Consider the following 72089-nt stretch of genomic DNA (forward strand, 5'->3'; position numbering starts at 1 on the left):
AGAGAAGACAAAGGGGAGAGAGAGAGAGAGAATAAAAGTGATTAAAAAATTTATACAATAGTGCTACAGTGCCATTCTACATGTAGAATGGCACTGTAGCAATATTGTAAATTTTTTTACAATTGTAGCATTTGAGAAGTTCGGATGAAGCCACTTTTTTGGGTGAAAATGGTAAAATGGGCTTGGCATTGGCATTTACAATGCCCAGTGCAGATGCTCTTATGGGAGGCCTATCTCATCTAGATTCATAGCTCATATGCATTAGATTTATCTACAGTTAGCCTCAACTTTCAAGCTTTTTCACTCCAACTAAGTCAACCACACCAAACAACCCATTTCAGAATCTCACTCAAAATTTAATATGGACTTTGACGATTGAAAAGCCCCTGCAAGATGGCAATTATACTTATTGGATATTATTTATGCTAAATTTTTTACTTTCTATTTTACTATTTATTCAAATCATTTTTTTAAGGTAAAGAGTCAAGGAGATTTGGATCCTACTCTTGGTGTAAAGAAAGAAGTTTCTGGAGGTTGGAAAAGAGTTTTTGAGAGAGAAAAAAAATTCTTATTGATCAAAACAGAAAATGTACAAAAGTGCCTAATTAAATAAGCCTTGTTTCTATATATACAACAACAAAGGTGTTAAAGCTGAAACAAAAATTAACTAACTTCCTAATCTAACGGAAATACAAATCCACCGTTGGATGCATGACAGTTGGACATCTTATACAACTAACTGGGACTTAATTTACTCACATGCTGTGCACATGCTTTCATTAAACCATACGCTGCCGTTTTCTTCTTCAACTTGTTCTGCTCTTTTAATCTCACGCATGTCGTTTTTCCTTGCACTTGGCAATTTGCTTTGCCATTTTCATTTAACTTAGTTCCAGTTTCAACACTTCCCCTCAAGTCCTGAACTGTAAGTTCTAAGACTTGACCTTCTTGATCTGAAACTTGATCTGTGACTTGTGCCTTTACACCCCTGGGAACAAAAATGTCATTTAAACCTAATTTTCTAGAAAGCCTTGTAAAAGCTAAAAAGCCCAATGCTTTGGTAAATATATCTGCCACTTATGAATTAGTAGCAACATGGAATGTCTTAATCATACCCTCCATGATCTTATCCCTTACCCAATGACAATCTACCTCGATATGCTTTGTCCTTTCATTAAAAACAAGATTTGCAGCTATATGCAAGGCTACTTGATTTTCACAAAACAACATAGCTGACCTTGCATGATTCACTTTTAAATCCTTAAATATTTGCAACACCCAAGTGATCTAACAAGCCACACTTGCCATTGCTCTGTACTCAGCTTCAGCTGAGGACCTTGAAACAACACCTTGCTTCTTAAACCAACAAGAAATCAATGATTCCCCCAAGAAAACAGCATAACTAGTTAAGGACCTCCTAGTGTCAGGGCATCCAGCCCAATTTGCATCACAAAAAGATTTAATATGTAGATCAGATTGGCTTGGAAAGAAAATGCCTCTTCTTGGTGAGCTTTTTATATATTGAAGTACTCTATTGGTAGCTAGTAAATAAGGCTTTCTTGGCTTTGATACAAACTAGCTCAGCCTATGCACAGCATAGGTGATGTCTGGTCTTGTCAAAGTGAGGTATAAGAGCCTCCCAATAAGCCTTCTAAACTGAGCAGGATCTGTCAATGACTTTCCCTCATATTTGGACAACCTTAGATTCTACTCCATGAGGAATTTGACTGGTTTGGAACCTAGAAAGCCTATATCCTTCAAAATTTCCAAGGCATACTTTCGTTGGTTCAAGCTTATACTTGCATCAGTTCTAGCCACTTCAAGCCCTAAGAAGTACCTTAGAGACCTCAGGTCCTTCAATCCAAATCTGTCATCAAGAACCTTCTTCACATGTTGAACACAAGTTGGATTATTATCAGTCAACAATATATCATCTACATAGACCAAAAGCACTGTGAAAGAAGATCCTTGTGTGTGAGTAAACAAAGAATAATTTGATTTGGATTGAATGAAGCCCATTTGCAGAATGGTGGATGAAAACTTCTCAAACCATTTTCTAGAAGCTTGTTTCAGTCCATAAAGGCTTTTATTCAATTTGCATACCAAATGCTCCCCCTTGTTGTGAAAACCAGGTGGTAAACACATGTAAACATCCTTAACCAACTCACCACAGAGAAAGACATTGTTAACATCCAATTGGTGAAGAAATTACTCATTCACAGCAGCCACAGACAAGACAATCCTGACTGAAACTGACTTAGCAACAGGACAAAAGGTTTCTGAATAATCCAAACCAAACTTTTGGGTAAAACCCTTTGCAACCAAACGAGCTTTGTACCTCTATATAGAACCATCTGAGTGATACTTAACCCTATAAACCCATTTACAACCAATGGGAGATTAACCTGCAAGTAAAGGGGTTAGTATCCAAGTATTATTAAGCTCCAAAGGCTCAATTTTCTTATCCATGGCAGCTCTCCACTCAGGAAACTGAACTGCATGAGAAAAAGAAGCAGGTTATGATGGGACAGAACTAACAACCATTATAAAAGATGAAAACTGAGGTCTAAGATGTGAGTAACTAATAACATTGGAAATGTCATAAGGTAAGCTAGATGCAGGCTTGGTACTAACTACTTTACAAGAATAATCAGAAAGGTAAGCAGGTGGGTGATGAGGCCTGGTTGATCTCCTTAAGGCAGGTAAAGAAGAAGATGAGGAAATAGGCGAAGAGTGATCAATGGAAGGTGGTGAGGGAGGAACAACAGAATCCAAAATTGAAGGAAAAGGCACATCAGAGAAAACTGGCTCTAAAGGTACATCAGGCTAGGAATCAGATTGAGAAGGATTACAAGCAGATGGAGTAGAAGCAATGGTGGAATCAGGTTGGGAAGAAGCCAAGCTTGATTCAAACAAAGGAGGAGTGGAATGATCAAAAACAAGAGATGCATCAGAAACACAATGTGGAAACACAAATGAATCAAGATAAGAAGTGGAAGGGTGATCTGATGAGGCAAAAGGAAAAATATGTTCATAAAAACCTTGTAACCCTTAATGCCATGAGGATAGTCTAAGAAAACACATTTTCTAACCCTAGGTGCAAATTTGTGCCTATTATGTGATAAAGTGGATATGAAACACAAACAACCAAAACACTTTAAATGATTATAAGGTGGAGAAGACTTAAAAAGCAATTCATAGGGACTCTTGTTGTGTTAAGATTTGGAAGGCAGTCTATTAATAAGATAGACAACAGTAAGAACGCAATCTACCCATAAGCACAAAGCAAATTGGATTGAAATTTTAGTGCTCTTGCAACATTGAGAATGTGTTGATGCTTCCTCTCAACAATGGCATTTTGTTAAGGAGTATCAACACAGGACAGTTGATGCAAGATGCCCTTGGAATGAAAGAATTCCCTTAAGAAAAATTATGTACCATTGTCACTTCTAATAGTCTTAACAAAAGCATGAAATTGAGTATGAACCATGTTAACAAAATTAGGAATGAAAAACTGAGTATTAGATTTATTCTTGAAAAGATAAACCCAAGTACAACAAGAGAAGTCATCAACAATTGTTAAAAAATACCTAAAACTTTCAACAATACAAGTGGAAAAGGGACCCCACAAGTCACAGTGAACAAGTCTAAAAGGCTGAACAGATACATGACTGCTAGAAGGAAAAGGTAATCTTTTTTGTTTAGAAGAATGACAAACCTCACAACAATCTGACTTATTGAAAACTTTAGAACCTATAAGCTTATTCAACAAAGAAATATTTGAAAAAGAAGGGTGTCCCAATCTGCTGTGTCATAAAGTGGAAGAAGAATGGCCAACAGAAGCAACCAAGGTAGTTGGAGCAATCTGAGAAGCAGGAGCTTGCAGCAGATACAACCCTTGACATTCTTTACCCAGTCCAATCATGCTCCATTGAGCAAGGTCCTAGATAAAACACCAATGTCCAAGAAAAATAAGGCAACAAGAAGAATGTTGTGTAATTTTGCTTATGGAAATGAGGTTAAACTAAAAGTAGAAACACACAAAACATTGGTGAGTGTTAAAGTGGGTGAAATCTGCACAGTGCCTATATTTATTACTAAGGCCTGATCCCCATTTGGCAAGAAAACATAAGAATGAATAGCAGAAGTGATGGCAATAAGTTGTGATACTAAGTGGACCATATGCTCAGTAGCGCCAATGTCCAAAATCCAATCATTAGACTTAAAAACAGGCTTATCAACAATATGGGCAGAAAAAACAAAATGTGTGAAATTTGGGGGAATCCAAAATGGATTACTTGAAAAATTGGAAATATCAGTAGTAGAAGAAGAAGCTGAGGTAGGTGTTAAGGCAGGTTGAATAATAGGAGTAGATGCCATGACAGTGGCAATTTGATGAGCAGTAGAAGTACCAATGCCTGAACCAGGAGTGGTGACTGCTTTCAAATAATTAAGAAGCTACTCACATTAAACTTGGGAGATGGGACATTGAGGCAAAGAACCTAGGGCAAAAGCCAATGGAGAAGCAAATGTAGCACCAAAAGAAGGATGTGGAGGAAGAACAGCTTCAAATTGAAAGTTGTGATTATTTTGGATCAAATTGGGATTGGCCAAGGCAAAACCATCCACATTGCCAAAATTTCCTTGAGGCAAGAATGCTAAAACTTAATTAGCCATGGCTTGATTGCTTCCCTTGTGCTTGTAGCCTGGAGGATACCCATGTAACTTATAACACTTGTCTGTAATATGACCACTAAGGCCACAGTAAGTACAGATAGGTCTATCCTTCTTAGAATGACCTTTATTACCACGATTGCCTTGGTTCTAGCCTTGATTGCCATTAAAACCCTTAGCATGAGTAGCAAACATAGCAGTAGCCTCAGTAGGATAGACTACATTAACTCCACGTCCAAAGCTTCTTCTCTTTTCCTCTTGCAAAATCAAAGAACAAACCTTGCTAATAGATGGAAATGGTTCAAGCAACAAAATTTGGCCTATAATGTTCCCATAACTATCATTCAATTCCATTAGAAAACGAAAAACATGCTCCTTATGTTGTGCTTCCAATTGAGAAGCCTTAGAATCACAAGTGCAAGCACAATTGCATACAGTGAAAGGTTGAAAATTGACAAACTCATCCCACAGTGTCTTAAACCTAGTGAAGTATGAACTTACTGTGAGTGAACCTTGAGAAAGACGAGCTATTTCCTTTTGTAGCTCAAATTGCCTTGGAGTATTGCCCTGTGAAAAGCTATCTCTGAGATCAATCTATAAATCCCTTGCAGTGTTGATATACATCACACTAGCCTTGAGATCCATGCTGAGAGAGTTGGTTATCCATGAAGGCACAGTGGTATTACACCTACTCCAAGAATTGTACGATGGAGAGGTAGGATCTAGTTGAGGAATCGAACCATTCACAAAACCAAATTTGTTTTGTGAATTTAAAGCCAAGAACATTGATCTTGCCCAACTCAAATAGTTCTCTGGACTAGTTAAAGGTTGTGAAGTAAGAACTATTCCTGGACTCTCAGTGGCTGGAAGAAAGTAAGGATTGTTAGCATATTCATCTGCCATTGCTGCCCTCGAAGAAGGCACAGATTGTGTGGAAGACTATGCTTGATTGGCTGTTGAATCAAATACCATGAATGACTAGAGCTTCAAGCAAAACAAGAAGAAAAGAAAGAAAATTCAAAGACTAAAATCTGCTTGGCAAGAACAAAAATCAAAGAAAATCTTGCTCTGATACCATGTAAAGAAAGAAGTTTTTGGAAGTTGGAAGAGAGAGCTTTTGAGAGAAAAGAAAATTCTTATTAATCTAAATAGAAAATGTACAAAAGTGCCTAATTAAATAAGCCCTGTTTCTATATATACAACAACAGTGGTGTTAAAGCTAAAACAAAAATTAACTAACTTCCTAATCTGACGGAAATACAAATCCATCGCTGGATGCGTGACAGCTGGACATCTTATACAACTAACTAAGACTTAATTTACTCACACACTGTGCACGTGCTTTCATTAAACCATATGCTGCCATTTTCTTCTTCAACTTGTTCTGCTCTTTTAATCTCACACGTGTCATTTTGCCTTGCACTTGACAATTTGCTTTGCCGTTTTCATTTAACTCAGTTCCAGTTTCAATACTTGGCTATTACTCTTTGTTGAAAAGTATCTTGTAGTGTGTTATATTAGCTTATGTAAAATACCGTATAGCCCAAAAGATAGGCAATGAAGCATAACAATCACCCACGTCAGATTATGAACCTGATAGGGAGCTGATTTAGCCTATCTTTGTCTCGTCCATACAGGTCATCCATGACCCACCTACCACTGTAAACACCCTCAGAAACTTGCCTACAATTACCTCGTCCAAGGAAGAAGAGTTCTGGACGAGATAAGCACCACCAGTGATGCACTCGTCCAGAGTGCCGACAGCCTCATCCTGAAGGAGTGACTTTAGACGAGGCAGCCTCTGCGTGTGTACCAAAGCACACCCAACTAAGGAACTCCAGGACGAAGGTATCGTACTTAGGAAAATCTCCGAATAAGATGTGATAATCCCTTATCCCACGCATAACTGCCAGGTATCCGTTGTGAAACAAGAGCATAACTTCCAAACGGTTATGCAAGTTACGTTTGATTTCTACCTCTCCTTGAATCCAGGAGAAGTTCCAATTTTGATAACCGCCTATAAGAACACTATATAATGGCTGTTTCAGACAAGGCCAAGGTATGTTCAATTTTTACTCCAAAAAAGTTGGAACTTAGATAAGATAGAGAGAAAAACTAACTTTGCCATCGGAGGATTTTTGGCCGGCAGCCCCGGTCGCCTTTGATTCGCTTTTCTTTCTTTTTCAGGCCGCAGAGAGAACCAGTGGTCCTTTGAAGTCCGGAGCATCCAGCCTACTGATCTTCTTGGCATCATCAGTTGGCGCCGTCTGTGGGGAAAATAGTTATTCTATCCCAGACAAAAGGCTGAATGGTTCGAACGAGATCAAGGGCTACCAGCCCAGGCCACCAGGAGAGTAGGGATGCCTCCAGCAATCCCCTTCGCGATCGCAGATCAGCACCTGCAATACAACTGCCTTCTATTCAGCATATACAATCCATGGCTGCCGCTATGGCAGAACTGACACGTCAGAACCAGGAGTTGAATAGAGAGATCAACCTCAGGAGGCAGCGTCAAGGACACATGGAGGGAAGGGCCCCAAGTCAGGAAGGAGGAGGGGAAAATGTAGAGTCCGAAGATCAGACAAGGGGTACCGCTTCGAGAAGGGTACCGCACTTGGAAAAAGAAATGGACCAGATGAGAAAAGCCATGGATGAAATGAGGGAAAACATGAGGCGAGCAAACCCAGTAGATGATATGGTCCACCGAACGGACTCCCCTTTCACAGCTTCCATCAACAGTCACCCTCTACCCCCGAAATTCAAAATGCCTTCTTTAGACTCGTACGATGGAAATCGCGACCCTTGCGATCACATTGCAACTTTCAAGACGACCATGCACCTGCAGGGGGTCCTAGACGAGATCATGTGCAGAACTTTTCCCACCACACTCAAGGACAGCCGCGAGTGTGGCCAAGAAGATTCCCCCAAACTCAGTGGGATCATTTGAAGAACTGAGTAAGCTGTTTGTCAACAACTTCATTGGAGGACAGCGTCACAAACGTTCCTCCTCTAGCCTGCTGACTATAGAGCAAGGGGAAAATGAAAGTTTGTGATCTTTTATCACCCGGTTTAACAGAGAAGCCTTAACGGTGGACGAGATGGATGACAAGCTATTGCTGGCCGCTTTCCACAATGGGGTCAATTCTGACTTGTTCATTCATAAGCTCTATGAGCAGGAACCACAGACTATGGCCGAGCTTGTCCATTCAGCCCAGAATTTTATGAATGCTGAAGACGCTATCATAGCCAAGAAAAGAAAAAGGGCAGAACACTCGGAAGTGGGCCACCATCGTTATCCGGACCAGGGACCTCGTCCAAAGAAAGTTCGGGTAGACGAGAGAAAAGATAAGGATGGTAAGAAGGCCAGTTCCTCCGCCAGGAATCAGCAATACACGCCCCTGACTATGCCATTAGAGCAAGTTCTTATGCAGATAAAGGATGATCCGTCCTTGAAGTGGCCGGACAAAATGAAGGGAGACCCCAACAAGCGTAATAGGAGCAAGTACTGCCGTTTTCACAGGGACCATGGGCATGATACGGATGAGTGCTTTGACTTGAAGCAGCAGATAGAAAATCTGATTAGACAGGGAAAATTGAGGAACTTCCTTGGACGAGACCAGAGAGATGAGAAAATGAAGGCCGAGGTGGAAGAATCATCACGGCCCCCACTAGGAGAAATAAGGGTAATTATAGGAGGAAGCTCGACGACGCAGTCGTCCAAGTCAAGGAAGACATACCTGAAGGTGGTGCAGAACATCCAACAGTCTGGACGACCTCCTTGGATGAGGGAGGTATACAAACAGGCTGTTACTTTCACGGACGAGGAGGCAGGACGAATTCACCACCCACACAATGACGCGATAGTCATCACCCTACTCATCTCTGACTACACGACCAGGAGGGTATTGATAGACAATGGCAGCTCTGCAGACATTCTCTACTACCCCGCATTCCAACAAATGAGGCTAGGACGAGATCAGCTTCGACCAGTGAACTCGCCGTTGGTAGGATTCGGAGGAATGAAGGTACAACCTGTGGGCACCATCACGTTGCCAGTGGTCGTCGGAACATATCCGCAGCAGATAACCAAGGAGGTGAATTTCCTTGTTGTTGATTGTGCATCGTCATACAATGCAATTATTGGAAGGCCAACTTTGAACAGCTGGAAAGCGGTAACCTCTACCTACCACATGTCCATCAAATTCCCGACCGAGCATGGAGTAGGCCGGTACAAGGAAACCGGTGACTGCACGTCAGAGAATGCTACTTAGCTATCTTGGCCATGGACGAGCACATGCGGGCGATGAGTATAGACGGAAGAACGGTCGTGGGCCGAGCCCACCGAAGCATTGAGGACGTCCCTTTGGACGATAACCCGGCCCGAGAAGTCTACCGTAGTTGGGGCAAGCATGGAAGAGGGGCAAAGCACGCTTTGATTCGGTTTCGAAGAAAAACCTCGATGTCTTTGCGTGGAGTCAGCGAGGACATGCCCGACATTGATCCGAGCGTCATTACCCATAGCCTCGAACGTGTGTCCCTATTCGAAACCGGTGCGTCGGAAGAGAAGAGTTTTTGCTCCCGAGCGAGACAATGCCATTAAGGAAGAGGTGCGGAAGTTGGTCGCCGCGAAGTTTATCCGAGAAGTTCATTACCCGGACGGATTTGGCGAACGTAGTCATGGTCAAGAAGCCAATGGCAAGTGGCGGATATGCGTGGACTTCACCGATCTAAACAAAGCTTGCCCCAAGGATAGCTACCCCATTGCCGCGCGGCCGAGTTAGTGGACTCGACGGTGTCACGGGATAGTTAGCTTCATGGACGCTTTCTCGGGGTATAACCGCATTCGGATGAATGAAGCGGTATCGAGAGAAGACCTCATTCGTCACGAGCCAAGGGTTGTATTGCTACAAGGTTATGCCTTCGGTTTGAAGAACGCGGGGCGACCTGCCAAAGGTGGTTAACCATATGTTCCGAATCCTCAAATCGAGCGAAATGTGGAGGTTTATGTGGACGACATGCTGGTGAAGAGCCAGGACGAGGATAAACATCTTGACGACCTTCAAGAGACTTTTGATACGTTGCGATAGTACCACATGAAATTAAATCCGAGCAAGTGTGCTTTCGGGGTTTCATCGGGTAAATTCTTGGGGTTTATGGTGTCACACAGAGGAATTGAGGCGAATCCGGATAAAATCCAGGCGATACTGAACATGGAGCCACCGAAAAATATCAAGGAAGTCCGGATCTCTTCGGACGAGTCGCCGCCCTCAACAGGTTTGTATCGAAAGCTACTGACAAATGTTTACCATTCTTTAAAGTCCTTAGGAAGGCTTTTGAATGGATGGACGAGTGTCAAAAGGCCTTCCAAGACTTGAAGACGTATCTAATGACGGCACCACTGTTGAGTCCGTCTGTACTTGGGGAAGAGTTGTACTTGTACTTGGCAGTGTCCCCACACGCAGTAAGCTCAGCGTTAGTCAGAGAAGAGGGGAGAGTCTAGAAGCCGGTCTATTACACAAGCCACGCAATGAGAGGGGCAGAAAGACGATACCCGATGATGGAGAAACTAGCCTTCGCATTAATCACGGCTTCCAGGAAGCTGAGACATTATTTCCAGGCACACGTCATCAACGTCCTGACAGACCATCCCATAAAAAAGGCGATGAGCAAGTTGGAAGCTGCTGGACGGCTAGTACAGTGGGCCGTTGAGCTCAGCCAGTTTGATGTTAGGTACCTCCCGAGGAGCACAATAAAAGCGCAAGCATTGGTAGATTTCATTGCAGAATTCACCCCCAATCAGGACGACCTGAACAAGGACGAAGGAAATGAAATGTGGGTGATTAATGTAGACGGATCGTCCACAATGTATGCAGGAGGGATTGAAATTGTACTGAAGTCCCCTGAAGGTGACAAGCTGGAGTATGCGGCCCGTCTGCAGTATCCAACTACCAACAACGAGGCTGAGTACGAGGCTCTACTCAAGGGGTTGGAATTGGCCAAGTCCTTAGGGGCGGAGTCGTTAACAATCAGAGGAAACTCTCAACTGGTCATTAACCAAGTAAATGGGATGTGCGATGTCAAGGAGGATCGAATGAAGAAGTACCTTAACAGAGTAAAACGCCTTGCCCGAAAATTTTCAGCCATAAGTTTTATTCAACTTCCCAGGGAGGAGAATGCGGAAGCAGACGCCTTGGCGAAAGCCGCCTCGGCAGGGGTCATAGACGAGTTCGGCGACATCCAGTACATGCCGAGCATAGACATCCCTGACATACAGCAGATAGGAGGAGGAGAGAATTGGATGAGTCCGATAATAATTTACCTCAAGGATGGAAGGCTTCCAGAGGACAAGGATAAGGCGAGAAAGTTAAGGGTCAGGTCGGCCAAGTATGTCCTCATTAATGAAGTGTTGTACAAGCGAGGCTTTTCCCAACCCTACTTAAGGTGCTTGGCCCCTGACGAGTCAAACTATGTTCTAAGGGAAGTTCATGAAGGATCGTGTGGAAATCATTCAGGGGCAAGGTCCCTTGTCCATAAGGTCGTCCGTGCCGGCTACTATTGGCCAACAATGCAGGCAGACGCTAAAGCCTATGTCAAGGTATGTGACCAATGCCAGCATTATAGCAATGTGCCTAGACAGCCGTCGGAATACTGGACCCCAATGACGGCCCCATGGCCCTCGCACGGGGCGCCCGGATATCCGGGTCCTTTCCGTAGAATCCCAGATGAAGTTTTTGGTGGTAGGAATAGATTACTTTACCAAGTGGGTAGAAGCCGAGTCTCTTGCAGCAATCACTCAGCAAAACGTGAAGAATTTTGTATGGAAGAATATCCTGTGCAGATTCGGAGTACCCAGGGTATTAGTATCTGACAACGGACGTCAATTTGACAACGCACCCTTCAGGGACTTTTGCAATCATTTTGGGATCAAGAATCACTATTCTTCACCCTCCCATCCACAGCAAATGGGCAAGCGAGTAGCAAACCGATCCCCTCGCTGAAAATTATCAAGACTCGTCTTCGAGGGGGCAAAAGGGATATGGCCGGGGCGCCAGGTGTTCTTTGGGCCCTATAGGACGACCGTACGAACTCCGACGGGAGACCCCTTTCAAACTAGCCTATGGGAGTGAGGCTGTTATACCAGCGGAGGTCCATATGGCAAGTTACCGAGTGATGAAGTACCAGGAGAAAGACAACGGGGAACAACTTCGCCTTGACCTCGATCTTATTGATGAGGTAAGAATGGATGCGGAGCAAAGGACGGCAAGGTACAAAAATCTCATGGCCAGACAGCATGATGCCATGGTAAAACCCGAACGGTTCGTGTCAGGGGACCTTGTCCTCAAAGGGTCTCCTTGGCGACCAGAACCCGGCTCATGGAAAACTGACCCGGTGGGAAGGACCCTGCCAGGGGTAATCAACTGCAAAAGGCAGGGGTCCTACTACCTGGAAGCCCTGGACGGGCGGAAGTTAGAGCATCCTTGGAACGTGGAACATCTGCAAAGGTACTATCAGTGATGAGCAGGGACGAGGGAAGTTAGTGGCAAAATTACAGTTGTGGTTTGTGTGTTTGTTTATATTTACTTTTGCTTTTACTACTGTTATGGTGTGTTATGAATAAAAGTGCACTAGTTCTTAAACTTTTGCACTACTTACAGACTAGCTTATGAAAGACGATGCTATGTACTTGAGTATTTTAATAAGGCACTAGCTTGTAAGCATGTGCCAAGTTTGTGAACAATGTTCATGTAATAATATGGTTTGGATTTCTTATGTATTTGAATTCCAGTTTCCCTGATAATACCCATGGACGAGGAAAAAGCCTTAGACAAGTAAAATCTCTGGACGAAGACAAATTCATCTAAGATTTCCTTTAAACGAGGATAAAGCAAAGAAAAAATGTCAAGGCATGCTCGTCCAAGCTTTCCTTAGAAAAGAATGAGGATAAAGCAAAGAAAAAATACTAAGGCATGCTCGTCTAAGATTTCCTTAGCCAAAGCCCACTCGTCTAAGAAGGAAAGTAGGCATTAACGCATGACATCCCAACGACGAGCATATGGTCAAGACGATTACAAACTCGTGAAAATATGAGTAATAATAGCCTGAAGGGTAGGCAAAATGATCATTATCGTCCTAAGCGAGTCGTCCATGAGGAAATTGTGTAAACGATCACCCAACACTTGGGAATATTGCTTAAAAGGCAATGGAATAAAACATAAAAATGCATAAACTCGTCCATGGAACAACAATAACAATCGAAAATAAACATTCATTAAACGTTAAAGGGTGGACGACCATCGTCCAAAAACCCTTAAGAAATAAGCCTTGAAAGGCAATTGTTTATAAACTCGCCAAAAGTGCTCCAGACAAGATAAATGTATTATACATTTAAAAAAAGAAAAAAAAAAAACAAGAGCAAAACACTTGGACAAATAGTAATTAAATCTTTCAACAAAAGGCATCAGGCATCAGGGTCGTCTTGAGCAGGCTTGGTTGAGGCGTCGTCTTCAACGTTGACGTCTTCAGAGCTAGTCTGAAGAAATGAACTGGAAGCACCTCCTAGTTGAAGGACGATGGGGCTGAAATCAACTTCTGGAAACTTTTCTTTCGCCTCCATGCGAAAATCCTCAAATCCAGCTGCATAGTTGGCGTCCAGAAGGTCGGTGAATGGCTTCGAAGCCTTGAATTCGTCCACAGCTTCATCCTTCGCCCTCACAAGGGAGTTGCTTAGCTCGTCGATTTTCCTTTGAAAGTGGTCAAGATGAGAGTCTTTCTCCACTATGTCGGCCTTCAGCTCCTCGACGAGGTTGAGCAAGCCCTTGGCCTCGTCCTTAGCCTTGGCAGCCGTCTCAGCCCAACCCTTGCAATCGTCCTTGACCTCCTGGATCCTCCTCTCCAACAGTAGCCTCATCCTGTCCAGCTCGTGGCTTGGACGCAGCTATAAACTTGGACATGGCCTGCACAAGCAAATAAAAGTTTTCTTATTAAGCAAAGTCAACAAGCATAAAAGCAAAACTAATGACGAGAATAGATTCATATCACTTACCTTGAAAAGATTGTGGACACCTGAGTGTTCAAAATCTTTCAAGGACATGTTATAGCATGCAGCCACGTCCTCGTCAGACACTGCTTGTTGAAACCTCTCCCAAGCCAAACCCTCACTCTCAAGAAGGTTAGGCACGACGTCAACGGGAGGCTGGGACGAGGTAGGAACAATGGTTTTGGACGGAGGAGGATGAACAGGCTCATACGACTCCACATCAACGATCTGGACGGACGGCGATTGAGGAGGAAGAACAGGGACAGCGGGAGAGACGACCCCAGTCTTGGACGACTTCCTGTGCTTGGCTCTCCGGCTGGGGAGGTTTTCAAGGTTGATAGCCTTTGACAGGCTTCTCTTATCACCAGCAGCAGGACGAGCCCTTGTCTCGGAGTCTTGCTTAGCACGCTCGTCCGCGACTCCCTTGCCCTTGTTTTCCTTCATACTAGCCATCCCTAAAACAAATAACAATAACAGGTATGGGTGAATAAGTTAACAAATCTATCTAAGATGACAAAAATAAGAAAATAATAAAAAAGAGGAAATTCAAGACGAGAACTCACGTCGACGAACTGTGATTTCGTGGGCTAGTGCTTCCGGAGAGAGCTCTAGGCCAAGTCCCCAAGTCGCAAGACACTGCAGGGTGACCAAAGAGTGGAAGTCCCTCTCTGGGTAAAGACGAGCCTTCTGAACGCGTCCTAGATAGAGCTTGTTCAACGAAGGCCTTCTAACACCTGCAATAAAGACGAGGAGTTTAACATAGAAAGATGTATAATAAAGGTAATGTTACGGTAGTGGTAAGCATACCTTCAGGACGAAGGTTCCCTATGTCTCATGTATAGGGGGGAAACGAATCCCTGCTCAACTCAATAGGGCGTCCTGCCCAAAAACCGGAGACGAAGAAGAACTCCGTCTTCTAGCTCCTATCTGAAGTAACCAAAGATTTAATAATCCTACAATCTTTTCTCCCGTCGTGAACCGATAGAAGCCACAAGATTGACTAATTTCGTAGGTTTATAGCAAAAAGGAATTCGGTCCCACGATAAAAGGACAATCCCCTTCAAAAACCTCTCTCCACAAAACTTGCATAGAAACGACTAGTCTCCATGCATTAGGATTTAGCTGACACAAACCTAAACCTAACCTACTAAGTAACTCCTTGGCAAAAGCATTAAGAGGTAGCCTAAGACCCCCTAGAAGATAGGCTTCATAAACCCCAATGCCAAAGTGAGGTTGGCAACACCACTCACCACGGACGGCTAATCTAGGATTTAGCTCGTCTGGGATTTGGTACCAGCTTATAAGGGACGCTAACTTCCTCTCGTCCGTCTTGGCCGGAACCCCTACAGCACAGTTGTATACAGTCTCAACCTCGTCCATTCTAGTGGGCGAGGGTGCGCTAGAAGGACCAGCCCCAGACCCAGACCCTACCCTCGTCCTAAGTTCTTCCTGGAAAACTTCGAAGGGAACCCCAGGAACCCCAGAAACATACTCGTCTGTGGTATTACCACTGCTTCTACTGTCACTACTAGAACCACTATAGCTAGTTGTGTTACGATATTCATCTATCTCCCTATCAACACTATTGCTAGACGAAGAGAAACTTTCGGACATTTTGGAAATATAAGGGAAACCTAAAGACAAGCGTAGAGAAAATACCTGGCTCTAGACGAAAGAAACTAGGGACGCTGGAATACTCCTAGACGAGGCGATGGACGAGAGATGTCAAACGAGAGAATTTGGAAAATGGAGAGGGTAGGGGAGGAAATCCACTATTTATAGGTGTTGAAAAGTAAAACCCAAAACGAAATGACCAATCAGGAAGAACCATGTGGCAGCCTCCTCGAAAACCCAAATCGACGCAACGGTTAACCTAGGTAAATAATGACACGTGACATAATCTGGGGCCTTTGGAGCCTCGTCCTCTACTTTGAAACACATAGAATAATATGTTGGAACGATTCCAGAAACCAAAGAGCTTTGGACGACCTTAGAACAGGGGGCAACTAATAGGGAGCTGATTTAGCCTATCTTTGTCTCGTCCATACAGGTCGTCCATGACCTACCTACCACTGTAAACACCCTCAGAAACTTGCCTACAATTACCTCGTCCAAGGAAGAAGAGTTCTGGACGAGATAAGCACCACCAGTGATGCACTCGTCCAGAGTACCGACAGCCTCATCCTGAAGGAGTGACTGTTAGACGAGGCAGCCTCTGCGCGTGTACCAAAGCACACCCAACTAAGGAACTCCAGGACGAGGGTATCGTACTTAGGAAAATCTCCGAATAAGATGTGATGATCCCTTATCCCACGCATAACCGCCAGGTATCCGTTGTGAAACAAGAGCATAACTTCCAAACGGTTATGCAAGTTACGTTTGATTTCTACCTCTCCTTGAATCCAGGAGAAGTTCCAATTTTGATAACTGCCTATAAGAACACTATATAAAGGCTGTTTCAGACAAGGCCAAGGTATGTTCAATTTTTACTCCAAAAAAGTTGGAACTCAGATAAGATAGAGAGAAAAACTAACTTTGCCATTGGAGGATTTTTGGCCGGCAGCCCCGGTCGCCTTTGATTCGCTTTTCTTTCTTTTTCAGGCCGCAGGGAGAACCAGTTGTCCTTTGAAGTCCGGAGCATCCAGCCTACTGATCTTCTTGGCATCATCAGAACCAGTTATATAAAATGTAATTTTGCTGCAATACTTGTGCATATATACAATTTATTATAGCTTATGTAAAAAGATTTTTTTTTTTATTTTATTTCTTTGCATTTCTTGAAGATAAAAAAAGAGAGTAAATGGTGATTGTTGTGTGTGAAGAGAAAACACTATTAAAAAATAAATATTTTAATAAAATAAAGTACAAAATGGATAATCAAATGTGGGTATTTTGAAAAATAGTTAGTTAAAATCGTAGTTATTAAACCCGAATCAGTTATTGACTTGAATTATGAGCTAGGTCATTGGATTTAACAAATCCAGCCAGGTTAATAAAACCCAATCGGGTCACATGGGTTGCTTAAAACCTACCAGGTTGCACCAATTTTGACTGAGTCACATACTTTTTCAATCCAATTGATCACCCGATCTAGTCAATGCGCAGGGTCACCGGTCTAACCAGCCAGGCCAGGCCGGGTTTAATAATAATGCTTAAAATAGAAAAAGTAAATTATTTTTTTCTAAAATAGATAGTAATTTTTGCACAAGTTACATGCTTGAATGCTTTTATAAATAAAATGTATGCATCTTCCTCACAATGCAAGAGGAATGATACATTTATAGAATCCACATAGTGTGAGAAGGTGGATACATATATTTGAGTATGATAAAATTATTAATATTAATGGGAAGTAAATGGGTTACTTAATCCAAAAGTCTTTAATACTTATCTAATCATTAACAATTGATTTGTTTGTTTGAATGATTGAGACTCGTGATAATTAGATTAATGTGTTTTGGGATTTGGACTACTTTAAAAATCAAATAGGTTGCGAATTACAGATTTCCACTCAATACAACTAGTAGGCCAACATATTTGATTTGGCCAACATATCGTAGAATTATTTTATTGGATGAACTAAACATAAGTGGCAAACTTATATAGTACTTAACAGAAAATATGGACGAGTGAGCTATTGACGCAAACAAAATATAATTTTACTTCGTAAAATTTAAACCATGAAATTTCAAAATATAAAATTTTTATACTTTTAAATTTTAGGGGTGTAATTTGACGTTTAGCCTAAATAGAATAACAATATCTTTTAATTTTAATTGTAATAAAGGGAAGCAAGTTCCCCCACAAAACAACCTATTAAGGTCGCAAACAATCAAAGAGAATAAAAGGGTTTGAAATTGTAACATATTAAACCAATAACTTTCTTCTTTGTGAATCATAGGGCTAGTCTAGAGTCTTTTATTTATTTATTTATTTATTTAATTTTTAAGTCTAGTCTAGAGTCTACACCAAATTTTGGTCACCATTGATGTGAAGGCAGCAAGAGAAATGGTGTATATAATGTGGCTTCCTAGTTTCCACTGTGCAAATCAATTAGTGTATTTATATACATACATATATAAACCTAACTTAGCTATGACTTTTAAAAGTTTGGTGACGATGAGGTCAAAGTCCATCTTTAAGAATTGATTTCCACGACTCTTTCTCTCTCTCAGAGTCACAGTATAATTCCAGATTGCTGCCATAAATGGTGGGCTACTTCCACGTTTCCAAATGGCCCAAAATCAATACATTGACTTTCATTCCTATTCTATTAAATTGAGTTTCATTCATCTGCAATGTCGTGGGAAAAAAAAAAAAAAAAACTCATATAATCCATTGCCTAATTTCCCACCATAATGGTCAACATGGTTTTTTTTTTTATATATAAAACCAAGCATGCTTCCATAAAAATTAAAAAAAAACATGGTTGAAAGTTTCACTCACTTTCTTATATGTTTTATTTTTTTCCCTTACTACACAAATTTATTTATTTATTTTGACAAAAATAGTGTAAAATATAAGGGCAATAATTTGGTGGACCTCATAACATGTTGTTTGGTAAGATACAAGTCCAAGAGATTAAACAAGAATTTTTCTTGGTCTCAAGAAAAAAAAAATAAAGAAAAGAATTTGTCTTGGCTTCAAAAAAGAGAAATAGAATTTGTCTTGTTTCTAAAAAAAAAAAAAAATTGTCTTGGGAGAATTACTTGTCATTGTTGCCTAAAATGCCAACTTGCCAACTTGCCATTGAATTTTGAAATTTCGAACCCTTTGGTCATGGTCCACATTTCAGCCTTCAGCGTCTTTCCTTCTCGGAAAATAATAATAATAATAATAATAAAATCAATGGCTTTAGTACTAAGGACCCAAATTGGTTTGTCTATACTCTGTGGGGCTTTCCTCCCACGTAGCAAAAAGTGACACGTTACCCCGTGAGATGGTACATTCTGTTCTGATAATTTCTACTTTTCAAAATTTATTATTATTTTTGTAAATTACATTAAAAAAATTTCAAAATTTAATCTTATTTCAAACCAGTCGCTAACTCCAACAATGTACAGAATAGTTAAATAAAAATTAAAAATACTTATTTTGTTTAAAGATTTATGACTTGACTTTAAAAAAAATGTATAACTTGAAAATGAATGAAAATAAGTAATTTCTTGTTCAATATAATGGATTGGAAAAATTCTTTTTCTTTCATATTATTGGTTCCACATAACACATCCCGACGTGGGCTATTCTATAGTGATAACTTCAAATAATACTTATTTGCAATTAAATCTACTATCCACCACCAATCTAATTAATGTTATCTTGATAGTAGATCTATAAATTACATTCTTATATCCTCCATCATTTAGAAGGTTACTAAAGTAATGATTGTATGTAATGTATAAATTTTATTCTTACAATATAAAACAATTAGAAGAAAATCTAATGTTATCGAAATTTTTTGAAATAGAAATTTAAATTTCTTAAAACTTAGTTAATAGAGTTTTTATTTTACCTAAAATTGAACTCAGTGTTGTCGAGTCATTCCACATCGGTAAGGTATGATATTGAGAAGGGATTTATCACTTGCTCCACGACACTAATAACCGCATACAGTTTTGGTGTTGGCATGTAAGTTTCCCCTATATATATAGGAGTGTGTGTGTGTGTGTGTGTGTTTCTCAAAAAAAAAAAAAAAAAAGAAGGTTATAGTTAGATCTGTACCGTGTGTAATACATTAATCCATTATGATAGTTTCAAATAATAATCTAATACCTATCTATATGAATTTTCTTTCTAATGATGCCATAAAAGATGAAGTTTAATAAAAGTCATTTAAGATCCAACCATTATGATAGTTCCAAATAATATTCTAATACCTATCTATATGAATTTTCTTTCTAATTATGCCATAAAAGATGAAGTTTAATAAAATTCATTTAAGATCCAACGTATATGATAATTTAAAAAAAAAAATTTCAAAAGTCTTTTAATTGTAAAGTTTTTTAATCATTAAATAGACTCTATCCAAACTCTAAAAGAAAACATTCGGAATGACCCATCGTTGATATCATATTATGATGGTTGTAAATAGCAGTATTATTATTCATGATTAATAGATGAACAATGAAACTGTGAATTTAGAATTTAACAATTCAAATACTAAGTTTAAACTACAATGACACATATACAGAAGACTCCAAATATTGGAACATATTTCTTCTACCATTTTCATTATTTAATTAAAACCAAAGTTTCAAAGATAATTCCAATTCAATTAAACCCAATACATATATACATATGAACGTAAAGAATTCCAAAAATCAAAACAACAATCTCCAAAAGTCTCTGTCTAATACAATCATTATTTTCTTTTTTCTTTTTTTCAGATGGTGCGTTCTTTAGTTCTTTTTCCTTTTATGTTTCATTAAACTTTTTCTAATTGATCAAAATATCTCTCATATATGTTAACATTAAATCTGATAAGAAAACTCTACATATGTATTTTTTTGAAGGCGCTCCAAGAACAAAAATCAATGCAAGAGACTGTACAGCAAAATGGTGTTAGAAGAATAATCCAAAAAAAAAAAACTATTTAAAATATAATATAGGAATGAAAAACCAAGTTGAAATTGTAACAAATAATCCCTAAAAAAAACTATTTATAATATAATATAGGGTTATGAATTCCTAATCAAATTTGGTTATATAATTTTTTTTAAAGGATGAATATGTTGGTAGAGTCCATTTGATGTAAAATTTAAATCCTGTTGAAATTAAAAATGATACATATTTGTTGAGTCTCATTTGATATAATTATAGAGTTTAAACCCTATTGAAATTATAATTTCTAATCAATGTTAATATAAAAAAAAGAAAAAAAAGAAGAGAAATAATTTATTTCATTAACGTTAAAATGAAAAAAAGAAAGAAGAGAAAGTATATATTTCATCAACGTTAATATGATAGATTTTTTTTTTTAAATGTCATCAACATAGAAATTATCAAATTAATGGAGATATATTCTATTTTTTGGGATAGATTTATGTTAATTGAGTTATTATATATTTTGTTAGGATTATCTAAAAATTCCCTAATTAGGTGATAATTTAGATCTCCTTTAAGTATAGTGTTTGTATGGCACCCAAAAACTAAATTTAATTTTAAAAAAAGAAATTTAATAATTTTTCTATAATTTGGTGCTATAAAATCGAAAGAATTAAATTGAATTAAATCAAATTAATAAACATAAGTAAAAAATGCTGATGTAGAAAATTATGGAGTGGTCAATTAAAGTTCAAAGGCTTCAGTTATATATATATATATATATATATATATATATATATATATATATATATATATAACGAAATTTCTTTGACATTTATCTCAAAATATATATTATATAACGAAATATCTTCTGAATGGGCATAGAATATTTCCTATTGAAAATGAAAGCAGCCCAGTCGTGTTTTCATACAAAACAACAAAAAGGGGAGCCAAAAACAGATTAAAGCTCTTTTAAATTTCAATGATTCAAACTTCCCTTGCCGTCATTCTATGCCTTAATTAAGATGCATGGTCATTCAAAAAAGTGCAGACCAAAATATGCTCCACTGCATCAATCTTTAGATTGTGGTCCGTGGACCAAGCCAACAACGTAATCATCGTGTTAAAGTTCTTTTATATTCTGTTTTTATAAGCCATTAATTTTCTTACCCCCAAATTTTGATTGTAGAAAATTGATATACATTCTAATTCTAACACCAGTTTTACAGTCCTACACTACTTATTCTTCTTCTTTTTGGTGAGTTATTAAGCCTAGGCCATAGCTAAGTAAAAGGAGAACAAAAACCTACCCTAAAATCTAAAAAAGCAAAAAAATTTCCTGATATTTTTACTTATATAAAATTAATTTTGTTCTAACTATAAATCTTTATTTTGTCATCATAAAAAATTATTTTTAAAAAATGTGAGGCACACCTTACTAAAAAAAATATTAAAGAAAATTATCTATGAATCGAAACAATTTTTATTACAACTTATTAAAATGATATTATGAGTGCTCTTCAAAAAAAAAAAAAAAAAGAAGAAGATATTATGAGTGGTGTATAAAGATCTATTACTTTTTATTTTTATTTTTTATTTTATCTCCCTCCATTCACACTTCATCCCTTGAAAAAATTGTGAAAAAAATTGTATCCTGAATTAAAAATTAAAGTTTTCTTTTATGAAAATTCGTCAAGAAAGCATTTATTAAGAAAGCATTTATGCATACTCTTGTGCTGTCCTTCACCAGATATGTTCTTCTTTTTTTTTTTTTTTAATTTTGGGGATTTTTTTTAAAGAGAAATATTATGTATACGACGTTTTATCATACTTTCACAACAAATTATATATGACAGGTTGTTATAGGTTGTTATTGATGGAAAAAATGTGATTTTAGCGGTAAATTTAAATTTGAACTAATAACAATTTCCAACCTATGATTTGTTGTGAAAATATTATGTACGAATATTTTTATTTTTTATTTTTATGATTCGTGTCTGTTTAGGAACAACTTATCTAGTTTTTTTGTTGAAAGCTTTTTGAATAAAAGGTATTTTATTTTTTTGAGAAAAGGTAAAAGTTAAACTCATATAAAGCAAGTAGATGATTCACGTGGGACCTGTAAATAGTATAAAAATAAACATCTACAAATAGTAGAAAAATAAACAAAAATTAAATAAAATAAGTAAGTGATTCACGTGAGAATCACAAATAGTAAGAAAATAAACACAAATAATATAAAAAATAAGCAATAAATTAACATATACTCTAATCTCAATTCAATAAACAGAGAGTGAACAACATGTTTCTTTCTTTTTATATTTATTTACTATTTTGTAAACCCGTCATAATAATAAGATAACTACTAGAGTTGGAATTACCTTATCTGTATTTTTTTTAAAGATTTATTTAGATAACTTTCTATAAAAAAAAAAAAAAAAAAAGAAGAAGATTTATTTCGATAAGAATAATGTCCTTGTTTCTTTACCTCCTTGGTTTCCCAAAAAAAAAAAAAAACCTTCTTGGTATTTTCCTATTTGGTAAAAAAAAAAAAAATACATAGTAAAATATTAAATACCAAATCCCAGGACTCTGTACGTATGAATCTAAAATATAAATTCATAAAGCACAAACACTAAACCAAAGCTCAAAAACAACAATTACAACTTTACAAGCACACCATCCCACCACCAACCAACCAAACTTGAAAGTTGAGAAGAAACCAAACAGAAGAATTTTTCAGAAACCAAAATCCCATCTCTCTCTCTCACAGAGCTTTTTATTATACACAGATTCTATTCCCTTTCCTCTCTGCCCATTAAAATTCTCTAGCCTTTACTCACGTTTAATAATATATATATTTTTTTTGTTCACAAACGAAAAGGCTTTCCCAGATTTCGTTTTTCCAGCGGAAGTGGTTTTTCTCGTGATTCTCAAGCTTTTCCTAACGGTTTCCCATACCCGGATCTTGCTCCTGCTATTCGGGTCATTCCAGGTTGGTCTTTTTTTATATAAAAATCAGCTTGTGTTTGGTTGCTCAGTTAGGATTCTGTAGTTTAGAAGGAAATTGTTTTCCTTGCTTCAAACCCAGCAAAGAAAGTGAAAAACCTTTACTCAGTGGAGGTAAATTCTTGGTACTACTGTTTTGCTTTGATTTGGGTTCCAAGTTTACTCTTTTGTTTTGTTTTTTTTTTTTGTTAGTTTTCTTTACAATCTATAAGAAGCTGTCACTTATTGAGTTCTTCAAATTATGTATTATTGAAGTAAAAGTAAAGATTAGATTTTTAAAAAAATTAATTGGCCTGCTGGGTTCTAAGTGGTTTGAAATTTTATTTTATTTTTGGTTTTTGAATTAAAGTTGCTGTTGGGTTCTTGTGCCATGTGTTTGTTTCTCAAGTATGTACTTCAAAATTGAAGCTATAATAGTATAGGTAATTACTAAGACAAAAATAATGATTGGATATATTATTTTTTTTATAATTTTTGAGCTAACTTAATGGCTGAGTATTTTGTTGTTGGTCATTTTGTACTGTGTCTTTCAATGTAAGCAAGCCCCAGTTTTTTTTTCTTTGTCTTAATGAGGATACAATTACCTGGGGTAATGGGTTTCTGAGATTTAATTAAGAGATTTGGGTCTAAGTCAAAATGGGCACAAGGTTACATAATTTGTGGAGTAATGGCATGACTTAATTTGTGCTTGCTCCCGGGTTATAGGCTTTTTATCTAGGGGAGCACATGGTTGCTTGATTGGTAGAGTAGCTTGTAGAGGGTCATAAGGGAGAAACACATGGTTACTTGCTCATGATTTCACTCATATTATGTTTGAACAAGGGCGACTTGCTGGGTTTGGAAACGGCTACTTGCTGGGCTTGAGTGTATAATTTGCTTTTTTTGCGTCCAAAGTGAAGTGTTTTGCACCTGTGCGGCAGTGCTATACTGCTATTTAATGTTTCTTATTCAGGTTTTGGGATTACACAACACCAAGACCCCAGAGAGAGAGAGAGAGGGACAGCTTCTTATATAAGCTTCTGAAGTTTGTGATACTAGCAACTCTGGGTTGTGAGAAGATTACCTTAAATGAGCTTCAAAACTTTGTGATACAATTACATTAGATAACAACTTTAGGTTGTCACTTGTGAGTACCACCCAAAAGTTCATAAGATATTTTCAACCTAAAAGTATGTATTCTTATATACTTTTTTCTCCATTAAATGCTACGTAATTAATTCACACTTGTATGAAATTTTACTGCTGCTATTATTTTGTTTTATCTTCCACAGAGTGTTCGTATTCATATAGTGCAATACTTAAACTTATCTTCCTTTTTATAAAAAATTTATGGCAGGTATTGGTTCCTTTCATGAGGGTCTCTGTTACTTTCGTGGAGGACTGGCAACTCAAAACTTGTTAGATAATGCAGATCAGCTGCCCTTCTTTCTTTGTTGCAGCGGTTTTTTTGGTGAATATACAGTCAGAAGATTGTAAATAAAATGGGAATACTTTCACGCAGGTTCAGTATTACTGCTGGCATATATCACTAGAAAGATATTTTGAGAAATTTAAAAGGCGTTTTAAGTTATGATAAGAAGTTTCTTTATATAATATATGAATCTTCTTCACTGCAGTCCAGTTAGCAGAAAGCCAAACGAGACGATGAGGCTTATCATAACTACTTTTGTTGGAGTAGTTTTGGGTTTCTTCATAGGAGTATCATTTCCTACATTGTCATTAACTAAGGTACACAGGCTTAGAATTCTTTGTCTGGTATATATTCATGTGCTTCATATTTTTATTTTTTTATTATCAAGATGATGGGACATTTTTCACTGTGTAAATTTTGCAGTTGAATCTCCCGTCCAGCATTCTTCCTTCCATGGATCTCTTGCATGTGAGGGAATCAGGCGATGAAAAGACTTGGCTACCTGTGAATAGTATTAGTAGCCGCTCAACTGAAGCTCAAAATTTAACTGCTACATCAAAGGTAAACATCCTCTCATAGGTTACAGGTTTTACTTGGTTTTGAACTTTGCTGAAATTAACAGGTAATCCAATTGGAACCAGATCGATAAGTGCATTTGAGATTCTTGCACTTTCCTACTTTCTTGGGAATACTTTTTAGTTGGAGAGATCTGAGTTTTCTGGAAAGAACTCAAAGAACCCATTTGTTGTGAATGTTAAAGTGACACCTTTTTAACTTTACTGCTTGGAATAATGTCATATCGTAATTTATATGATGCAAACACCCAATTTTTTCTTCTCTGTTGACATCTTTCAACTATTGATCAACAAGTAGTGCAGTTAAAAAAACTTTTTGATTTTGAGGGCTGGCCAGGTGAAGATAGTGGATATAAAGGTGAAATAGTCTAGAAGAGAAAAATAGGGAATCGCTTTTAAGTGAAAAGATACCATATAAAAAGGGTCATGCATCCATGACTTTTATCATTCGGTGTGCTTTACATTATTCAATACATGCATGTTAAGTATGATCATGGTGAAATTAGAAATAATGCGCTCTGCGGATTCTTAAGAAATAGAAATAGGTCATTTCTATACTTTTGTACTTACTTTTCCTGCTTCACTTATTATTCTGCTGTAGATTTGGGTTCCATCTAATCCTAAAGGTGCAGAAAGACTAGCTCCTCAAATTGTTGCAGCTGAGTCAGATTTCTACCTGCGAAGATTGTGGGGTAACCCTAATGAGGTGTGTATTTTTCTGCAACTTAAATATTCCTTGTGGTTACAAAATATGTACAATGCCTACAACTTTTTTTATTCATATGTGAATATGATGCAATTAAGAATTTCAGAATGTCATTTAGTTTAGAGGTCATACCTAGTGCACAAAGCTCTCACTTTTGTAGGGTCTAGGAGAGGTCATGGTAGCCAGCCTTACCCCCCCTCCCCCCCTCCCCCCCAAATATATTGGAGAGGCTGATTCCTAGACTTGAATATGTGACTTGTCGCTTTTTGATGGAAGGCACTTGCTATTGCAACAAGGCTTGACCTCTAGAATGTCATTTAGTTTGGAATAACTAAATTAAATTATTGAAGACTGATTAAAATATGGTGTTTTTGTGAACAAATGTTTTTCTGGGATTTGTGACTTGGGATGAAGTGGAGAAGTTATTTTACATGTGAGAAGTTTTATTGGTGTTATGTATGACCATAATATAGAAGCTATAATTTTCCTCATCAATGCTTTATCATATATAACTCTCCCCATGTCAGTGTTTGGTGTCATAATGTTTTTAGATTTCACAAAGCTGGTCTCAAATCTGAAGAAAGGAGGACTATTTAGGTCAAGGGCCAGCATAAGATTTAGTCGCATTACATGAATTTTGATCATTTACAGAATTGAGTTGAGTACATGCAAAGAAATATGTAGGACTTCAAAAGTGAAGAGAATGATATTACTTATATAATAAAAAAACGAAGAGAATGATTATATGTTATAATTTGATACATGATGATAAAATGCATTCATTCATGTCCAGTATAATTCTAATACTTATTGTTCCAGTGAAAACTCTAATAGACAATAATAAAAAATACTCTCTCTCTCTCTCTCCGGTGCTGAGGAATCCTAAAATTTGCCACCGATGTTGTGACACTGATGCTTTAATGCCTCTGTTAATTCCCCCCCCCCCCCCCTGTAACTGAAAAGACATCTGATGTTGGTATATTAGAACATTTTAAAAACATTGAGTGATCAAGTTGGCATTTACAGGACTTAAAAAGCAAACCACGGTACCTTGTAACCTTCACCGTTGGTTATGATCAGAGAATGAATATCGATGCATCAGTGAAAAAGGTCTCTCTCTCTCTCTCGTTTCTTTTTCTGTGTTATTATGTGTGTGTGACTGAATATGTTATTCTGGCAGTTTTCGGGAAACTTTACAATCCTTCTATTTCATTATGACGGCCGAACAACTGAATGGGATGAGTTTGAGTGGTCAAAGCAGGCTATTCATGTGAGCGTTCGTAAGCAGACTAAATGGTAAGTAACTGCTGTTAGGTTTTTATGTATTATTTATATGACAAGTTCTCATTCTGCTTTTGCTCAGTAGGCTTAGGCGGTTTCTTTAATTTATGCCTCTAAATTTTACCATCTGAAATTTTGTACAAGGTGGTATGCCAAACGATTTCTACATCCTGCTATAGTGGCCCAGTATGACTACATATTTATCTGGGATGAAGACCTGGGAGTTGAGCATTTTAATGCAGAAGAGTAAGTTGGTTATGAAAACTCTTATATGATTACTTTCTTTCAGTGTACTCAGACAATTTTTTATGCCCCTTATAAAATTTAATTTCAGATACATAAAATTAGTAAGGAAGCATGGCTTGGAGATTTCACAGCCTGGTTTGGAACCTAATAAAGGATTAACATGGCAAATGACAAAGAGAAGAGGTGATCGAGAAGTTCACAAGTAAGAACAATGGGACCCATTTGTTGAAAGTCCGTTATTTCAGATTAATTATCAGACACAACATAACATTTATATTCTTTTTCCAAATTAATTTCTACCAGAGAGACAGACGAGAAACCAGGCTGGTGCTCTGACCCACATCTGCCTCCCTGTGCAGCGTATGTAAAATTTTTTGCTATACGCTATGGTTCTTAGTTCTTCTCTGTCTGATGCTAGAATTTAACAGATCTTCCATTGTTTTTCCTTCATTAATGCAGGTTTGTGGAAATTATGGCTCCAGTTTTCTCCCGAGATGCATGGCGCTGTGTGTGGCATTTGATTCAGGTATGGAGCATTCTACTATCTCCCAATTTAGAAATTAGTGGTTTTCAATTGTTTTCTAGCCTTCTGCACTATATTAAGTTTGCGTTACTTCTTTGAATTGCAGAATGACTTGGTCCATGGGTGGGGTCTTGACTTTGCCCTTAGAAAATGTGTAGAGGTGAGTGACCTACCTTTTGATTTTTCTGCTTTCTTCTTTATTTATTAATTCTTGGAGTGATTGCAATGCAATTATTTATTAAAATAAGCTATTTGCTTTCATGAAAACAGCCTGCACACGAGAAGATAGGAGTTGTAGATTCCCAGTGGATTGTTCATCAAACCGTTCCCTCACTTGGGAGCCAGGTAAAACAAAAATCGTTGGCAACCTTACATTCTCAAAATTTTATTACTCTATAGAAATAATACGTTATGGAATGAGAAATTAATATTTATTTATTTTATTCTTTTGGTAGGGAGAAGCACAAGATGGGAAGAAACCATGGCAAGGGGTATGTAGGGCTTTTTTCACATTATAATTAGTATTTTGCATCGCTCTCCTCTCTCTCTCTAATAAATCAGCTATTTGTTTATGAATTGTGTTGACAATGTTTATATTTCACTTGTGCCAGGTTAGGGAGAGGTGTAGAAAGGAGTGGACCATGTTCCAAGATCGGTTGTCGAAGGCGGAGAATCAGTATTTTAAGGCAATGGAAATTGGTTCTTCCAATTCCACAGTTCATTAGGGAACAGCAATGACAGAAGCTGATTGTTCTACAAGAACAACACCGCTTAGATTTTACATAAATTAGTAAAATTCATTATTATTACCTGTATCATTATTTGTTGAGAACTGCAATTTTCAAATCCTAGTTAAACACAAGGTGAAAGTCATAGAATTTTAGTGTCAACTGGAGGCTTTTTGGAGCAAAGTTTTAAATACCGTATTGGTCACCGTTTGGGTTATATGGGCAGGTTGGCAAATAGGCAATCAGATTGGAAGCAATAAAATTGAGGACCAATTGTGTTAGGTGAAAATGTTGATACCCCAAAATCAAATGCCTTGCCTAGAGAGATATTCTGTGTTCACCAATAAAGAATTATATGGAGGCATGACCAAATAAGAAAACACATTTAAGGCTTCCTCAAATCAATTAGCAAAGCATCACACATTCTCATCTCTCGATCTCTTATTGTATCTTTGCTTGTATGAATCATGAATTGCACTAAATGTTACTTTTTTTTTTTTTTTTGAAAGGGAATAACATTTCATTAAAACAATAACAGTCAATACAATGAGACCTGCTAAGCAGGGAAGAGAAACAAGTTCAGTACATTATATCAGTAAGTAGAAACGACAAGACAAAGGAGGGAGCAGCTCCTTTCCAAATTTGGTAGTTTCCAGTTCTTCTAGCATATTGAGCAAGTTCATGAGCTACTGCGTTATAGCTTCTACTTAAGTGCTTAAAATGATAAGACTCAAACGAATCACATACTCGAAGAATTCCCTGAATAAGGTGCCCAAAGGTGCTTTCAGTAGCCTTTTCATTGAGTGCTTGAATGGTTGCCAGAGAGTCAGACTCAACTATAACCTGAGGCAGCTGAAGTTCTTGAGCGAGGAGGACACCTTGTTCAATTGCAAAAATTTCTGTAAGCTCAACAGAATAATAAGCTTGAAGCGGTAAGCTAAGGGCAGCCACAACTTGGCCCTTGCAGTCCCTAATTGCAACTCCCACACTAGAGTGATTTTCCTGATCTGAAGATACACCGTCAACATTCACTTTGTGGGATCCAAGAGGGGGCAGAATCCATTTAGAGGGGGCTGGTCTTGTTAGGTCGAACTTCCAATTGGCATAGCACGAGAAGTCATCCACAGTGTTTTTTGCCATATGCCATACTTAATGTTACTTAATAATGCTACAATGTCTCTAACTAATAGTCCCACATATATAAGTTTTTTCTTTATTGGAAAAACTCATACTTCAACGGCCATTCTAGGCAAAATGTGCTACCTAAGAATTGAGGTTGGGGCATGCCGTGTGATTGGGGATAGGGCTATTGGAAATTCATGTTTTCACATGGTTTTGTGACTCAATAGGACCAGTTGCGTGGTCCACTCTTAAATGCTCCAATACTAAACTGAACCCAAGAGTATGCAAGTAGATTCTTGGTATAATGTATCTGTGGGGGGAAAAAAATGATACCCATATGTTTTAAATGAAAAGCAACATATGTTGATATCTTGATTCCCTAATTTGTCAGGGTTCGACAACTTGGAGCTAGCCATCTCATCCTCATACCAATTTTTTTTTTTTTTAGAAGAATACCAGAAATAAAATGACATTTCTATGGGAAAATTATTTGTTTTCCATTATTTGATTCAAACCTGTAAAATGTTTTTCCAAATTTTGGTTGAAGTGAAAACTAAGGCAGTGGTGACAATGATGGCGGTTAGAACTCATGATATTAATATTATAATTGTTACATTTGTAAAATAGAATTTAGATAAAATTCATGATGCTCTTCCTATAAAATTAATTTTTCTTTAATAAAACTCATGTATTTGTTACATTTAAAATAAAAAAAAAAAAACTCAAATGTATTTAACTCTATTTTAAATGGGTTTATCCAATCAGTTTCAATGACTTGAGAGTTGAGACACTTTTCTTCAAATTTTGACAATATAGTTCTAGCAAACATAAGGTACTCAAAGCCTAGTTTAAATGTTAATAATTTTGTAGTTCAATTAATATATTTTGATATTTTGATATTTAGATAGAGTAGAACTCTATCTTGTATAAAATATATATATATATATATATATATATATATATATATATATATTTTTTTTTTGATATTTCAGAGTAGAGACTTTCAAATTCCAAATCATCTATCTATCAACTCTCCAATTAGGGGGAAAAAAAAAGCAAACCACTAATTAAACTATGCATTACATATTTAATTATATATAAAAATATGCATAAGTCAATCTTAAGTAAACAACTCGGAAGCTTTAGTCAAGATGACACAAGCCAATTTAATCTGATGATTTTTTTTTAATATACCATAATTTTAGGAATCTCAATACGTTTCTTTGATGTGATTTTATGATTGTCCGACTCAAGCTTCCAAGTTTTTCTTCTTCAAAGATTCCTTAAATTATGGAATATATAAAGGAAAAAAAAAATCATAAAAAAAAATTATAAAATTGGCTTGTGTCATCTTGATGACTTTGATGATCATAGAGTAGACCATTTCAAATTCACTTCAACTTGGGGCCCCACTAAAGCTTTGATTTCAAAGGTGGGTAGTAGACCATTCTTTCGGTCTACCGGCATTGATCCACACGCCCAATCAGGTCATTTCACTCATAAATCCTATAACTGGGTATAGATAAATTATAAAGATTTTTTTTTTTATATATAAATAATAAAAAATGAGTGTCGACTATGAACTCATCAAATCCACGTTACATAACAATAAAAGCAATACCACATATATTATTAGGATCTTAATATAACTATCAATATAGCTGTATAAGTACAATATATTTGTTAGAGTGTCACTATTCAAACAGCCAAATCTTGCCGAATATTATGTGAAGCGAGAAGAACACACATATACGCGGTGTTAGATAAAAGCATTTACGTTTTATAAAAAAATTCGTGACTTTTGTATGTGTCACTAAGGAATCAAGAAAGTTCCATCCATCCCAACCCCAACTGAAAGGTGATCAAGCGCTCCAAAAGGCGCCACCTAATTGGCTAGCACAAAGCTCCGCGGACACGCGGCTCTCTCTTATTTAACCCCTTCGTTCCAATTGAAAACGCCAACACAACCGATTTTTCCAACGCATTTTCTCTCATTGTAAATGTAATCATCAATCATCAATCATTATCTTATACAGAACTTACACGTGTTGCTCTACTGCCACATGTAGCATTGACCCATCATGGTTGGCTCCATTAACCCTGGTTCACACATTCGTGGTTAGAATCAGCTCCTTCTATGTGTATATAAAGCTAAGCCCAAGTTGATAAATGTTAGCGAAGTCTGAAGTGTGTTGGGCAGTGTATTTGGAATTGGAAGCAAATTTTGCTACAAACTCTTCCACCACTTGTTTATAGCAAAATTTTTGTGCTATTTTTGTGGGATTTTGGGAACACAGAGAAAGATATGGGGCTCTCAAACTTTCCAAGTCCAGCTGAGGGAGTACTTCCTGTGCTAGTAATGAACACAATTCTATCAGTGGCTTTCTTGAAGAACATGGTGAGGTCTTTGCTCCAAGTGATGGGTGCTACTGCTAGTGATCAAAATCCATCAAATTTAGAGGAAGACCCAGATGGGTGTGTTCAAAATGCTAGGGAGAGGCGCATTTCAATAACCCAGTTCAAGTCTTTGTGCCAAAACAGGTCCATTAAGCTTGGCAGCACAAGTAAAATTAGAGGTGGAACTTGTACTAGTAGTAGTAGTAGTAGTAATGGGTGCACAATGGAATGTTGCGTGTGTCTATGTAGATTTGAAGCTGAAGAGGAAGTGAGTGAATTGTCTTGCAAGCATTTTTTCCACAAGGGTTGCTTAGAGACGTGGTTCGATAACAAGCATACTACATGCCCTATTTGTCGCTCTGTCGACTAGAAGAAGAATTACTGGCTTTGTTGGATGGATACCCTGAAATTTACATCTTTATTTTTTCTCTAGTGTACTTTCTCCTTTTGTCATCTTTTTTTTTTTGTTGAGCAAAATTAGAGAAAGTTATGTAACAATTTTACTTTCATTGAAATAATTTTGCTTTCCTTGAAATATTTACACCTCTCTCGAACTCCTTCCCCCCCCTACCCCCTATAATTCGTTCATAATTTTGAGCTTTAAATTAAGGTATAACAAATGTTGGGATTTGATGATTAAAAATGAGAAATGCGTAAAACAAATATACACATAAGAAGTGTAAATATAACACTGATTTCCTTCTTTTTTTTTCTTTTTTTTTTAATACACCTACAAGTACCAAGAAAATATCTATACTCTATATAAAAAAAGACAAATGAATTGTTTGTGTTTGACAAAATGACACTAAAAAACTTAAAACGGTAGAAGCTCAATAAACTGATAAAATTACATTATTACTCCTAATTCCTTTTGTTAGCTAAAGACGAAGTTGAGTGTTTTTTGTCTTTTTATTATCAACTTTATGGTGTTGCTAGAAGTTCAACTTTATAGTGTTGTAGAGGCCTATAGGCTCAATAAAGTTAAAAAAAGGGATCTTGTGCCAAGTTTCCTATGAATAATGAGAATAAATTAAAATGGGCACTATTAATATTTCTTGTTGAATAAAATTAATGTGTTCAGTATTTTTTTTTTTTTTTTTAAAACATGGCAGCACTTAAAATGGGTGGGTTGAATACATAAAAGGCCGGAAGACCAAAGCACTAGTCCAAGAGTGTTGGGCCTTTAAGTGAAATAATCCAATAAAACTAAAAGTCAGGTAAAAATGACCCGCATATCTAAAGCCGAGTTAAATAACCCGCAATTCAAGCTGGGCTTGATGACGCACACTTATCACTGGATTTTATGGTCTGTAATTAAGCCGGGCCTTATGGTTTCCAATTTCCAAAATTGAACTTCGAAATTCTAAAAAAAAAATTTATTGAGAAAAAAAACTACAGAACTTCAAAAAAATAAAAATTTCTCAAAAAATTCAAAAATAATTTCTCAAAAAACAAAAAAAAAGAACTTCAAAATTTTATAATTGTCTTCAGACTTAATGGACCACGAATCTAGTTGGGCTAAAAGACCCATACCTAAATGGGCTAAGGACCCACAAGTTTTTTTGGGCTTTATGACCCATTACACTTCACCCATGCGGATTGGGTCTTTCAATTAATACCCTTATTTACAGCAAGTTTCGGATTGCCATGATTCATGAAAGTCCATGCCGAAACATCAAAAGGCTTAGTTTATTGGGAAAAAAATCCATAACCCATAGCAAAGGTAATCGTCTCTTCTTGGCTTCAAATCATGGTCCAAACCCATGTATTTTCACGGGGGTTAAGAAATAAAATGGGAATTGTAGCTTGGAATGGAAGGTTTGAGTGTGTAAAATTTAACAGAGAGGAAGACTATACTTATACATGTGGGCTTGCCACTCTTTCAAGGATATTGATTTTCATACATACTTTATTTATTATACATTATTCGTATGCACCAACTATTTCATGTTTTAAACATGGACATTAATATAAATATATAAATATATATTAATAGGTAAAATCAAGAGAAAATTCAATAAGATTTCAAATTGTAATTCAATTAGAGTATAGTTTTGCACCATGTGTCTCATCTAATCTAAATTTTATAATTTTTGTGCCAAGTGAATTAATTTAGTGTAAAAATTGGATTTCAATTAGAGTTTTAATTTGCACTACGTGTCCCATCTAATTTTTTTTTTTTTTTTAATTTTAATATCAAGTGAGTTAATTCAATGTAGAAAACAAGGAGTCCAATATAAATAAACTTAATTAATATATATAAAACCAAATCTTAAATAAAATTTGATTAGAACCAAAATTAGATTTTGCCTTTTTTAGCTTTTCATAAAAATTAAATTATTTATATATATATATATATATATATATTTTTTGAACTAATGAGTATTTTTTTTATATTGTTTCTATTTAGATATTTTGTATGTGAAAGATCTTGAATGTTATAAATTATAATTGAGCTAAATGGTCCTATGCACTTATCCCTAATCAATTTAGGAGATACTATTGAACCAATTTATTCTTTTATTTTGTGTTGTATTTAGTAGAATTTCACGGACAATGATAGTAAATTGATATTGTATATGTAGTGTTCAATAGTGGTTTTCAAAATTATGGAGCAACCAATATCATTAAAGTAAGAAAAAAATCATTTTAGTACCTCCAAATATTCTGGTCAAACTAATGTCCTATATATATAATAACCTAAACTAACATCAATAGCACTACTAAAATTCATCATTCCTGTGTGTAAGTATTGTTGGATATATTTCAACAATTTACTTTTGTGATAAAGTAAAATGAACAATACACAGATCTAAGAAAAAAACAATAACACAAATAGATGTGATAGGCAAAAGTAATAAACAAATATTGAATATATTTAAGAAGAAATTTGCAGACCAAATACGTGAAGGAAGGATGATTCAGATCAAGTCTTGTATTTGACACAATTTCCTTAAAGTAGATTTCACCCCTTATACAATCACTGTGGTGCTTTGCGACTTATGGATGTCTGCCTCCTTAGATAAATAATCTACAACACGAAAATGAAGCACACAAGGTCGTGCTTTGCGAACTACTCAATGTCTCTTTCTCTCTTTGACACAAAATGAAATGCACAAAAATATTCTCACTAGGAGAGTTTTCTGAAAAGTTATTTTCCATGAATGAGGGACTATGAAATTATACGTAACTTAAAATTGAAATACTATTTCAGAGATAACTGCTGTATATAGACTCATTGACTCAAAAATAAAATAATAAAATATTATTATTAATTGAATAAGTGGGCCTAGTACACACATGCCTAAAGCCCAACCTAATATCCAGCTCAAAACTCATATTCTCTATCATTTCCAATGTGGGACTCAAGGATTTTCACCACTTTAACATCATATTCAAGTGGTCATGTTAGGAGTCAATTTTTTATTCATTCCATACTAACAATCCCCCACATGAACGGAAATTGATAAAGCACAATGCAAATGATAATGCAGATACAGAGAGAGTAGAAGAAAAGTTACTATATCGAGAGAGGTGGCTTTTGGCTTTGAACCTTCCTTTGTGAAAGACTATTAAATATACTAGCTAATCAGTGAACATGATATTTTTTAACTATCAGCCGTTTGTGTATACCAAGACAATAGAATTCACACAGCTCCATTTCAAACATATTCCGTTCTTATAGTTGTGTTCATTTCGGCTCTGAACATATCCTGGTAAATTCATGAAGTGCTTTAGAGAATTCATTCTTAAAACTCTCATGGGAGTGACCCACTTCACACTCATATAGGTGACTCTTTTTAAGAGTATCCTCCTATACCCCACTTGGTTTTCCAAGATATAAGAATCATTAAAAGCAAAGCTTACCCTAAACATCGCTTACATGCATCACTATTTCATTATAAGAACAGGTGGGAGATGTTATCTCCATAGTGATAAAACTAGTTTCCACGATTCGGTTGTCCCTTTGAACCTAGATCTTGGGATCTCTAGTCAGCTAGGTTGGGTTGCCATCCCGGAGACTTTTATATCATAAGCTTTAACCCCATTTCCCTCGATGAGCAGTTTACTTGCTCTCTATTCAAACCTTTGGTTTACGGATCTACTATATTCTCTTTCGCCTCTATGAGGTCAATGGAAATAGTTTCATTAGAGAGCAACTGCCTCACGGTATTATGTCTTCGACGTATATGTCGAGATTTAGCGTTGTACATACGAATCTGTGCCCTACCAATAGCTGATTTGCTATCACAATGTATACAAATAGGAGGCACAAGTTTTATCCACATTGGCATATCCTCTAGGAAGTGACGAAGCCACTCTGCTTCTTCTCCTACTTTGTCCAATGCGATAAATTCTGATTCCATTGTGGACTTAGCAATGCATGTTTGTTTAGAAGGCTTCCAAGATACCGCTGCACCACCAAGTGTAAAGACATATCCACTCATGGATTTGGTGTCTTTTGTGTCGGATATCCAATTAGCATCACTATACCCTTCTAGTACAGCTGGATACCGAGTGTAGTGCAACCCATAGTTTAGGGTGTATCTCAAATACCTCAAAACCCTAACTAATGCCTCCAGTGGTCTTCTCCTAGATTTCTAGTGTATCTACTCAACTTGCTGACAGAATATGCTATGTCCGGTCTAGTGCAGTTCATTATACACATAAGACTACCTATTACTCTCGAATACTCCATTGAGATATTCCTTGCCCTTTGTTCTTAGTTAGATGTAAATTTACATTTATAGGTGTTCTCATTGGACTGTCATCATATTTCTTAAATTTCTTAATAACTTTCTTGACATAATGTGATTGAGATAAGACAAGTCCATTAGATTTTCTAGAAATCTTCATTCCTAGTATCACATCTGCAACACCTAAATCTTTCATGTCAAACTCACTAGTCAACATTCTCTTGGTAGCTTTAATGATATCATTATTGTTACCTATAATGAGCATATCATCAACATAGAGACACACAATGACATAGCCATTTGCGGTATCTTTAATATACACACATTTGTCACACTCATTGATTCTAAACCCATTAGACATCATTACATTGTCAAATTTCTCATGTCATTGCTTTGGAGCTTGCTTTAATCCATAAAGAGATTTAATAAGCTTGCAAACTTTCTTTTCTTGACCAGGAACAATAAACCTCTTTGGTTGTTCCATATAAATCTCATCATTTAATTCACCATTTAAGAATGCTGTTTTTACATCCATTTTATGTATCTCTAGGTTATGCAACACTACAATAGCCACCAACATTCGAATGGACGTTATTCTTGTATCAGGAGAATATGCGTCAAAATAATCCACACCTTCCTTTTATTTGTAACCTTTTACAACAAGTCTTGCCTTTTACTTGTCAATAGATTCATCAACCTTTAATTTCCCCTTGAATATCCATTTATATCCTAGAGGTTTATAACCTGGTGGAAGATTCACTAGTTCTCATGTATGATTTTGAAAGATGGATTCAATCTCACTATTGACAACTTCTTTCCAGAAAGGCGCCTCAGGTGTAGAGATAGCTTCCTTGAAGCTTTGAGGTTCATCTTCTAACATATAAGTTAGAAAATTCGAACCAAACGATTTTGACATTTTAGCCCTCTTATTACGTCTTGGATCAACCTCATTTCTCTCTTCCATTAACTCTTGATCATGAGAGGTATTAGAAGTAGACTTAAAGTTTCTCTTAAGAGAACTTGATACTTGTGTGGATTTATAAGGAAATATTTCTTCAAAAAATACTGCATTCCTTGATTCAATAATAGTATTCGCATTCACGTCAGGAATGTCAGATTTATGAATTAGAAACCGATATGCACTGCTATTATGAGCATAACCAATGAAAACACAATCCACTGATTTTGATCGTAACTTTATCCTTTTAGGAATAGGGACAACCACCTTTGTCAAACACCTCACACCTTTAAGAATTGATAGGAAGGCATTTTACCTTTCCATAATTCATATGGTGTCTCCTTGGTTTTCTTTCTAGGCAATTTATTAAGAATATAATTGGTGGAAAGAATAGCTGCCTCCCACAAGTTCTGCGGTAAACCGGAACTTATCAACATCGCATTCATCATATCCTTCAAGGTTCTATTTTTCCTTTTAGCAACTCCATTTTATTGAGATGAATAAGGTGTAGTGGTTTGATAAAGAATACAAAGCTGTAAACAGAACTCACCAAAAGGTGATTCACATTCCCCACGTCTATCACTTCTTGGAACCTTAATCTTTTTGTTGAGTTGATTCTCAACCTCATTCTTATATTGCATGAATGCCTTAATTGCCTCATCCTTACTCCTTAGCAAGTACACATAACAGTATCTAGTGCAATCATCTATGAAAGTGATGAAATATTTCTTACCACCTCTAGTTTGTACAAATTTCATGTCACATACATAATTATGTATTAAATCTAGAGGTTTAGTGATTCTTTCAACTAATTTAAAATATGCTCTAGCCATCTTATAGCTTCCACAAAAATTTCACACTTACGATTAAAATCAATTTCAAATTTAGGCAATAAATTTAAATTTATCAATCTATCTACAATATAATAATTAACATGACCCAATCTACCATGCCAAACATTAAATAACTCAAGCATGTAAACAGAATATGTACTCTTATTATTATTAATAGCAGTCATAACATTTATCTTAAATAAACCATTACTCAAATATCATTTGCCCACATACATTCCACTCTTAAAGAGTGAAAATTTATCAGATTCAAAGACCAACTTGAAACCATTCTTGCTTAACAATGAGTCAGATACAATGTTCGTTTGAATTTCTGGCACATGCAGTACATTTTTCAAAGTAAGAAATTTGTCCGTAGTCATCTTTAGCATAGTCTTTCCATTTCCTTCAATCTTAGAGGTTGAAGAATTCCCCATGAAAAATTTTTCTTCATTACCCACAGGATTATATATAGAAAACATTTTCTTTTCTGAGTATACATGGCGAGTAGCCCCAGTGTTCATCCACCATTCTTTGGTATTTCTTCCTACCAAGTTCAATTCAGAATTCACCGCAACAAAGTTCATGTTGGTTTGAGCCACAACAGGTTTCACAACAATTTTGTTTGACATATGTGTTTAACAAAATTCAAACAAATTGAATCTTCAAAACCAGCCAAATTTAAGAAATAAATATAAAGATTAACTTCCAAATGTTACTGTGCAAAAACTAAAGTCAAGCCAATATTATTTTTTTTTCAACACCGAATTACAGAAAAAGAAGAGCACAGTACACACTAAACTACAAAATGGCCCAACCAAGCAAATAAGACAAAAGGCTTAATATTATATAATATAAACCAAACCACTAACACTGTCAATCATGAAATCAACTTTATCCAATGCTTATAATAATATCAAAAACACTAAACCAATGAAGCTATACAAATATCTACCGTCAACCCACAGAAACAAAAATCTACAAACAATAACAACGGTCAAACCGACACCAAAACGTAATGGAAGACAAAGACCAATAACTTTATAGAAAAACAAAGAAGATAGATATCCGCGATAAGATAAACACAAACCCGATTTTGCGCAGAAATACAAACAATGGCCGATTTAGCGTTTTTTCAACAAACACAAAAAAACCCTTTCACTGTAAAACACAAAAATAAATTAAAGAAAATTTGCTTTAAGATTGTCGAGTATATTTCAACCATTTATTTTTGTGATAAAAAAAAAACAAACAATACACAGATCTAAGAAAAAAACAATAACACAAATAGATGTGATAGACAAAAGTAATAAACAAATACTGAATATATTTAAGAAGAAATCTGCAAATAATTAAAAACTCACATACCAAATACGTGGAGGATAGATAATTCAGATCAAGTTTTGTGTTTGACGCAATCTCCTTAAAGTAGATTTCGCCACTCACACAATCACAGTGGTGCTTTGAGACTCACGGACGTCTGCCTATAAAATGATCTATAGCACGAAAACGAAGCACACAAGGTCGTGCTCTGCAAACTACTCAATGTTTCTTTTTTTCTCTTTGACACAAAATGAAATGCACAAAAATATTCTCATTAGGAGAGTTTTCTTAAAAGTTCTTTTCCATGAATGAGGGACTATGAAATTATATATAACTTAAAATTGAAACACTGTTTTAAAGAAAACTGCGGTATACAGACTAACTGACTCAAAAATAAAATATTATTATTAATTGGATAAGTGGGCCTAGTACATACATGCCTAAAGCTCAACCCAATATCTAGTCCAAAACTTATATTCTCTATCATTTCTAATGTGGGACTCAAGGATTTTCGCCACTTTAATATTATATTCAAGTGGTCACATTAGGAGTCAATTTCTTATTCACTCCATACTAACAATTTTTTATTGATATAAAACAAAAGATTAAAAGATTAGACACATCATCATCAGTTTGATTTATTTGAGGAAAGAGTAAATTGGCATTAGCAAGTTGGTATTTGAAAGGAAGAGTTATACATGTGGGCTTGCCCATTAAAATCAAATGCCTCTAGCCATGTTAGATCACACCCTTTCCCTAACTCACACTCATTTGATCCTTTTTTGCAAAATTTTTTAATCATTGAACTAATTCAAGACTTAACAGTTGCTTTTAATCCTTTCTTTTAGCGCTTTCAGATTTTGTTTTGTAGGCGTGCAGTGATAAACACCAGTCATCCATTAACCAGTGACTTTCGAAATTGACTCCCTTCAAGAACCCGGATCTTTCAAAGTTATCATTCAAATTAAAATCTTGCACATGACATTCATGAAATACCATAATAATTTGAGTAATATTATTATCAAAATTTATCCAATGCTTTTTAAGTGTTTTTATTTACATAATTTTTTTTAATATAACAGAATTTCAATTCAATACGTACTTCTTGATGATTACTTTTATCAATGCTTTAAAGAGTAAAAAATATGATTTAACATTAGATACTACCTGTGTCTAATTTTTTTTATTAATTCCTAAAGTTAACAATTCAATAAATTCCAAAATATAGAATTAGATTTAGAATAATCAAATGTGTAAGGACCAAAGATTCGTAAAACCAGCTTAAAAAAACGTTGCTGGTGCTTTATTCACTTAAAAGTCCTCATACAATACATTTGGTAGAGAGGGTTCAACAACCAAAAAGCCCTTATCTATAATGCCCCGACCCTTATTTATACTATTTGCTCTTCTCATCGTGGCTCTACACCTCACAATCTACTATATTTTCCCTTTGACACCTGTCCGTCGGTAATAGTACAGAGTTCTAGCTTTGCATTCGACACTGTTCAGGTCATATCCACATTAATGCAGCGGATTGATCTGATACCTTCCAATTAATGCGGCCAGAATGGTTGTTGCCGGGCATTTAATGCATCTCTCTAACTTAGCCTACCACCTTCGGATATTTGCCACCTTTATGTCAGCAATGCCCATGCCACATCATCTTCGGGCACTCCCAGGTAATTTCCTTTACTCCTTTGCTCCATCTTTCCTACTGTATGTCGGCCTTCCTCTCTTCGGGTCTTCGGGTTCCCGGGTCCTCGGAACCTCACAAAATGTATAGAACCATAATCTTAAAGAAATAAAATCAATTAAAACTTGAATGAAAACTGTTACAGATATTTGTTTATATACAGAGTTAGTTACAAGGAAAAGCGGAAAAATAATTTAACTAACTATTGAACTTAACTAATTAATGGCTCACAGCTATACACACTAATAGCCATCAAAACTACTGTTGTTTGCTATAGAGGCGGCTTGTTTTTCTTTCCTCACAGCCTTCTATTCTTTCTTCTTCTTTTATCTTAATCTTTGACACTCTCCCTTAAGGTAAATATTGTAATCATGAAGGTTACAGATGCCCATCTTAATAATAAGGGTTGAAGATTATTGATTAGAGCTTAATGCATTTGTTAACAAATCTACTAAATAAGAGTGTGTATTGATTTGAAGCAATTTAATCACTTCAGCTTGTGTTTTATCTCTTACCACATGACAATCAATTTTTATATGTTTCATACATTTATGAAAGACAGGATTTTTTCTTATATTAAAACAACTTGACTGTCATTGAAGAGTAATGCAAGTCTGTCATGAATGGCATTTTTTAAAATTTTTTTTATTTATGAATGTCATGAATAACATTTAATTCCTTAAGCACCTACAAAATCCATGTAATCTCATAAACAACAACTACCATTCACCTATACTCAGCTTATTCTATGGACCTAGAAATAGTGTTTTGCTTCTTTGATTTCCGTGAAATCAAAGAATACACAATATCCAGTGATAGTTTTTCTTGAATCTGAACATACATCCTAGCGTGCATCTTCAAAACCTTTCAGAAATATGCTTTGGACATGAGATCTATTTACATATTGAACAATCCACTACGCTAACAAGATCAAATACACACATAGTTAGATTTGTCTTTTTGTTTAAACTAGATGAACTCTCGCACGATGTGCGGTTCATTTTATTATTAATTTCCTCTAATATTTCAATAATTTTTTTTGTACAAAATTTTAATATTGACTGTTCTATGTTTATAGACAAAATAAAAAGACAAAGTAGTATAGTGATTTGATCATACTATATGCATTTAAAAATTGAATAATATAGTGACTAATATAGATAGGTATTTTTTATGCCCACTCAGGAATGCAAATATCGTTTTGGTAAATAGAAATGCAATTTTTTTTTTTTTTTTACATTCTTAATTGTGTGTAATTAAAATTTTCTTCTTTTTTTGTTGGACTTTGTTTCAACTGTTGCAAAAGTAACTGAACTTAATCAAGAATATCATATTTCAAATCAATTGTTTTTCATATATATAAATCTTAGAAAAATGACATCAAAACTTTATTATAATTAAATAATTAATATAAAAATAATTGTATTTATCACATTAGTAATCCTTTTAATTACATATAACAATATTTTAATATATAACATGAAAAAGAATGTCATATTCCAAATCATCTATTATTATTATTATTATTATTCCAAATAAAAATAGTTTCTTGTAGAAAGTCACTCAAGATATTCTTGTATGGCAACCTTCTTGTTATGAAAATGTGCTTCAAAGGGCATATATCGATAGGTTAAACTTTGGTTTGAATATAACTTCTACAAGAATGGAGACGACTAATTCTATCATCATCTCACTCAAGCGAATGTCAAGCATCTCGTGAACTTTTTATTTGACTTTCATGATCGCTCAAGAGAATCTTGATTTTGCTCTACCACACATTCAATTCTTTGATATCTTCAAGCAACTCTTTGATATACTTTTACCTAACATAAAAACTCTTACAAAAACCCTTATTGACACATTTTTTGTCACATGGAATAGGTCAATCCAAACCCTAACTAAATTTTATTAAATTCTTCCTTTTAAAGTTTGATTCTCAAAAAAAAAAAAAAAAACTTCCTTTTAAAGGAAATTTCACAAATCAAACAAGTCAAGCTTTTTGGTAATTCACAAATCAAACAAGACAAACTTTAGTCATAGAGTTAAATTACAGAAATGTAATCCACCTTTTTTTTTTATTAAAAAAAAATAAGGAAAGAAAGAAAGAAAGCTTTAATAAGAATTTGTTTTATTGATATATACTTTGCTTTTAATTATTTGATAATTGGGGACGAAAATTTGAACCTTTAAATATTTTTGTTGAAAATACTAAAAGGTACTATTTGTGCTATAACACTCTTTATGATTATAAATTTATTATTCATGTAACATATGATGTTTTTGTTCATAATCTTCAACCAGTAATTTGATGAAAATATCTGCCATGAAAAAAAGAGAGGACAAAAAAAAAAAGTAAAAAATGCACAAAACACAAAACACAAAGCACTTTATTAGGAAGTATTTCACCAGTACATATGAGACATAATAATGTCAAAAAAAATAAAAAATAAAAGGCAATTTGATGCATTATTTAAGCTATAGATAATTTGCAACAAATTGCATGAACACAAATTTCCCATGACCTATATATATGTATTACTGATCAGGGTAATGCTGTATATATATAATATAAACCTTATAAATGTTATCACTCAGCGAGACCTCATGGTCATCATCTTGCTCGTTTCAAACTTTTTGTGCTCAAGTTTGATAAAGTCTTCAGCTTCTTCGTCGACAGCTTCATGAACATGATTACCGCTAAGTTTGGCATATTGGGGAGCATACTCGTACCCTGCAAGTCGCACCCTTCTTGGGGCCTCTGTAACACGTTCCTCCTCATAATCATTGTTGTATGTCACATGTTGTTGGACTTTTGGGTATTGAGGACGATCAATGTGGAGGCTTTCAGTCATAACGTCAGAAATTGTGTTTTGATAAACTTGGTACTCATCTGAGGTACTCCTATTCTCACCATGATGATGATGGTGATGGTGATGGTGCTTGGAATGATGATGATGATGAGTACTTCCGAACATTTTGTGTCGCTATTCAACTGTTTTTTTTTTGATGTGGTAGTTATATTTTCGAGACAGTAATTTATAGAGCAATGGTTTTATTCCCGAAGGATGTGATTGAATATAATACTCTATTTTTTGGCCTAATTTTTTGGACCCGCGAACCTAGAAAGAAAAAGGAAACAGCACTACGTTTTCTTCCATCCATGTTTGGGTCATATCATCAAGGCATAAGGAATCTATAAAGTACTTGTAAGTTGTAACTTTGTTGCCAATTGAAATTTCTTAAACTAGTTGGGGATAATTTTTGTTCTTTTCATATATGGAAACCAAGGTACAGTCTAACAAATTTAGAAGCTTAAGGCAATATATTTAAATAAGGTATTTTTGTTATAATTTGAATAATATTTAACTAGTATTTAATATCATAATTTTTTAATAATAAAAATCTATTCCTTTTATTCTGTAATTTTTTTTTTGTGTGAAAAAATGCTTAATCTATAACAAATTTTACTAAAAAAAAAAATTTCAAATGATGTAGAAATGAATACAATTAGTGACATTTAAAGAAGATAATAAACAAATATTTGAATGAATGACGTAGGGATATTATAAATTTTACAACATGAGGCTTACAAAGATGTATCATTAATCACAAAAAATAATTTAAAAATACATTTAATAGGTTATTGACGTCCACATATCATATTAATTTTCACATCAATATGTAAAATTTTCAAGTAAAATTAATAATATTTCTAACATTTTCCTATCTGAATTATTTCTTGCGATTAGTGACACATATATTTGTGAAATTAAGAAAATGCTAGAAACATAAATTCTTTTTCTAAAACTTTTACAAACTGATGATGTGGTGAATTATTATAGATAAATAAAAAAGTGATGTTATCAGTGGACCCAGATGAGAACCAGTAAGAATTTTCTACAACAACAGTTTGTAGAAATGTTATAAAATAGTTTGTAAAACTATAGCATTATTCTATTTGTAAGATCCATATATTTAAAGTTGTATTATCTCTAACATTACTCAATACTTTGGAACTTCTTAAAAATAGAGGAAAATTATAAAACTAATTTTTTTTTCCTATATCTCCATTTTTTTAAAATATATCAATTTTTACTCCAAAATTTGGGGTCTTCCTCTGGTAGGGCCCTAGGCGGTGGCCTAAGTGGTCTAGGCCTAGGGCTGGCCCCAAACAACTCCGAATCTTTCCCTTCTTCTTTTATTTTTTATTTATTTTTTTATTTTTTTAAGGAGAACAAGCCGAACGAATATCTTGCCCACCTTCTGGTTTAAAATAGTCCAAATTGTCACTTCACTGGTCTTTTGAAGATAGACGCATGAGAAGTTTGACATTGTTTTTTCTTTTGTTCTCAGAAGACAAATTTGATTTCCTGACTTGGACTATTTAGTTATGCTTGGGAGTTTAAGTTAGGCGTGTTAAACGTTTTAACAATTTGCATAATTTTAGGGATAAACTTGTGGAATCTTAAGTCATGTCAGCATAACTGCGTATTGCCAAATTCTAGTTGATATTAAGATGTGATTCGTTTTGATGAAACAATTCAGATGGATTTTCTTGGAAGTAACATATGATACATAATGAATAATATATTTTACTTTCATGTTAGACTCAAGAAAACAGGATTGATGATGTTATGTATATGGGATTAAAGTGGTGCAAGCTTCCCCGTCAATAATGTGGGTGTCTAAAACTCTTCAATCATGGATATATCGTGTATAATCTCTCATCTAACACACATAACATAATTATAGGAAATATGATGCCTAAGTGTGTATAATCTCTCATCTAACACACACCAGCATAATTGCTGTGGGGAGTAAAAAGACTCAGGTGGGCATATGGGCCTTTGGGCTGTAGCAAGGAGGGCCAACCTGCTCTTAAGCTAAGAATCTGTTAGTACTGCGAATCTGTCCATACGCCGAGGGTCTGAGGACACATCCGATAGTAAGTTTCTCCTCGGATAGACCCAGGAGAACTCGAAGCTTCACCATGAAGGTCAAGGCAATATTCCGGAAAGACTGTTGGTCAAAGGGGGGAAACCCTGAACCTTCGAGGTACACCGGTGTTAGAAAGATACAAAAAGCAAAGGCTGCCACCTCCACATTAAAGACTCTGCACCTACCTCTCTGGCCGCATTAATGGGGAAGTGACCCTTGAAATCGCAGAACTGAAACTTCTGGTCACTATTCAAAGGCACTAAGAAAGGAAATATCTAGGAGGGAGTGGGTTGGAGCAACACGTGGAAAAAGCATCAGGAAAAGAAGTATTTAAGGGGTATGAACGCCAAAGAAAAGGGGGCCTGGAACTAAGAAAGAAAATTAAGAATTGTAACCTTTAAGAAAGAAAGAGAAATAATACAGAAGTAGTCCTTGGCTCACGTCCGAGGAGGTCTATTTGCAATTATCATTTATTATTTACAAGTGTTTGTAACTTTTAGCCTGTTATCAAATTCTCAGTACTTCTAATCTAGATTTCAAGCCCACACTCTACAAAATTTCATTGTTTAAGGCTCATTGGGCCTGAGCTCGTGATCGTCTTTGGGTCCAGGTGCAATTGTGCACTTACAATTGGCGCCGTCTGTGGGAATCTAGTAAAAAAGGAGCTGGGATACAATGGCAGGCCTAGGTTCTCACCATGCGGAATCACAGGGATCACAACCGGAGGATCATTTCGAGCGTCTTGAGCGTCAAAGGGATCATGAGGGAAGTGTCCATACAGAATACCCCAGGGCTAGCCACACTCAGGGCGGGGGTAACACCACTCACGAGGATGGTGCTAAAGCCATGCAGAAGGAGATTGGTCGTTTGAAAAGAAAGCTGCGCCGCGCTAGACATAAGTCTTCACCGTCCTCATCTAATCCTTCTTTAGAGGAAGTCCGGGGAGGTAGTTACAGCTCAAGGTCATGCTCACCCCCTAGCGCAATGTCCTCTTGTGAGGAGGACGACCAGCCAGCTCGCAGACGTAAGAAGCTTTCTTCTAGGGGCTTAGGGAACGATGCTATGAGTCGGGCGTTGCACCAACTCTCCAAATCTCCATTTTCAGGGAGGATTGAGAAAGGGAAGCTTCCTAGGAGATTCACCCAGCCTACCTTCACCATCTACAATGGCCAAACTGATCTGGTGGAGCACGTGAGTCACTTTAACCAGAGGATGGCGGTGCACTCTCATAACGAGGCTCGATGTGTAAAGTTTTCCCTCTAGCTTCGGGACCCGTTGCTAGCGAGGTGGTTCAACGGCCTTAAATCGGTCTATAGGTTCGTTTGGGGAGCTCACTAGAGTATTTCGCTTCGCTCATTATGTGTAGCAGAGTACCCCGCCATTGGACTCGCCGCTATCCATGACCATGAGGGAAGGGGAGACGTTGAAAGCATATTCCGACCGTACTAGGAAATGTTTAATGAAATAGATGGTGACTTGATGAGGTGGCACTCAATACCTTTAAGGTAGGTCTTCCTACGATCACGACTTGAGAAAGTCTTTGACCAAAAGCTCGTCTCGCAGCGTACGTCGCCTCATGGACCGTATTGACGAGTACAAAAGAGTGGAGGAAGACCACAGCTAGCAAGGAAAGTGTAAGGAGAATGTTATCCGCCAGAGAGAAGGGATTTCGTGTCGAACGGGTACCACAACAACAAGCCGAGGAGAGATTACGTTGGGTAGTCCGCCGCAAAGACTCGGCCGTGAACATTGTGTTCCGAGAACCAAGACATCGGCTGTCGGAGAAAGTTCGTAAGGAGCCCTTCTTCGTATGGCCTCGGTAAGATGGCGGAGACCCCGCGAAGAGGAATCGAACCTCTTTTGTCATTACCATCGGGATGTGGGCCATACTACCGAGAACCTCGGGACCCTTTGGAACCACTTGGAGCAACCGGTCGTTGAAGGAAAACTAAAGCAAAGACTTGTGTCAACTTGGTGGGTGGCAATTAATCGGCTCAAACAATCGAGGAACGGCTCATCTCGCCGGCGTTAGGAATGATCAATGTTATTTTTTGCTGCACAGACTGACCGGCTCTCGGTCCAACCAGTGGTGATGGCAGCTTTCACATCCTCGTGCCGAGGAGTCGCTCGCAGCCGAAGAGGGTGAAGCTGAATTTTCCCGTCTTGGGATTTTCCGAGGAGGATAAAGTGGGGACTATCCAACCCCATGACGATGCTCTTGTAGTTACTCTTAGGATAGGGAATTATGATGTGAGGAGGGTGATGATAAATCAGGGCAGCAGTGCAGATATCATGTACCCTGATTTATTTAAGGGGCTAAGGTTGAAGCTGGAGGATCTCACTCCTTATGATTCACCACTCATAAGTTTTGAAGGAAGAGCCGTTATGCCGAAGGGACAGATTCGCCTACCCATTCAATCTGGTTCAGAAACGGTTGAGGTGGATTTCATTGTGGTTGATGCGTACTCCCCGTATACAGCTATCCTCGCCAGGCCGTGGCTGCATGCTTTGGGAGCCGTCTCCTCTACCTTGCATGTTAAGGTTAAATTCCCCTTGGGGGAATATGTTGAGGAAATCCTCGGCAGCCAATCGGTGGCCAGGTAATGCATATCGGCCGCAGTGCTTCATCAGACAGAAGCCGAGTCATCAGCTTTGCCCATCCAAGAATCATAGCAATTAACAGCTCCTAATGCACCTGTAGTGGTGACAGGAGAGGAGGCCCATTGTGAGGAGTTAGAGAAGTTTTTGATAGCCGATGATCCAGAGAGGTTCTTCCGAGTCGGCATACGCTTGCCGCACCAGGAGAAGATGGAGTTGTTGGAATTTCTGAAAGACAATATCGATGTTTTTGCGTGGGATCCTTATGAGGCTCCAGGCGTAGATCTGAGCTTCATTTGTCATCGTTTAAACGTCAACCCTACCATTGTTCCGAGAAGGCAGCCACCTCGGCGTTCTTCCAAAGAACATTCTAAGGCTGTGAAGGAAGAGGTGCTCAAACTCAAGAGGGCCGGGGCTATTAAAGAAGTTTTTTATTCCGAGTGGTTGGCGCATACGGTTGTGGTTAAAAAGAAGAATGGAACGTGGAGAGTATGTGTGGACTTTACGGATTTGAACAAGGCCTGCCCCAAAGATTCGTTCCCAATGTCGCGTATTGATCAACTAGTGGATGCCACTGTCGGACATCCTCGTATGAGTTTTTTGGATGCCTTCCAGGGTTACCATCAGATTCCATTAGCATTGGAGGATCAGGAGAAGACCGATTTCATTACTCCAACATGGAACTACCACTATAAGGTCATGCCATTCGGGTTGAAGAATGCTGGGGCTACCTACCAAAGAATGATGACCAGAATGTTTGAATAGCAACTAGGGAAGACCATTGAGGTATATGTGGATGATATGGTAGTGAAGAGTAAAACAATACCTTCACACGTGAAAGATCTGGCCAACACCTTTCAGGTGCTAAGAAATTACAAGCTGCGCCTTAACGCCTCAAAGTGCTCTTTTGGCGTGGGGTCTGGAAAGTTCTTGGGATACATGATTACTCATAGAGGTATAGAGGTAAACCCAGCGCAGGTTAAGGCTATTCAGGATTTGCAACCGTCTTGGAACCCAAAAGAAATCCAGAAATTGACCGGAATGATTGCCGCATTGAACAGATTTATATCTCGGTCAGCTAACCGGTGTCGTCCTTTCTTCCAGTTGTTGAACAAGTGGAAAGGGTTTCAATGGACCGAGGACTGCGTGTTAGCTTTCCAACAGCTTAATCAATATCTTTCTCGGCCACCCATTCTGTCTCGCCCCGAGGCGACGAGGTCTTGTTTGCTTATCCGGCAAAGGGCCGTCCACGCGGCCGCCTTGGTCCTTATAAGGAATGAAAGCGGGGTGCAAAGACCGGTCTACTACGTTAGTAAGTCTTTGAACGAGGCCGAGGTGCGCTATCTCGCTCTTAGAGAAAGCGCTTCCGGCCATAGTTCACGCCACGCGCAAGCTTCCTCATTATTTTCGCCTCACACCGTGGTGGTCCCGACCCAATTGCCTCTTAAGGCGTGTTACGCGCGGCCGATTACTCGGGTAGGTGGCAAAATGGGGAACCATTTTGGGAACCTTTCGATGTTAAATACAAGCCTCGCACCTCGTGAAGGGCCAGTCCTCGCCGACTTGGTGGCAGTTTACCGAACCATTGCTAGAAGAAACTCGAAAGAGGCACACATGGATGAAAAATCATTGGTTTCGAGCACGAGAAGACTCCTCCGACTTGGAAAGTGTACGTGGATGGGGCACGAATCGCAGGTCCGGTGTTGGACTTGTCCTGATGTCCCCTAAGGGAATTGTCTTCGAAAAATCTTTGAGATTGGCGTTCTCGGCTACTAATAATGAGGCCGAGTATGAAGCAGTCTTGGTGGGCATGAAGATGGTACACAGAATGGGTGGGAAGAAAATCCATGTGTTCTCCGACTCTCAGTTAATGGTTGGACAAGTCACGGGGACCATGGAGGCTAGGGACCCAAGAATGCAAGAATATTTGGCCCAGGTCAAGCGCCAGCAAGCTAAATTTGACTCCTTCGTTTTAGCTCAAGTTTCTAGGAGTGGAAATACCCATGCAGATTCTTTGGCTACGTTAACAACGTTTTCGGCTCAGGGCTTGCCCAGGATTATCCTCGTGGAGGATTTACTAGAGTTAACTCTTATTGCTGGCAACGCAGTTCGCATTCATCTGATAAGGCCTGGACCTAGTTGGATTGACCCGGTTATATCTTTCCTTAAGAATGAAATCCTTCCTGAGAACAGGTCCGAAGCAGATAAGATACGTCGAAAGGCGCCACGTTTCTGGTTGTCCGAGGACCAGAAACTGTATAAACGATCCTTCTCAGGACCGTACTTGTTATGTGTGCACCCTAAATCAACGAAAGTACTTCTAGAAGAACTACATGAAGGTATTTGTGGGAGCCATACCGAGGGAAGATCCTTAGCCCATAGAGCTCTGACTCAGGGTTATTGGTGGCCCAATATGCAGAGGGAGGCTCAGGATTATGCTCGAAGATGTGATCAATGCCAGAGGTTCGCCCATAATATTCATCAACCTGGAGGGGCTCTAAACCCTCTCTCCAGTCCTTGGCCTTTTGCACAGTGGGGATTGGACATAGTGGGGCCATTTCCGAGGGCTGCAGGAAATAAAAGATGGCTTCTCGTGGGGACAGACTATTTCACTAAATGGGTTGAGGCCGAGCCCTTAGTAAATATCATGGACGTTGATTCCAAGAAATTTTTCTGCAAAAACATCATCACTAGATTCGGTATACCACACACACTTATCTCAGACAATGGCGTTCAATTCGACAGCAAGGCTTTTAGGAAATACTGTGGTGACATGGGCATCATAAATAGATACTCCACCCCAGCTTATCCTCAGGGAAATGGGCAAGCCGAGGCTGTTAACAAGGTCATAGTTAGTAGGCTCAAGAAAAGATTGGACGATACGAAAGGCAGATGGGTAGAAGAACTCCCACATGTTCTGTGGACGTACGGACTACACCGCGCAGGTCCACAGGAGAAACACCATTCTCTATGACTTACGGAGCCGAGGCGCTTATACCTCTGGAATCAGGTTTTCCCACCCTGAAGATGAGTTCTTTTAGCCCGGAGAATAACAATGGACTCTTGGAGAAAGGTCTTGATTTACTTGAGGAACGACGCGAGGCAGCTATGGTCCAAATGGCTTATTATCAACAGAAGCTAAAACGGGGATATGATGCCCACGTGAAGCTAAGGCCGCTCGCACCTGGTGATCTTGTACTAAGAAAAGTTGTGGGCACTTTTAAGAACCCAGCTTGGGGTAAACTAGGACCAAACTGGGAAGGCCCCTATCGCATTGTTTCAGTAATAGGCATAAGGTCGTATCGGCTAGCTGACCTAGATGAAAGAATTGTACCACGCCCATGGAATGTAAATAACCTTAGAAGGTATTATTATTAATAAAATGTGCTTTTGTTAGTTAACATTTCAAAGTTATAAGTACCTCTGGTGCTTGCAGTTACTATTCTTAAGAGTCAAACAGAAACTTGGTTAAGTGTAGTCTTCGGACCACAAACCTTGTGGATATTGATATCTTATCATTTGTTAAACAAAACCTTAGTTATGCCGGGTCCTCGGACCTCCTACTTTGGAAAAATTAACATTTGAAGTTACTATTCGTAAGATTCAAACAGAAACTTGGTTAAGTGTAGTCCTCGGACCACAAACCTTGTGAAAATTGATATCTTATCATTTGTTAAACAGAACCTTAGTTATGCCGGGTCCTCAGACCTCCTACTTTGGGAAAATTAACATTTGAAGTTACTATTCGTAAGAGTCAAACAAACTTGGTTAAGTGTAGTCCTCCTCGACCACAAACCTTGTGGAAATTGATATCTTATCATTTGTTAAATGTAACCTTAGTTATGCCGGGTCCTCGGACCTCCTATTTTGGGAAAATTAACATTTGAAGTTACTATTCTTAAGAGTCAAACAAACTTGGTTAAGTGTAGTCCTCGGACCACAAACCTTGTGTAAATTGATATCTTATCATTTGTTAAACACAACCTTAGTTATGTCGGGTCCTCGGACCTCCTACTTTGGGAAAATTAACATTTGAAGTTACTATTCTTGAGAGTCAAAACGAAACAACTTAAATGTAGTCCTCGGACCACAAACCTGGTGGAAATTGATATCTTATCATTTGTTAAACAGAACCTTAGTTATGCCAGTCCTCGGACCTCCTACTTTGGGAAAATTAACATTTGAAGTTACTATTCTTAAATGTCGAACGAAAATTTGTTTAAGTGTAGTCCTCGACCACAAACCTTGTGAAAATTGATATCTTATCATTTGTTAAATGTAACCTTAGTCGTGTCTGTCCTCGACCTCCTACTTTGGGAAAATTAACAGTTAAAGTTACTATTCTTAATATCTTGTCACTGTTCTTATTCCTATTACACGTTTTGTGGAAATCAGTATCTTACCATTCATTAATTCGGATTTTAAGTTCCATGTCTTTAGGTGTTAAGCAAATTTTTGTAAGGAATGGTTCTCGGACCTTACATCCTACTAAAAGTAATACCACAGATTACAAGGCATTGTTTAACTAAGGCATTGTTTAACTAAGGCATTGTTTGATATCCAAACTAAGTTACTCTCTGTCAGGTTCTTAAGTATTTTACTTTGCCAAGCAAATATGCGCATGGCTGTGTGGAGGTTATAATTGTGCAATCCCTGGAGTTAGATTTGTTTGTTCTGACCTACCTTTAACTATGTATTCATGAGAACTTTTACGACAAGTCCAAAAATAATAAAGTAAAACAAATACAACATGATAGAAAGTTGTACAAAAATTGTCTTTCATTAATAATTCTGGCATACATTACATGCTAAATTCTGATTACAAAGAAAGAGAAGTCCTAGGCTGGTCCCTAAACTCTTGGAGGGGGGTTTTACTGAGAAGTGCTGGTTGCCTTGGTGTTTCTTAGCTCCAACTCAAAGGAAGACAGAACTTGCTTCCCTTTGTCTGCTGCATTTGTTGGAGGGACATTGGGCTCCACGGTCTGGCTCAAGCCTTTCTCGGCATCCCCACCCCCTTCCATCTCTTTGTTGGAACCTGAAGGTTCTGTAGGATCTGGAACGAGCTTTGGGGCCATAGTAGGAAGAGCAGGAAGAGTTGCTTCAGGGGCAGGAGCAACACAGGAGTCTCTTCTATCTCCCCGTATGTCCAGGAAGCCAAACGTTCTCGACTTCCCCGCTCCGAGGCCGAAGGAACCTCTCGCTACATTCGCAGCTTCCCGCACTTGCCGACGCACTCCCGCACAAGGCCGTGAAAGCCTCTGTCAGCTGCTCCTCTATTGCAGCTACCCCTTCCTCATAACTCGCCTGCTTGGCGGCCTCCAGAGAGCGTTTGAATGCGCCGGCTTCCTCCTTCATTCGTGCAAGCTCCTTCTCCAAATTCGAGCGCTCCCTTTGGGCTTGGGCCAGCTCGTCATCTTTTTCACGGAGAAGCTTGCGTTGCCCTTCTATTTGAGTCTTCATAGTCTTCAGGCTGGCCTCGGCACCGTCTCTTTCTCTTTTGAGATCAGCCACCTGAGAGACGAGTTTCTCATTTTCTGCGAGGGCTTGGCCTAGGGACTTCTCAGTCTCCATTCGAATGTCAAGCTCCAATCTGGCCTTCTTCTGAGAGTCCTCTACAAACTTCTTGGCTACAAAGACTTCTTAAACGGCCTACATAAAGTGTTAGAGAATTAAATATAGCAGGACACTCATTAATAATCCAGTATTATGAAGAAGGGAATATTCATAAAAAATTAAACTTACCAGGGCTAATTCCCTTTTTAAAGACAGGAATAGTTGAGGTTGTCTCATTCTCTCCAAGATTTCCATGTCCTTGGGCAGCAGAAGAGGGCGCTCCAACGCATCGGCTAGGTGGTGGGCGTGGCCTTATTGGATTGCCCTGATACTAGACTGGCAGGAAATAGGTGCACCGTCCAGTCTTAGGTCAGGAGACCAGGTGGCCGGTGCTCGGTGCACTTCGGCCACATCTTTGATCTCCCCACTCTCGACTGAACGAGCCCTACCTTTGCCCTTGTCTAGCTTTTGCTGTTGAGTTGGCTGCAGCTGTTGTCTTGGCCTTGTTGTTTTTTGCCAGCAGTCTCCTCGGCCTCCCCCTTTCTTTTCTTTTTAGGCTTCTCAGCTGGAAACTTGGGTTCGGCTGGAGGAGGGGGAGGTGGCAAGGATGGAAGAGCTTGGGACCCTCCTGCCTTCTTCTGGACGACTTTTTCGCCTCTCTTGGTCAGAAGGCCGTGAAGTCTGTCCATGTCCTCCTCGGAGTTGTCTAGAGGGTGGGCAACAACGAACCTTGCAATTCCGGAGGCTTCGGTGGGCTCTTCTTCCTCATTAGAAAGTACGACGAATTGGTTTCCTCGGGGTCTTTCGACTTCCTCGAGCTGAAAGCTATATATTTCGTCGTCTAGTGTGTGTGAAGAGGACACTTGCTCCTCCGGGACAGCAGTTGCTTGGGAGTGTGTTGAGAGGGGGATTGCCGCGATAGGACAGCTGTACAGAATGGTGTTGGGGTTGTCGGGAAGGTCGTGGTCAGCTAAGAAGTGCGGCCTGGCTACGTGAATCCTTCTTCGCCTCCGGTCACCCACAATTGTTGCGTTCTCGATCTCCTGAAAGTCTGAGGAGATAGGTTTGTACCCTAGAATCAAATGAGTCGCCCTAAGTTGTAAGTCTTCGCTGACGAACACTTCGGAGCGTAGCACTCGATTCAAATCTGCAACGTTGCAGTGGCTTAAATGGGGGTGCACGTTTTGCTTATCTGCAAAGAAAGACATCCAAATAAACAAACATGGTCAGATTCGTAGAACATGTAATAAATCAAAGTTAGACGCTCAAGTAAATGCAAATGCACATTCCTAAATGATAGAGGGAGTTATAGGGTGGGAAGTTAAATCCTAAGGTGTCGCACCTGGATCTCCCCACTCAACTGAGTAGTGGGGGCCATCGTGCCAGTTGCCAGAGACGATGAGGTAGTCATCCTTCATGCCTTTATTAGACTTGGGCAAATAGGAGATTAACCTAACTACGCTGGAACGGGATTTGATGTAATAACCTACATTGGTAAGTTTATGGCACTCGTACATGAAAACGACATCGTGCCAGGTAAGGTTGAGACCCATCTGCTCGTTTAGAGCGTCGACGCTACCCAAAACTCTAAAAACGTTGGAAGCGCATTGATCGGGACACAACCGGTGGTTGCGGAGGTACTCCCTGGTTACAGGTTTCATTGGGAGGGTTATCCCACCTTCTACAAAGGCGACCATTGGGATGATGACCTCTCTGGTTTTCCTAGAACCGGCCACGGCTTCCGCTGGGCAATATTTTAAACCTACGTCGCTGGGAATGCGATACTTGGCCCTAAAACCTTCCATCCCAGCGGCGGTATCAACTAGACACTTGAACTTTCCCATCAGAAAGGAACGAAAGACTAAGTTCTAAGAGGGAAAATGGTTAGAAGGGGAGCCGAAGACAGGATCCCAGGAGAATGGGTTAAAGAAAGAGGAGTAATCACTTACAAATTTGAAGTTGTGCGAATTTCCACGGATTTGTGCAAACAAAAGGTGATTACTGATATTTTGATGGGATTAGCCTCTGAAGAAATAAATGAAGGCGCAGGTTCCCGAAGCGTCACGACGTGCGGGAAGTGGCCTCGAAATTGCACTTGTCCCACCCAAATTTTCATGGAGTAACAAGGGCCGTTGGATGCTCATCTCACCGTTGAACGTGGGGGACAAGGTGTAACTTACGGTAATAAATGCGCGCGTTTTTGAAAATAAAACCGCCAAGTGGCATCCTCTAGAACGCGAAACGGTCTTCACACGCGCGGTTATTTACAAAACGTGTGGGGAAGGTTCTTATTGGATCAAAACCCTATTTTTCTCCTCGGATGGTGAAAAATAGAGTTTTGAGGGGCTATTGTGGGGAGTAAAAAGACCCAGGTGGGCATATGGGCCTTTGGGCTGTAGCAAGGAGGGCCGACCTGCTCTTAAGCTAAGAATTTGTTAGTACTGCGAATCTGTCCATACGCCGAGGGTCCGAGGACACATCCGAGGGTAAGTTTCTCCTCAGATAGACCTAGGAGAACTCGAACCTTCACCATGAAGGTCAAGGCAATATTCCGGAAAGACTGTTGGTCAAAGGGGGGAAACCCTGAACCTTCGAGGTACACCGGTGTTAGAAAGATACAAAAAGCAAAGGCTGCCACCTCCACATTAAAGACTCTGCACTTACCTCTCTGGCCGCATTAATGGGGAAGTGACCCCTAAACAGTAAAACTGAAACTTCTGGTCACTATTCAAAGGCACTAAGAAAGGAAATATCTAGGAGGGAGTGGGTTAGAGTAACACGTGAAAAAAGTATCAGGAAAAGAAGTATTTAAGGGGTATGAACGCCAAAGAAAAGGGGGCTTGGAACTAAGAAAGAAAATTAAGAATTGTAACCTTTAAGAAAGAAAGAGAAATAATACAGAAGTAGTCCTCGGCTCACATCCGAGGAGGTCTATTTGCAATTATCATTTATTATTTACAAGTGTTTGTAACTTTTAGCCTGTTATCAAGTTCTCAGTACTTCTAATCTAGATTTCAAGCCCACACTCTACAAAATTTCATTGTTTAAGGCTCATTGGGCCTGAGCCCGTGATCGTCTTTGGGTCCAGATGCAATTGTACACTTCCAATTGCGTATTACCAAATCCTAGTTGATATTAAGATATGATTCGTTTTGATCATGAAACAATTCAAATAGAAAAGAAATTTTCTTGAAAGTAAGATATGAAATATAGTATGATTAGTATGTTTTACTTTCATTTAGACTCAAGAAAACATGATTGATGATGTAACATATATATGGGATCAAAAAGTGGCAGAAGCTTCCTCCATTATTGTGGGTGTCTAAAGCTCTTCAAGCAATATGCTCGAAGTGTACGTATTTACTCTCATCTAACACACGTCATGTCTTGTATCAGAAAAACACACGTCATGTCTTGTATCAGAAAAACACACGTCATGTAAATATAAAGAATATGACTCCAATGATTTCGTGGGATACATAACGAATATATCTAGAAGACTAGCAAATAAAATATATGAGGTGAAAATTAATTAATTAATTAATTTTAAAAAAGGAGATAAGATCTGCAGTAATTACACTCAATTGGATGGTAGATAGGAGTATAGGACTATGAGAAGAGGAAGAATAAAGGAAGTTGCTTTTCCAAATGGAGTTGCACTGACTGAAACAATAGCTTCAAAATAATAGGATTGTGACACTTTAGTTTGAAATTATTAGATGGAAAAAAAGATAACCATTTTAGCCATGCTTGTCATAGTCCTTTTAACATTTTGAAGCTAGGACTCATGTATAGGATCAGATTAGGATTCTCTGAAATTCTCAGTATAATTTTTCCATGAAATTTCTAAAATTTTATTCATCTATAATGAGTGAGTTGAATTTTGTTGCCACTATATCGATAATTTAAAAAAAAAAAAATTAAAATGGTAATAGTTAATATTTATTTAAATGCTGATGACCAAAAATTTAGTCCGCTCATTTTGTTGGCATATTTCAATTGAAAAATAATATACTTGTAATGAAAAGTTAAATTTTGACAATGAACTTTTACTCAGTGATGGAATTTTATTTGAAAATTATAACTATATTAAACTCACATTTTTATACCAGCTAATCCATATTAACTTCACATATTTATTCTTTTTGTCACCCACTAATCCACTAAACATATAAATAGATTATTTTCATCCACCTATTGAAAAGATACACCATTTAGTCTAATGCCTAATAGTTGGGAAAATTTATTCTCATATATATATAATAATTTATTTTCATCCATTACAAAAACTAAGTATTGTCTTTTTCTAGTAGTATATAAATTGTTGTTTCTATAAACATGTTTCAAAATGAATGGATATGATTTAGAAACTCAATGCTTGAAGTGGAACTCTAAAGGTTCATGATCCATGGGGAATCTACTGCACGTTTTTGCTTCCTAATTCTAATCTGAATTCTGTCCAAATAATGGGATGTAGTCCAGTTTCAAGAATCATTTTCAGATTTTCTCAAACCTTACAAATATGATTAAGAGCACAAATTGTGTATCAACGCTAAAACAAAATTCAAGATAACCATGTTCCCAGTTAATAAAAGCAAACTCTTATTGATGCCTCTGGGTCAGCAACTAGAAAGTTCTTTAGTTTTCATTATTATACACACATAGTATCTTAATACAACACACAGAGGCCAGATAACACAAGCAAATTAAGAGAGAACACCAAGCATACTCTTCGTAGAAGAGATGTCAAATCTCATAATGATAATAGGCTTTAACTAGACTCTCCAGCAGCCATTCCCATTGAGCATCACCATATTCCTACGGCGGGGATGGCCATTGTCACCCCAACTGCTATGCTCATACCTCATTTCCTGCACCCTCACTGTAGATGGAGCAGCTTGCACCTGGTTGAAAGTTTCATATTCAAAATCTTCCTCCATCTCATTGTTGAGCATGACACCTTGTGAGAACTGAGAACCAGCCTTGAAGCCATTGCCCCGCGGCAACCTATTGCCGCCAGAGACATGGCTAGAGTTAGAGTAGGCACTTGTTTCATTCCATCCATTTTGGCCCATATCTTGGCCATTCCAGCCATTTTGGAGCACCTCTTGGCCCATCCAGCCATTTCGATGCAGACCTTGCTTTCCATTGAAGTTATTTTGGCGCCTCAAGAGCTGAGAATCAATGCATGCACTAGGCACAATTTCCATGTCTGAATATTGGTTGCGATATTGATTTTGGGATTTCCAAGCAGCCTCCTGCTGGTTCATGGCATAGCTCTGCTGTTGAACCTCCTGCATCTCATAGCTCTGCTGTTGGTAACCATAGCTTCTGCGCATTTTGAAATCTTCTTAATCTGTGAGATTTCTATGGTATGCATTTCTTGGTCGCTCGAGGAGTCTTTTATAGGCTTCCACATTTTGCTGTTCATAGATAAGATTGCATCTCGTATCCAAATAATGGCCATGTTTGAATGGCATATATTTGACCAATTGGCAATTTGATGATTCTGGAAACTTTATTCCCAACCGAAAGGAAAGGATACCCAATTTATAAAATTCTATGGCCAAGAAAATAGCTTAGTGGGATAAATTTGGATTTCTCTAAGGCTCTCACCATTTTTTTTCTTCATATGCAGAATGAATGATAAATGATATTGTTGATGCAACTGATCGTACGGTCACCAAACCCACAAGTGTTTTTAATGAAGATGAAAATTGAAATGGAGTGACTGATAGGGGACCTCTAATGCTTAGCGAAGGCAGTGTTTAATTATGATACAATCTTAGAGAGTGACGGCTAGGTTTTTTTTGCATACCTTAGATTGAGGTCAATGTGAACCTTGTTGGTTGATCACCATGAAAAATCAAACTCCTTGGTGAAAAAATATAATTAGAACCCTCCGTGTGTAACTTTGCAGAATTAATAAATTTAATAATTAAAAACGCCAATATAAAAGTAACTTAGTAGATTAATATAATTATATAAAGTACAACGATTTACAAAACCCTTTATAGCCTAGACTCTATGCGATCTTTGCAAACGCCCAACTTGCCTTACTAGTAAAGTTCTAGATTGTCTCTTCATTGAATTCCTCTCTCACAAAAGCCAAAACTTCTGGGACTCCAAGCACCCTTGAAGGTTTTATTATATTGAATCTTGGCCAAAATGGCCATATATTACTGTTTGGCAAAATATTTTACAATATACCACTATTTGTAAACTATTTAGCAATTTACTACCTTTTTGAAACTCAAACTCAAGTTTGTGAAACTCGAGTTTGCCATAAAACTCAAGTTCCACAAAGTTGAGTTCCCTGAAAAAATAGCTTTTAAATTTGCCGTGTTATTTTTTATGAAACTCGAGTTACATAAAAATTTTTCATGGAATTCGAGTTTGTGAAACTCGAGTTTTACAAACTCAAATTTTAGAAAAGTGGTAGATCCCTAATTATTTTGCAAACAGTAGTAGATTCATACATATTTTGTCAAATAGTGGTACTTGGCTATTTTGACCGGTGAACATTTGTGTCTTTTATTTATTAGCTTTATTCTTTGATTGTGCGAACAATGAGTGTGTGGGATTGTTCTTAATTTTTAATTTTTATTTTTGTTTTCACTGTTTCTTTAATTAAATGCATATTGCATAAGTAAGCTATTTTCTATTCGTTATTGTACCTTTAGTGATCAAATTTTGATCAGGCGAGTTGGGAGCTTTAACGCCTTTCCGAAAAGATGTCCTTGAACTTAGTTTATGGGATGTGTAATAGGTCTCTCCAATGTATTTTTATTTTTTATTTTTATTTTATTTATGAAATGGTTAGAAATTACAGCACTACAATGCATCCCATGCTACTCGACCCAACCCCACTTTAATATCTTCTTTAATACGGTTTAGATTGTAATTAGGAAACATACCAATGTATTTTCCTTCTTTAAATTTTATTTATGAGAAATTATTGTGTACTTTCGGAATATCATAAATGCGTACTCCCTCTTCTCACGTGAATAATAGGTCCTACTAATTAAATTCATTGTGAGACCTATCATTCATGTGAGAGGGGGGAGTACACGTTTATAGTACTCCGAAAGTACCTAATAATTTTCCTCTATTTAGACCAAAGGCTTGTAATTTGGTTTTCTTTCATCAATTTATGTAATTTCACTATTTGTCAATAAAGTTCATTTTAAAGGTTTTAATTTTTCTTTGTAAATTAATTAAGCGTTGACTCCATGTAAATTAATTAAGTACCATGGTTTTTAAGTGGAGTTGTGGTGTGATTTTGTGTTAGAACCCCTTTCCCTCTTCTCTATGTGTGTGTTTGTTTCTCAAAAAAAAAAAAAAAAAAAAGACTCCATGTAAGTCCCTTATATTAGGGAAAACATTATCATTAGATGAATCTCCACCTTTGAAATTTGCTACCAAGACATTTATTCTCTTTACTCGTTAAAGAGGGAATCTAATGGTTCCCTTGGGTCACAATTCTCACACGCCAAGCACTCATAATATTCTAGGATATGATCCTTATTTCTTCTAGGACATCGGGAAAATTTTGTAACCTTTGAGGGCTAAGGCTAATATATGGGACAACTCTTTTCTGTGAAGGTAGAAGAGAGGTTTCTGGTAATATGATGGGAACTAATGCCATATTGTAGTAATGAGAGAACTCCTCTAGCCCTTGTTAAAGGTGCCAATAATGTCAAGAGGAAGGTTGGGGGAGAAATGGATGACAAGAACTACTGTAGAGCTCTTTCAATGGAGAAATCATCGAACCAAGAAAGAGAAACGACGAATAGCTGAAGTAAGTACTGGATTTATTTGAGGGTTTTTGAAGGAGGTAGATGGAGAAATCATTTCTGTTAGCCACATCAAATTTTTTTTCATTCACTACTCAACGGCAAAAACTAATTTGACCCAAAAATAAAAAGTTAAGAATTGAAATGACATATTTAAAAAATTAGGAACCTTTTTTAAACATGTGGTAAGGGTTGAGGACCAAAAATGATCATTAAAGCTAATAATTAACTAATTGAATCATATATATATTGTAGGTGCACAATTTGTACCCAGTCCAATCGCTAGGTGGACTCAGGCCCAAAGAGCCTTATACAATAAAAATTTGTAGAGTGTGGGCTTGAAACCTAGACTGTGGATGTTGGACAAGGGAAAAACAGGCTAGATTGCCGTTATTTGCATGTTCAATAGATGAGAACAGTAAAGAATCTCTCCTCGGACGTAAGCCGAGGACCACCTGTATTGCCTTTCTTTCTTTTAAGAACATAAGAACAATATTCCAATTACAATTCAAGTATTCGATCCCCCCTTCCTTCTGCCATCCTCTACCTTTTATCTCTTTCTTCTTCCCTCGTATCCATCTTCTTCTTCCTTCTTTCTTTCACGTGTATCACCAATCTCCTCCCTAGATACTTGTCTCATCCAGTACTTTCTTTAAACCTCCAAATACCAGCTGGAAAGCTGAACCACACTGCTCAGAGGTCATTTCCCCATTAATGCGGTTAGGGAGGTAAGTGCAGGGTCTTTAATGCGGTGGTAGCAGTTTTTTCTCCTCTGATATTTCTCACACGTTCTTCCTTCTAACCATTGCGTGGATCACGCCTTTACCCAATAGATCTTCCGGAATTCTGTCTCTAAATCCTTTGGTATGTCCCATGACCTTTACTGGGCCCAACCGAAGAGGTATTCTTCCTCGGACGACTCATCCACTTCTCGTAGTGTGCACTGGCTTGTGGGCCTCAAAATCTCTGCTCGGACAGACTTACACCACCAAATCAAGCCCAAGGCCCAAATAAACATTTTATCTATTTTACCTCCACACACACACACACACACACACACACACACACACACACACACACACATATATATATATATACACACTATATTATATGACCACCTCACACCTAGATAAAATTAGGTCATATGCAAGCACATATTACAGTCTAGTATAAATAAATAACTAAATTGGGGTCCAGTCAGGTTGGTGTTATATATTAAGTTCTCCAATTTAATTCAAACATATAGTTGTGTTAACCAATGCAACATGAATAATATCATCTTTTCTAATGACATTTAAATTCAATACAGCAATGTATTTGATTTTAATTGAAAAATATAACCTATTGTATGTAAGGATTGTATTTAAGTTTTAACATATAAAGTATAAACAATGACAACTTACTCGCATTAATTGAGAAATCCTAAAATAATCTCAAAAAAAAAAAAAAAAAGCATAAGACTTTGAGAGTGATTTGATCAAATCCTTGCACTCTTTAAAGAGGTCTATTCAAACTACACCACAAACTCCTATTCCTATTGTAAGAAAAAGTATATTTCTCTTTGTATTGTGATTTTTGAGTCATCATTTATGAAAAATGCATTATTCATTATATTTTCACAAAACTTTTTTTTTTTTTTTAAAAGCCATTTTTACAACACTTTAATAACAAATCATAAACAAGTTATTATTGGTTCGTAAAAAATATTTTTAGTGTTAAGTTTAGACTGGAACCAATAAGAATTTACAATTTATGATTAGTTGTGAAAATGTTATAAACATAATATATATATTATAGATACTGATTCCGATTTCCAAAAAGAACCTAAAATGTTAAATATGAATAGTTATTAAACACTTTTGTCCCTAAAGTGTTGGAGCAGTTTTCTGTTACCTTCTAGATGGTAGGTTCCTTTCAAATTGTTCATCAAAAAAAAAAATTAAAAAAAAATAATAATAAAGAGGTTCCTTTCAAATTTGTATGGAATCAAATAACTGATTCCTCCAATCCGATATAATCCCGCACATGAAGAGAACATAAGATAAGATACGGCCACTTATTTCTTTTTATCCAGTTATCCCTTTCCCAGTTTTTCCATTATAATTTTTATGTTTAGTCTTTTTCTCAACAAAAAAAAAAAAAATTTATGTTTAGCAAATGAGAAAATCTGTTAGGAATGATTTTGCAGTATTATGCTTATATTGTATGCTTGTAGAGTACTTGTTGTATCAGTGCTTATATGGTTGTAGTGTAATTGTGGTGTCATGTGTTGTATACAAGTTAGTTAGTGGCAGGGCAGTTAGAAGGTAGTTAGAGAATCAATTGATTAGCTGTTAGCGCCATCTGGAGGGTTGTGCGAGAAGATGTATAAGAAGTACTGAGTGGCTGTTGTAAAGGAATCAACCATAAGAATGTTGTTAATCTCAATTCCAAATCCTTTCTTTCTCTGTTTCTTCTCTCTATCTTCTTGGATGACCAGCTGACCTCGAATCCAGCTAGAAACCATAGTTCTTGAATTCCACTCTTAACAAAATCCTAAGTAGAGATTTTTTTTTTTTCTTTAAATAGATAATGTCGAGTTAGAAATTTGACAATAAAATTTAGAATCTAATTTTTGTAAAAATAGAATACAAAATGAAGTAACTATAAAACTTGATGGTTAAAAGCAAGATACTACATATCAAGAAATTTTAGCATCTTGGATCAATAATTTGTAAAGTCTAGGAAATATGTTAATCATAGTAAAAGAATAGGGGATGAAGTTGAGTATAGAGAAGTGCAGCTAAAGTATTGTGTAATTGTAAAGTACCTACAAAATTAAATGAAAATTTTTATTGAACTACTATAAGAACAGTTATATTCTATGGTACTAATTGTTGGGCTATTATAATTTACTAATGTGTAGCCCCGTATATATGCACGGATACAATTAAAAACAATCACAATTATATGATTCAAATTATACTTTTATTAGAAGAGGTTCAAATTATATATATGTATGTGTGTGTGTGTGTGTGTGTGTGTGTGTATATAATCGGTTTTAAAGTTTTTTAGTTTTTGCACCTAATAATTTATTTGCCACAAAAATTAATACTTTAGATGGACACGTGGCGGAAAATTGGACTCCGATTGATATTCAATTTAGAATCTAATTGGATTTGGACTCTTTGATTTTTACACTCAATAATTCACTTGGCACAACATTAAAAATTAAATGGGACACATGGCATAAAATTGAGAATCCAATTAAAATCTAATTGGATTTTGTCTAAGGTTTGACTATTAATATATACTAGCATGTAATTCCATGCAAACACATGAATGCATTTAAAATTAAACAAAATTTTTATTATAAAAATATAAACAATTAGTCAAATTAATTTTTTTGAAAGTATGTAACACATGCATTCATGCATACATATAGATACATTTAAAATTAAACACAATTTTTATCATAAAATATAGATAATTAGTCAAATTATTATTTTTAAAATAAACGTAATTAATCACATGTTAAAATTCTTATCTAAATTTAATACTACTTATAATCATTTTTTTTCTAATTTTTAATAAAATAGAACGTGTAGTGATTTTTGTTATGTGATGATTTTTATTTTATTTATTTTTTGAGAAACATGTGATGATTTTTATTGAGTATATGCGATTGTTTTTTATTTTATTTAATTTTATAGTTTATTAATATTAGATTCTTAGTATTTTTTACTCATTAACTCACTTGACACAAAGATTAAAAAACTTAAGTAGACACATGGCACAAGCTTAAGTGGATAATTATGGTGTAGTTCCTACATAAATTTAGACACATGACGCAAAATTGGAGTATAATTTCAAATTCTAATTCCATTTTCTCTAAGTTTTACCCATTAATATATAAATAGATATATAGATGACTTATAAATTTGAGTTTTTTTTGTTATATGATTATGTTTTTTATGATTTATTATATTAGACTCATCATTTTTTACACTAAATTAACTAATTTGGCACAAAATTTAAAAATCTATATATATAATAACATGTAAAGCAGAGAGAAAATCCAATTAAGTTTCAAATTAGAATTTAATTAGAATCTAATTGAAATTCAATTTTTACACTAAATTAACTCACTTGGCACAAAATTCTAAAATTTAGATTACATGAGACACATGGCGCAAAATTAGACTCAAATTAAATTCCAATTTGAAACTTAATTGGATTTTCTCATTGATTTACCTATTACTATATATATATATATATATATATATATATATATATATATATATATATATATATAAATTAAATGGAGCACATGGCATAAAATTGAGAATCCAATTAAAATCTAATTGAATTTTCTCTAAGATTTGACTATTAATATATATATATATATATATATATATATATATATATATATATATATATATATATATATAAAACTAGCATGTAATCTATACAAACGCATAGATGCATTTAAAATGAAACACAATTTCTATTATAAAAATATAAATAATTAGTCAAATTATTTTTAAAGATAGCAAGTAACACGTGCATACATATGAATACATTTAAAATTAAACACAGTTCTTATCATAAAAACACAAATAATTAGTCAAATCAGTTTTTTGAAAAAGTTCGGTAATTAGTCACATATGAAAATTCTTACCTAAATTTAATACTACTTATTATAATTTTTTCCTAATTTTTAATAAGATAATATGTGTGGTGATTTTTATTGAGTATATGTGATTGGGTTTTTTTTTTTTTTTAATTATAGTTTATCTCTATAAATTAAGAGGATTCAGAAAGTTAGTAATGACTTCAAAAAATGTCAAAAATACCCCTAATCTAATTAGATAATCCTTATACTTAAAAAATAAAAAATAGAGTTAAAATTGTAATTCAAACAAAATTCAAAAACAAAAAAAAACCTACCAAAGAAAATATTTTCCTAAAAATTAGCACACTCTCAATTTAAATATATATCATGCACGTTTAATATATTTTTTTTTTTCCCTAAAATCTCAATATATTAAGAGGATTCAAAAAGTTGGTTATGACTTCAAAAAAAGTCAAAAATACCCCTAATCTAATTAGATAATTCTTATTCTTTGAAGATAAAAAAAAAAATAGGGTTTGAAAGATCAATTAGTGTGTAAAATACCTATGAACATTTTGTTAAGGACTTATTTTATGTAGTTGGATAATCCTTTGCCAAAATACACTTTACTTGTATTTGGATAGATTTAAGATGTATTTAGTACTTCAAAGAACATGTTGTTCAAGTCTAGTATTAAAGCCATGAAGATTGGACCAAGAAACAAGTAAAGAAAAAGTGTTCACTAAAGTTGGACAAATAGTTGGACACCTGCTAGACACCTGTGGACACCTGCTCGACACCTCTATCTATCGAGGTTTAATGAAGCTCGACAGCTTCTCGATCGATCAAGGTATCTATCGAGGTTACGAAAATTCAGATTTTTAGATCTAATTTTTGGGTCAGGCTTCTGTATTTGTGTAGGGTTTCTTTTCTCACAACCCTAGGCATATATAAGGTTTATTTTAGAGGCCGTCACATAAGAGAATACAAGAAGAACATATGCAAAAGGTGACCGAAGCCTTATTCTCTCAAAAAGAAGCTACTGTGTCTTTGCGCCTTAGGGTTTTGTAACCAAATGCTTCTTGATCTTCATTGTTGATGAAGTGAAGAACTTTGCAGCCAACATTCTTCTTTCTTAAGTTGGTGAGTGAGTGACATACTAGGATTCGTGCAAAGGAGTGAGTCACGTACTAGGATCCGTGCATCAAAAGGGTGGCGTTCATATATTGAAGAGTTTAGAGGTTCTGAAGCGGTAGAAGGTTTCTGCTGTGAGTTCATCTACGGGGATTGTAGAGTCTAGGGACAAAGGTTTTGTACTAGATCTGAAACTTCTCTTTACTATAGTGGAATTCTTTTCGGGAAGGTTTCCCCCCAGGTTTTTTACTATGAAACTAGTTGATTTCATTGGTTTTCCTAGGTCATCATATTTTGTCTTATATATTTTTCCGCTGCATATTATTTGTGACATAATATTGATGTTTGTTTGTTTTAACAAGTTTTATTCATAATAAACCTAATTAACAATTTGGGTTTAAAACTTGTTGATTCTATCAACCGGGGTCTAAATTTCCCAACAAGTGGTATCAGAGCAGGCACACTCTGATTATGGTTAATCTTTGTGTGTGATCCATTGACCCCTGTTTGTCATAGATAGAGGTCAGTCTCTTATTATACCTCCATTATTTGATGGTACTAACTATGCATACTGAAAAGTACGCATGAGAGCTTTCTTGTAGTCTCTAGATGAGAAGGTGTGGCAAGTTGTGGAGATAGGCTGGACCAAGCCTGAAGAAGCTCCGGCTGATTAGGATGATGCTAAGATCAAGGCGGCAAACTTCAACAACAGAGCATTGAATGCCTTATTTAGTGCGGTCACTAATGAGGAGTTCAAGAAGATATCCTCCACTGAAACTGCTAAGGAAACATGGACCATCCTCCAGACAACCTATGAGGGAACAAAGGCTGTCAAAGATTCGAAGCTACAGTGGCTCACTACAAGCTTTGAAGAAATTAAGATGGAGGAGGATGAGTCGTTCGATGAGTTCTATACCAAGCTCAAGGACATAGTGAACTTAGCTTTCAATCTTGGGGAAACCATTCCTGAACCCAAGATTATGAGAAAAGTGCTCAGATCTCTGCCCGAGAGATTCCATGCCAAGATCACGGCAATAGAGGAATCAAAGGATATTGACAAGATTCCTCTAACTGAGCTGGTTGGTAATCTGCAAACCTATGAGCTAGGGTTGACAAGAATTGGCAAGTTGGGTAAAGGCAAGAGCATGGCACTGAAGCCCAAGAGTAGTGAGACAGATGAGTCATCAGACGATGAAGACTCTAAGATAAAGTCCTACATCATCAGGCAATTCAAGAAATTTATGAAAAATGCCAATGGAAAAGGCTTCGACAAGGACCATAGGCAATCTAGTTCTTTTCAGTTCAAGAGCCAAGATAAAGGGAAGAAGGATGCTAGGGATGGCGGTCAGTACACTGTTCCCGCAAGACCTAAGTGCTTCGGGTGTCAAGGCTTTGGTCACATGAAACAAGAGTGTCCCACATATCTCAAAAGCATTGGGAAGAGCAAGGCACTTGCTGCTACTTTGAGTGACATTGAGCCTGAGGATGATTTCGACAATGAGGATGACGGAATTTAGGATGACGGAATTTTGAATGCCTTCACTGCCACTGTCAATCCTACTAAAGGGATTGTTGAAGATGTGGATGAAGAAGAGAAATTGGTGGAATCTAAGTTTGAAAAGATAGATGATCAAGATGATATCCATACAGCCTATGAGAAACTGTACAAGCTTTTTGAGAAGCATGAGAAACTCTATAGGCTGGCCACCAAAAAGCTCAGTGATGTGGAACTTGACCGTGAGGAGCTTTCCACTAAGTTTGATGAAGCAAATCAAACTATTGGGACACTAAGATTCGAGAACAATTTCTTGGCTGAGAAGACCAAGAAGCTTGAAGCAGAGCTGTTTCAAGTTAGAGCTCAATTGGAGAGGACATCAAGTGCGAAGCTGGATGAGATGTTCAACATTCAGAAATCTGCTTCTGATCGAACCGGTTTGGGGTATGATTTCTCTCCTTCTAATATTGCTTCAACTAGTACTACTGTTTTTGTTCCTCCTGCTAATAACATTAAAATTGAGAACAATGATGTCAAAACTGAATTAGCCAGTAGGAACCTAGACTAGGGTAAATCCATCTTAGGAGCACCCCCTAAGCTTGAGAAAAAGGAAACTAAAAACCCTAGACCTAAGAAGGCTAACTGTCACGACCCAAACCCGATACTCGGATTTGTGACCATGACTGACATGCTAATATCAAGTTTAAACTTGATATTAACAAGAACCAACTTAACTTTTACAAAAAGTTTCCCTCTTTCTTTTCCTTCTTGTTTCTTTTCTTGAGTGATATAACATTTCACTGGACATTCAGAGTATCTACATTATACTTCAAAGAATAACATAATCCACTAGTTACTTAAATTCTGAATTTCACATAATTAGTCTCTTAATACTTTAAGGTACGCAACTTTCATTAAATCTTAAAATACACCATACTGTAAAACTAAACATTAAATTACTAGTTTGGGTTCTATACTTTTAAAACTAAAATCAGCTCCTTCCAAAACTCGACTAAGGCTTCCTCTGCTCCAAAATAAAATCTGAGACTGAAAGGGTGGAAGGGGTGAGCTATAGGGCTCAATAAGGGTAAGATACATAAGAATTTAATAAGAATGCATGTAAATCAAATCATTTCATTTTATAAAAGTTCAAATAGGAGAACATCTTTTCACGCATAGTATTTTATACTATTCATAATAATAACTTATGTGTTTTTCATAGAAAATAATTGTTCTCATTTTTCTTATCAGATTAATATTACCAAAACCTTTCGGATTGAATTTCTTTCGTTTCTTACAAAGTCACCAAATATAATATTGATTGTTTAAAAATCATATACATACATACATATATGTGGATATATATATATATATGTATGTATGTGTGTGTGTGTGTGTGTGTATATATATATATATTCTTGTTACAAAATAATCATTTTAACTTAAATTAGATACTTGGTAACTTTTTCTTAAACGAGAATTTTAACAAATAAGAAGACTTTTCTTTATAAACTTCTTCTTGTAAAATATTATAACTTTCATAGTCATAAAACTTAACGTTTCATAAAGAGCAGATATCTAATAATTTTTTTAACGTAAACTTGTACTTTCATCAGAAACTTTATCTTTAAAGAACGCTAAAACCTTTTCATCAGATTCTTTATCTTTAAAACACAACAGAACTTCAAAAACTTTTATTAAAGAACAACTTTTCTTTTCATCATAAACTTCTTTTCATGAGAGCTTTTAACTTTTCATAATGCATTTAAACAATTCATTCTCTCATGATCAATAAAATAATATAGTTGTTCATAACATATTGGTTAGTCCATATCTAATAAATCTGTACTTATTTGGGAGGCTTCTAGCACCACTGTGCTAGGCATCTAGCATTTCCCACAATGCCAGGTATTCCCGGGATCGCATCATAATACATATCTTTCAACCATGGGAGTAGGTTGACTTCCTCCACAAGTTGGTCGTAACCAACAAGGGCGGGTACAACAGAGCTAGTCCTACTTTTAATGGCCAATCAGATAACATTTTCCATGGAAAACCAGTAATTAACCCCTATTGGCAGAGTTCAGATCATCAGAGAACATAACCCGAAAACATTTCATACTTATACATCATACTGAAATTCATAGTTTGGATAACATTTCATAATAAAAGTATTTCCATTGTTTTCTTTAAATATCATGTTCGTGGAATTAGTAACAGCATCAATA

The 72089-nt window shown here is 36.7% G+C and overlaps 4 protein-coding genes and 1 long non-coding RNA gene across 5 annotated transcripts in view; 2 read left to right on the plus strand and 3 right to left on the minus strand.

Moving 5' to 3' along the window:
• Positions 1-22895: 22895 nt before the first annotated feature.
• Positions 22896-28924, plus strand: LOC142628258 (uncharacterized). Its single transcript, XM_075802325.1, has 15 exons — positions 22896-23249; positions 24600-24764; positions 24880-24991; positions 25098-25235; positions 25851-25955; positions 26982-27065; positions 27136-27251; positions 27381-27482; positions 27571-27684; positions 27786-27842; positions 27942-28008; positions 28112-28165; positions 28276-28350; positions 28461-28496; positions 28617-28924. The coding sequence occupies exons 2-15, from the start codon at positions 24745-24747 to the stop codon at positions 28728-28730; spliced, it is 1194 nt and encodes a 397-aa protein (XP_075658440.1). The 5' UTR covers positions 22896-23249; positions 24600-24744; the 3' UTR covers positions 28731-28924.
• Positions 28925-29312: 388 nt separating this feature from the next.
• Positions 29313-29873, minus strand: LOC142629034 (uncharacterized). Its single transcript, XM_075803033.1, has one exon. It carries the CDS (start codon positions 29871-29873, stop codon positions 29313-29315), a length of 561 nt encoding a protein of 186 aa, XP_075659148.1.
• Positions 29874-32035: 2162 nt separating this feature from the next.
• LOC142629441 (putative E3 ubiquitin-protein ligase XERICO) lies at positions 32036-32789 on the plus strand. Its single transcript, XM_075803430.1, has one exon. The coding sequence runs from the start codon at positions 32161-32163 to the stop codon at positions 32620-32622; it is 462 nt and encodes a 153-aa protein (XP_075659545.1). The 5' UTR covers positions 32036-32160; the 3' UTR covers positions 32623-32789.
• A 3557-nt stretch (positions 32790-36346) lies between these two features.
• Positions 36347-39369, minus strand: LOC142629035 (uncharacterized). The gene is made up of 5 exons (XM_075803034.1): positions 38975-39369; positions 38458-38600; positions 37751-38194; positions 36937-37201; positions 36347-36845 (listed from the first exon to the last, which is right to left on the minus strand). Exons 1-5 carry the CDS (start codon positions 39367-39369, stop codon positions 36347-36349), a joined length of 1746 nt encoding a protein of 581 aa, XP_075659149.1.
• Positions 39370-70473: 31104 nt separating this feature from the next.
• Positions 70474-72089, minus strand: part of LOC142627701 (uncharacterized) — a 3331-nt gene continuing 1715 nt past the window's right edge. The window contains exon 3 of the long non-coding RNA XR_012842928.1: positions 70474-70908. This is a non-coding gene — a long non-coding RNA (uncharacterized LOC142627701). The remainder of the gene's footprint in view (positions 70909-72089) is intronic.

This window comes from Castanea sativa, chromosome 3 (assembly GCF_040712315.1).
Source record: "Castanea sativa cultivar Marrone di Chiusa Pesio chromosome 3, ASM4071231v1".
NCBI classification, from domain to species: Eukaryota; Viridiplantae; Streptophyta; class Magnoliopsida; order Fagales; family Fagaceae; genus Castanea; species Castanea sativa.

Excerpts from the sequence above, each read along its gene's own strand:
- LOC142628258 (XM_075802325.1), top strand. The coding sequence starts at position 24,745 with ATGGGAATACTTTCACGCAG. Across the intron at positions 27,685-27,785 it reads GGTGATCGAGAAGTTCACAA|AGAGACAGACGAGAAACCAG; the intron begins GTAAGAACAATG and ends AATTTCTACCAG. Across the intron at positions 28,009-28,111 it reads GTGTGTGGCATTTGATTCAG|AATGACTTGGTCCATGGGTG; the intron begins GTATGGAGCATT and ends TTTGAATTGCAG.
- LOC142629034 (XM_075803033.1), bottom strand. The coding sequence starts at position 29,873 with ATGGCAAAAAACACTGTGGATGACTTCTCGTGCTATGCCAATTGGAAG.
- LOC142629441 (XM_075803430.1), top strand. The coding sequence starts at position 32,161 with ATGGGGCTCTCAAACTTTCCAAGTCCAGCTGAGGGAGTACTTCCTGTG.
- LOC142629035 (XM_075803034.1), bottom strand. The coding sequence starts at position 39,369 with ATGTCAAACAAAATTGTTGTGAAACCTGTTGTGGCTCAAACCAACATG. Across the intron at positions 38,601-38,974 it reads TCACTCTTTAAGAGTGGAAT|ATACTGTTATGTGTACTTGC; the intron begins GTATGTGGGCAA and ends TGATTGCACTAG. Across the intron at positions 38,195-38,457 it reads GGAATGTGAATCACCTTTTG|GTGTGAGGTGTTTGACAAAG; the intron begins GTGAGTTCTGTT and ends CAATTCTTAAAG.